At 43.5% G+C, this 64,311-nt stretch overlaps 8 protein-coding genes across 9 annotated transcripts in view; 6 read left to right on the top strand and 2 right to left on the bottom strand.

Annotated features, from left to right (window-relative positions):
• The window catches only part of LOC311350300 (IQ motif and ankyrin repeat domain-containing protein 1-like), a 6,603-nt gene extending 5,450 nt beyond the window's left edge, over window positions 1-1,153 (top strand). The window contains 2 exon segments of the mRNA XM_084470297.1: window positions 306-434; window positions 735-1,153. Of these exon segments, the coding sequence (XP_084326423.1) occupies window positions 306-434; window positions 735-891 (286 nt within the window). The 3' untranslated portion in view covers window positions 892-1,153.
• Window positions 1,154-3,574: 2,421 nt separating this feature from the next.
• adam8a (ADAM metallopeptidase domain 8a) lies at window positions 3,575-13,407 on the top strand. Its single transcript, XM_084471034.1, has 25 exons — window positions 3,575-3,656; window positions 4,052-4,155; window positions 4,283-4,356; window positions 4,465-4,543; window positions 5,188-5,264; window positions 5,825-6,044; window positions 6,412-6,489; window positions 6,576-6,644; window positions 7,590-7,759; window positions 7,843-7,924; window positions 8,081-8,223; window positions 8,530-8,707; window positions 8,920-9,009; window positions 9,145-9,340; window positions 9,474-9,516; window positions 9,623-9,803; window positions 9,939-10,028; window positions 10,124-10,208; window positions 10,667-10,781; window positions 10,918-11,098; window positions 11,459-11,506; window positions 11,590-11,637; window positions 11,789-11,839; window positions 11,942-12,016; window positions 12,525-13,407. The coding sequence occupies exons 1-25, from the start codon at window positions 3,611-3,613 to the stop codon at window positions 12,567-12,569; spliced, it is 2,568 nt and encodes an 855-aa protein (XP_084327160.1). The 5' UTR covers window positions 3,575-3,610; the 3' UTR covers window positions 12,570-13,407.
• Window positions 13,408-13,614: 207 nt separating this feature from the next.
• spef1 (sperm flagellar 1) lies at window positions 13,615-18,480 on the top strand (the record flags this gene model as incomplete). Its single annotated transcript, XM_084470742.1, has 7 exons — window positions 13,615-13,723; window positions 13,883-13,994; window positions 14,926-15,073; window positions 15,239-15,284; window positions 16,444-16,531; window positions 16,619-16,724; window positions 18,361-18,480. 7 exons carry the CDS (start codon window positions 13,615-13,617, stop codon window positions 18,478-18,480), a joined length of 729 nt encoding a protein of 242 aa, XP_084326868.1.
• A 1,910-nt stretch (window positions 18,481-20,390) lies between these two features.
• erlin1 (ER lipid raft associated 1) lies at window positions 20,391-26,822 on the bottom strand. The gene is made up of 12 exons (XM_084470082.1): window positions 26,747-26,822; window positions 25,893-26,021; window positions 25,446-25,527; window positions 25,293-25,339; window positions 25,139-25,200; window positions 24,494-24,619; window positions 24,304-24,377; window positions 24,079-24,137; window positions 23,891-23,982; window positions 23,632-23,721; window positions 22,985-23,064; window positions 20,391-22,775 (listed from the first exon to the last, which is right to left on the bottom strand). The coding sequence occupies exons 2-12, from the start codon at window positions 26,003-26,005 to the stop codon at window positions 22,608-22,610; spliced, it is 993 nt and encodes a 330-aa protein (XP_084326208.1). The 5' UTR covers window positions 26,006-26,021; window positions 26,747-26,822; the 3' UTR covers window positions 20,391-22,607.
• A 266-nt stretch (window positions 26,823-27,088) lies between these two features.
• LOC311350420 (inhibitor of nuclear factor kappa-B kinase subunit alpha-like) lies at window positions 27,089-34,654 on the bottom strand. Its single transcript, XM_084470436.1, has 22 exons — window positions 34,541-34,654; window positions 34,074-34,199; window positions 33,687-33,781; window positions 33,447-33,564; window positions 33,263-33,332; window positions 32,995-33,083; window positions 32,818-32,907; window positions 32,308-32,432; window positions 32,119-32,226; window positions 31,873-32,008; window positions 31,360-31,560; window positions 30,637-30,739; window positions 30,420-30,543; window positions 29,763-29,914; window positions 29,468-29,529; window positions 29,236-29,345; window positions 29,101-29,150; window positions 28,833-28,941; window positions 28,191-28,338; window positions 27,883-27,932; window positions 27,660-27,759; window positions 27,089-27,458 (listed from the first exon to the last, which is right to left on the bottom strand). The coding sequence occupies exons 2-22, from the start codon at window positions 34,176-34,178 to the stop codon at window positions 27,399-27,401; spliced, it is 2,205 nt and encodes a 734-aa protein (XP_084326562.1). The 5' UTR covers window positions 34,179-34,199; window positions 34,541-34,654; the 3' UTR covers window positions 27,089-27,398.
• A 4,053-nt stretch (window positions 34,655-38,707) lies between these two features.
• On the top strand, window positions 38,708-43,446 carry LOC311350385 (urokinase-type plasminogen activator-like). Of its 2 annotated transcripts, none has more exons than XM_084470396.1 (11): window positions 38,708-38,846; window positions 39,576-39,675; window positions 39,785-39,836; window positions 39,950-40,097; window positions 40,209-40,306; window positions 40,576-40,620; window positions 40,854-41,034; window positions 41,809-41,957; window positions 42,242-42,382; window positions 42,612-42,760; window positions 42,970-43,446. In XM_084470396.1, exons 2-11 carry the CDS (start codon window positions 39,619-39,621, stop codon window positions 43,162-43,164), a joined length of 1,215 nt encoding a protein of 404 aa, XP_084326522.1. In that variant the 5' UTR covers window positions 38,708-38,846; window positions 39,576-39,618; the 3' UTR covers window positions 43,165-43,446. The 2 variants fall into 2 exon arrangements, with proteins under 2 accessions (XP_084326522.1, XP_084326521.1); XM_084470395.1 differs by having other exon boundaries at window positions 39,541-39,675.
• Window positions 43,447-48,394: 4,948 nt separating this feature from the next.
• LOC311350139 (urokinase-type plasminogen activator-like) lies at window positions 48,395-51,697 on the top strand (the record flags this gene model as incomplete). The annotated part of the gene is made up of 7 exons (XM_084470160.1): window positions 48,395-48,537; window positions 48,649-48,746; window positions 49,294-49,483; window positions 50,155-50,303; window positions 50,696-50,836; window positions 51,068-51,216; window positions 51,482-51,697. 7 exons carry the CDS (start codon window positions 48,395-48,397, stop codon window positions 51,674-51,676), a joined length of 1,065 nt encoding a protein of 354 aa, XP_084326286.1. The 3' UTR covers window positions 51,677-51,697.
• A 3,521-nt stretch (window positions 51,698-55,218) lies between these two features.
• The window catches only part of LOC311350753 (vinculin-like), a 30,172-nt gene continuing 21,079 nt past the window's right edge, over window positions 55,219-64,311 (top strand). Inside the window, exons 1-3 of the mRNA XM_084470821.1 lie at window positions 55,219-55,573; window positions 61,828-61,898; window positions 63,995-64,145. Of these exons, the coding sequence (XP_084326947.1) occupies window positions 55,403-55,573; window positions 61,828-61,898; window positions 63,995-64,145 (393 nt within the window). The 5' untranslated portion in view covers window positions 55,219-55,402. The remainder of the gene's footprint in view (window positions 55,574-61,827; window positions 61,899-63,994; window positions 64,146-64,311) is intronic.

The following is a 64,311-nucleotide window of genomic DNA, read 5'->3' as shown; positions in this document are numbered from 1 at the left end:
TCCTGTAGGTTTTCTCATATAATATGCTTGGTCAACACACAAAAAGGCAGCGTTTACTCTTTTGTGCTCTTTTGTGTCTTTTGTTTGGGGAATTGTGTGTGCGTTCTGATGGGAGAAAAACACCCAGTGGTTTGGCATTGTTGCGTCTATGAGTAAAGTTATATGGGTTTTTTCTATATAAAAGTCACTGTTTCTGACTGGGGCTGGCAACCCCTGCATCCAACCATAAGAGTACGCCTATGATTTCAGCCCTGAGGCTAAGGTTGGGAAACCATGCACTGACTGGAGTGAGCGTTGTTTCACAGATTTGGTAAGCCCCTGGTCATTGATATGAAGGAGGTGGAGTTGTTTGACGTGGTGCTGAGTCAGCTAGACCAGGTCATGCCAGGACTCGGCAAAGAATTGTTTAGTAAGGAACTTCTCTGGAAGGAAAGGTATGTGGCAACCACGGTTGGAAACGTACAGGTCATTCATTCAGTGTGTGTGTGTGTGTGTGTGTGTGTGTGTGTGTGTGTGTGTGTGTGTGTGTGTGTGTGTGTGTGTGTGTGTGTGTGTGTGTGTGTGTGTGTGTGTGTGTGTGTGTGTTTAATTTGTGTGCTGAAAATCTTATCTTGCAATGGCCAATGCCCAATGACAAATCTTAATCAAACATCATAAAATAATAATCATAAGGCATAATAATTGATGTTATGATAATAGATGTTAGTGCTGTTGTGGTCTTGCTTTCGTTACAGGTATTTACGTTTAGTCCGCTCCTCTGACGGCCCAGGTTATGCCAGAACTGAATTCCGGTTGGACCGCATTGAAAACTTCGCCCTGATAATTGTTACTAAACAGCGCCACCCACAGGAACATTTACTAAAAGCATTCCACCCCATTGAGGTCAGCTAATAACCTTTGTGTAGTAATACACAATAACAGTTTCCGAGATATATAGAAACCAGTTTTCTGTTGCAACAGTTATTTGATTTAATGCTAACGTTTATAGCAACACCACCAACTTTTTTTTTCTCAATAAATCAAATGTGTCACAACACTGTGGAATGCATGATTCAGTGGCCGACCCTTTGCACTGGTTAACCATTAACATTTTTTCTTTCATTGTTTGCAATTATATGAGTTGTTTTCCTCAACTGTGTCTAGTTGTACCTATTCAATTGTAATTGTAATTTTATTTTTATATCCCTTAATCACAGTTACAGTCTCAAGGGACTTAACAGGCAACATATGAATGACACCCCCCTAGCCCTAGCCCTACTTCTAAGCAAACATTTAAAATAATTTAATAAATAACAATTTATATAAATAGTGTCTATTATAGTGATGAGCAGCTGGCTGGTTACTACTGATAGAGCAAGTAAAGAACAGTATATGTTGTACAATTAAGTATTAATAATACAATTTACTAAATGAATACATTATATTAAGCGTATAATAATAATAATAATAATATCAAGTTGGCCTTAGAAATGTGTGTTTTTTTTGTGTGTGTGATTTATCATATATATTCAATATGATAATTCACTGTATGAAATAGAATGACCTATTTATTACCAAGTAGTATGCCCACCACTAGGCCAAATGGTGTTTGGCAGAAGACGGAGCAAGACTGGACTACCTCATGTGTTTTTTGAAACTACCGGTACGCTTCCTCTAAATCATCAGCATCGCACGTTATGAAAGAACAACCGATTCTCCTGCAGACACTCTATGAAGGTATGTTATGAAGAACATGTACGAATAGCCAAATGTGCCAGCCACCTGCTTTCCATTTCCCATTCACAACACAATCCCATTATACATGACGAAACAAAACAAAATACACATCCCTATATTCAACAGCAAACCAAACACAGAGACTTGTATCACCATGCATTTGATGTCATTTTAAGATTTTATTACTTTATCCCCGCTACTATAATTGCATCTCTACTTATATTAAATTATATTGAAATGATTGCGGTAGTAAAGTGCCAATGATTGGGCCAATAATGGGCCTAATGAGTACATGCATTCATAGTGTTATGACAAGCATCAAGACTTGTTTAATGTTAATGAGCATAGCCAGTTCTGGTGAGACACTATTAGTCATGCACCCAAGCTGACACTGCCACACCATCAGGTCCACCTTCCATCTCACACGCCTTGGATGCTGTGCTTCATCAGCTGCTTCCAAGAGCTGAGCTTCATGGACCCCAGGTTCTGCCAATGTCTGAATGTCAAGCTTTGTCCTGCGGCAGGGAGTAGAACCATAGGACTCCACACTCAAGTGTATCGCTATTTCATGAACTGCATGGTTAAACCTCTGACGGGGATACTGTACAGACTGTACTGATGTTCAAGTCCAACGTGTTTGTTTCCAAAATAATGTCTTCACCTTCGGTTCATCTTAATTCATGCAAATTGTGCTAAAATAATTACTATTTTGGGCAGGAAATATAAAGGTATAAAGGCAATCATTTTGAATATCTGAGACTAAATAAAAGCAATCCTTGTGGAAGAGCTAGTGAGAGTTTGCAGGCACCTAAGGCCTTAAAGGCTTTTGGCGGGAACCTGCACCTCGATGTTTTCATCAATGGACTGTTGTTCCTTCAGAGAGCTAGGGCAGACCGTCCAGTCCTTCTTGCACTCAAGACGGTTTCTTCAACCAGGATCATGCAAAACATGTGCAAGTGAACCAACTGTTCTGATCTGTACCAATAATATTGATGTAGTGAAGTAGGGCAGAAATTAATAATAATACTAATATAATACTAACAAATAAAAACGTAACATTGAGTAAATCATACTCAATGTTGAGTATGATCCCTGTTTTAAATTCCATTAAACTTAGTTGGGTTACTTACTTAGGTGGTTAAGCGGCTATTAGCTGGCATCAGCTTATACCATTCACACACACACACACACACACACACACACACACACACACACACACACACACACACACACACACACACACACACTTATCAAATGTTGAAACATTCCAACATTGATTGTATCTTCATGTTATGAGTAGTAGGCCTACCTCTCTATTTGCATGCGTTAACCTTGAGAACACAACTTCGACTACATTGGTAAAACTTGAACTCTAAATCTCGTAGTCCTCTAGCGACCTGAGACTGCCACCTACTGTCATGCCTATGTAATAGCCTATCTACCACACATATCCCAGTATCACGCTAGTGCTTTCCCCAAAGTGCATTCTTACAGCATTATCACAAAATGCTGCTTTAACTTAATCAATGCATTATATAGATTGATTAATGATATAATGATTTATAATATTAATCCTGATGCTATCTGTCTATCAAACTCCATCTGGAAAAATCGGCGTCACTGTCACCTCGAGTGGCTTTGCCTTGGACAGTTCCCGTTATAAAATATATTATGTTGGTAAATTTGTTGATTTACATTCTAAATCACGAGACAGCAGTAAAAAGAAAAAAAGCGACCAGCAGAAATTCTTTAATCCGGATATTGTGAGTAAGGGAGAAGAAAAGAGGCGTGTGCAGAAGGCCGGGTTATTTCCCTCCCCAAGATTCAATTGAAGCATTCAGCCAAAGTTTCTGAACGGGTCAAGATCTACAGTTTGGACTACTGGGAATACAACATGCAATACTTGGATTACTTAATATGTCTATGCATCTTATTTGGGGGTAAGTTTGTCGTTATTGCAATTAGTTAATTCTGACTTATTTATGACTTAGTTATAACTTAGTTATGTGATCTTTATTGGCCACTCAAGTGGAAATTCATCTTTGGCTTCACATAAATACACACTTATAAACTTAAAGAATCTCCCAGACATACATACACCCAAAAAGCTCATATTTCATGGACGACACATAAGATAAACATAATACATGAGTAAGTGGACCTGAAATAATAAACGGGATGAAAGAACATTAAAGTTAAATATAAGTCGTAAAGACAGCAGCAGTCACTAAAATCTTTTTTTTTTTTCGGATGACAGAGGATGGAAAAATATTATGTGTCTTTCTTTTTCTTTCTAATTCCTTCTTTCTCTTATTTAATGCATGTTTTTCTATAGGGACATGTGTGGACAGCCTGAAGAAACTACCTCATGTGATCAAATATGAAACAATTACACCTCAAAAACTATATCAACTATCTCAAACAAGTACAGAACAACAGGTATGCCTGCATACACTCCCTCACATTTATTCAAAGTTTTCTAATCTTTAATTTACTTTAAATATTTGTCTGTATTCCAATATTTTCCATTATGCCCCCCTTGTTTCTTTGTATGTCATGTTTGCAGAAAAACCCTCCAATAGTCACATTCTCACTGGCCATAGATGGGCTGAACAGGACTCTCCACTTGGAAAGAAACATGTAGGTTACATGACATGAGAAATAGTCATCAAACTGGCCTTAATTTGTTTTAAAAGCTCCCATCCCATAGCGATTATATGTAATCGTCCACATTTGTTTCCATTGTAGACATCTTATTGGGGGAAATTTCTCTGTCGTGCATTATTCTGACCAAGGTACTGAAGAAACAACCAAACCAGATTATAAGGTAATAATGTCTAAATCTATCGATCTTTACATCTTATTATAATTGCTGTTTGTACAGTGTATCATCAGGCTTTTATTTACCCATAGTGTTTGTGACTGTTTAAAGCAGACACCATGGCATCTGCCTTATTAATAAATAGGCAGAAAAGTATCTACACTGATTAATAAAATATGATCAAGATAAAACCACATAACAAATGTTAGATGTGTAACCATGCTTTGGGTGTGTGGGGCAGGATATCCTGGAGGTGTAACTTTTAACCTTTCATAAAGTTTTGTTAGAATACACCCATCAGGTCTTCCTGTACACCTATTTAGGCTCTTAAATTATAGTTATATAATTATAAAGTTATATTGCACTAATGTGTAATACGTTTAAAGTTATTTAATTGTGCTGTTCTATCCAACGGCAGTCTCTGTGAGTAGCATCAATATAGGTTTGTCAACCGCACAAGGCTGTACGTTATGATGACACATTACAACAGCACCTAAATGACTCTTGGTTGTTCCCCATGCTAAGGCAGGCCAATCCATACGCAGACTTTAGTAGCAAAACTTGTAATACTATTAATTTAAATTCTACACAATTGATTGAAGGATATATATTTGGCATTGTCTCAGTGTCTCTTATTGACCCTACCCCAGGATCACTGCTACTACCATGGGCACATTGTGGAGGTGGAGGACTCCTCTGCCAGTATTGAACTCTGCTCAGGAATAAAGTGAGTTAAGCGTTCCCGAAGTGTCTTATGTTCAGGGGAAATCCACTTTTGAGCAGAATCCCTGGTTTACTGTATGAAGGAAGAGCACAGAAAACCTCTGATTAGGACCATTAGGTCTGTGTTTGACCATCCCTGAAGATCTGTAACCCAATCACATGCTCATGTTACCAAGGCAATGGCACTGAGACCAGGCACATATGGCTTATGACAAGGACTACTGTAATAAACCAAAAAACTAAAATCCCTCCCCATTATTGTGAACAGGGTTACAGATAGGATAGAACCATAAGGAAAAAGAAGATACTTTCATTTTTCATCAAATTGAATGAGAACTGTATGTACTTTTTACGATTTAGCAATTCAGACGAAACTTAGTGAATACCGATAAGGTCATTAAGGGGCCGGTGGGAATAAGGAATCAAGCTAAAGGAAACCTACAGCTTGGTAGTAGACGTTGGAGATCGAACCCAGTTCCTTTCGCCTGGGAGACCTTACACCCCACCCACCCACTAAACGGACATCTCTGTCTGACCTCCAGTGTTCTCTCTCTGCTGCCACAGGGGGTATGTGCGCATCGAGGACCAGTCGTACCTCATTGAACCCCTCGCAGAGGAAGGTTTGACAGACCAGCAGGAAGGCACCGAAGAAGTGGTGGGGCTTCACGCCGTTTACAACTCCAGACACCTGAGATGGAAGAGAAGCTCCTGCGCCCATGACAACGAGGAAATCGTCTTTGACCATGGGTCCCTCCCCTCTGGACTGTTTCATCTCAGTAAACCGGTAAATTTAAAATGGTGGCCAATCGAAACATAGGTTTATGCCAAGACTCAATGAAGACAGATATTGAGATGTATTGCAGGTTTTATTGTTTCAGTGTGCTTGTTTAAAGATGATGGAACTATCTTTCCTTTTCAGCTGTATTGCAATATTTATCACACTCTTACTCAACACTTACTCAACACTTGTTGCGTAATATTGTTATTTCAAAAGGCTTTTTTCTGGGCAGCTTTTGTTTGGGCTACTGCAGTTCCTAACCCTCCATTTCATATTGTATTATAACCACTGGCATATTATAATAAATTAAATACAGATCATGAAAACTAAACATAAACAACCATACATGTGCAACTTTCATTTTATTATTTAGAAAAGCTCTCAGCAGATGAAGTTCCAGATCAGCAAAACAAGAACAGTGGAGATGGTTCTAGTGGTGGACAATGCAGAGGTAGTGGTCGCTTTTCCTAACAACTATTACTGCAATTACAACTGGTTACCCTCAATATTCATTCACATTTTGCTTTGTATTTCTAGTACAAGAAGTACGGCAGCAGGAAATCTGTGGCAGCAAGGATGCTGGCAGTGGTGAACCACGTGGACAAGGTACCAGCTGGGGGAGAGCAGGGCAGTCAGGCCCAGACTGTATAAGGGGCTTTTGTTGTTAAGTAAGGGATCATGTATAGAACGCCGGTCATTATCGGGAAAATAAGTCCCGACAGGGTGAACCGGACATCGACGAGAAGCGGAGGTGTCTTGCTTCACCCTGAAGGGGCTTATTTTCGATAATGACCGGCGACGTTCTATACATTATCCCGCTTATTATACAGCTACTTGCCAAAACGAAAAAAATAACTTCACACAGTGTGTCTTTTTACAATTCATTTGTTAACAGCATTCATAGTGTTGATCAGCAGAGAAATAGTCTGCCAAAGACATTGAAGTAAGCGACGCAACCGAGTACGCTGGGGTTGATAAGTTACCGGACTACTTGCGGAGTGATACGAAAGACAGCAAAAAATCCACTTTCCTTGACAGCGGTCAAGGAAAGTGTTATATATGCTTAGCAACAGTCATTTTTGAAAAATAATTCACCACCGGAAGTCGGGAAGGCCCATGCAAGTGAACGGAGCATTCCACAGCATTGAGAAGAGCTGTGTAATAACAGTTATTAATCCACAGCGTCTGACAGTAAATTCAGAAACAGGGTTAGGCATATGGATAGACTTGAACTACGAGCAAACCAAAGAAAAGTGGTGAAAAATGTTTAAGGGAAGCTGAATGAGAATCGTTGCTATTTATGAGATTCTTTTATCAGAAGCAGCTAACAGTGGATTCAGATACTTGTCATTCAGGAGTTTTGGGCATCTTTCTCAAGGATTCCTCTCTGTAGACTGCAGCACTCTGGAAATTAAACCCAGTCCCTTTTGGCCAGGAAGTCAAACATCCCATGTCATCCTACCCAGTGCCCCATGCTTATGATCCAAACTCCTTAACGTGGACAGAAGATTCTTCAGTGCTCGCTCTGAAATGTACTTCTATGGTCTGCAGATGTATCGTAGCCTGGGTATCCGCGTGATGCTTGTGGGTCTGGAGATCTGGACCTACACAGACCAGATAGAGGTCAACCCCGATCCCAACATCACACTGATACTCTTCAGGAACTGGCGCCAGCAGAAGCTGTTGCCCAAGACCAAGCATGATAATGCACAGTTCATCACGTAAGACATATTCATCTGTGAATGTGACATAGATATGATTCATCTGTACATTTTGAAACATGTCCCCTCTCTGATTGGTCCAGGAATGTGGATTTCATCGGCAATACCGTAGGCCTGGCGTACACTGGTGAAATATGTACCGGGAACTCTGTGGCAATCAACGAGGTAGAGAACCGTCGTTTCAACACATAGAAGCAGAAAGTAGAGCCAGGCCACATCATCTAACGTTCCCAACTGAAGGGAAATATATAAAGGACTCATCCGAGGGTCAGACTAAAAGGAACGTGCTGAACCCTTTGTTTGGTTGGCTTTCTGTTCCAGGATCATAATGATAACGCCATCGGGGTGGCGACCACCCTGGCCCACGAGATGGGTCACAACCTGGGCTTGTCTCATGATATTCCAGGCTGCGTCTGCCGGTCCTCCCAGCCCAAGAGCGGCTGCATCATGGCCTCGTCACACGGGTAGGGAGATCACCTGCCTTCTCAAAGCACTCAGCACCACACCGAGACGCCACAAGTTACTCCATCCTCAGTTGCTTCTCCAGTTAGTCACGGTGGCAATAACACAAGACAATTTACAGTTATAACAGACTATAGTTTGTCATCTAGAGTACTAGATACATGGTATTTAATACCATGTTTTTTTTTTAAATAACTTGTATGCATGTTTCTATCACCCTCAAAAGCAAAATAAGGCAGATTTATACAGACAACACTGTATGTGTTAGTTAGTGTGTGAGTCGGGTCTATGGTCTCTTCTTCCTGCAGGTCAATCTACCCAGAGGTGTTTAGCGAATGCAGCATGGACCAGCTAGCCCAGTTCTTGGAGCAAAAGGACCCTGCTTGTATACTGGATACACCCTCTACTGACCGCATCTTTGGAGGCCCCGTGTGTGGAAATGCCTTTGTGGAGCCTGGAGAAGAATGTGATTGTGGCACTGTGACGGTACGTCCATGGGGTGCATACTACTACTTAGTAATTTACGACATATTCCTCCCAAAACACCCTAGCCAGTGCACTACCCTTCTTGTCACAGATACAACCACACAAACACACACACACACACACACACACACACACACACACACACACACACAGGATTCTCCATCTCTCCAATTCACTTATTTTTAGTCTCTCTCTGGAAATCTGTCTTTCAGGAATGTAAGAATCCATGCTGCAATGCCACCACATGCAAACTCAACGCAGGGTCCAAATGTGCGGAGGGAGAGTGCTGCAGTAATTGCCAGGTAATGAACATGCATGCTTGTGCACACACACACACACACACACACACACACACACACACACACACACACATCATGGTTCCCTTCCCAAAGCCGGGTCCCATAACGTTGTTCTCTTTCCCCTCTGGCTCACTGCAGCTGAAGCAGACAGGCACCAGGTGTAGAGGGCAGGCCACAGAGTGTGACATGGCAGAACACTGCACTGGCTTCTCAGCCTCCTGCCCCAAGGATGCCTACACCCAAAACGGCCGGCCCTGTAACCGGGGGAGTGGCTACTGCCTCAACGGACAGTGTCCCTCTCGGGAGCAACACTGCAAGAGACTTTGGGGCCCAGGTAGGATTTAGGACTGATTAGAGGTCTTTACTTAACATCAATTTGTTTGGTACATTACACGGTTGACCGATTGCACATGACTTGGATGCCTGCGATCACAGCACTTATCATTATTATTTACTTATTATTGTAGATGCTCGGGAAGCATCGACGACTTGCTACAGGGTTGCTCGGAAGTATGTACTAATTTCCAAAGAATTCAGATGCACATCACTAGCACTCAATAGGCAATATTAGTGGTACGCTATATGGGGAGATAAAACTGTGGATTTCTGCTTGCAGGGATCCAATGTGTGGGACGCTGATGTGCTCAGGGGGCTGGAAATTCCCCCTCACTTCCTCAAGAACCTCTTACCCTCTGCCCAATGGGGAGCAGTGTTACGAGGCGTCCATAGATCCTAAGGACAGCTTCCCAGCCGATTTCGTTAAGATTCCTACTGGGACCAAATGTGGAAGCAACATGGTATGCAGCACAATGCTCTTCCAGTACGCCCATTCAGAGAACAACACTGAATCCTATTGTATTACAAAACCAAGTAGGACCAACAGGGTTGTGTGTGTCAAGTGTGTGTAACCAGGTCTCGCGTCTGTATCTCAGGTCTGCTACAAACAGAGTTGTCAAAACAAGAAGGACATAGAGAGTGTTTACGGATCGGAGGACTGCTCGGATAAGTGCAACAACCGCGGGGTACGGCAAACGTCTCACTCCGTGTTAATGGTATTCATCTCACTGTAGCACTGTTCCAGATAGTAGGAGTGACCGACGTGTGAACTCTTACACAGGTGTGCAACCACGAGAGGGAGTGCCACTGTGAACCCGGTTGGGCCGCGCCCTACTGTGATGTGAAGCTCACAGAAGGGTCTACAGGTACCGCATCTACTAACTGCTATGTCCTAACTGTGCCGTACTCATCTCTGCTTTAACGAGCACAGACATTAATGAGCAGATAGGAGTTAGGCATCTTGCTCGTGGATGCCTAAAGTTAGACTTTGAACCGTGAACCAAAATATATATAACCGTATAAATATGCTATACCGAACCACTCTTTACTCTTTGGTACCTTTCTCTACTGAAGACATTATGCATATAAGTAATGTACTGTAACAAATTACAAGACTGGACAGTATGCTTTGTTTTGTTTGTGTCTTGTTTATGACCTCAGGGAAATGTTTGTGGTTGCCTGTTTTTTGTCTGCACATACCGACTATCAATAGCTGCATAGTTCTGTGTGTGTCACACGCTGCTTTGTATCTTGAGATATGTATTTAACGATTTCCATTGCTCACTGCACGCTTTAAAACCCTTTTGTGTGTGTGTTCATGCAGGGATGAAACCTCCTGTTGCTCTTGCTTTGTCATTGGCAACAGTGCTGGTTCTTCTGTTCGTTGGGATCTTCGGAGGTTTGCTGTGGCGCAAGAAGAGGAATGGCTCCAAAAAGAGGTGCTCAAATGTCCCCTTGCTACGCTCTGTTCCAATGCTGTCTTCTTTTCCAACATTTACAAATGCAACAGATTATACACTAACTTGCAAGTGTAACCCATCTCTGATAATGGCGTATGTGTGTGTTTCCACGCAGACCTCGCCACACCTCTACTGGAGAGGTCAACCCAGTGTTTCAGTCAGGACAGGGCAGCCCTCGTCCCAGGCCCCTGTTGATCGGCCAGCCCAAGTTTGTGACGTCTACGGCTTCTCAAGTCTGCCAACCGGCGACTCGGCCTCCCAGCGGAAAAATATTACCCAGTAGACAGGCCCCAGAGGTGAGAACCACTACCAGTTTGTTTGCACGATCAGGTTAGAAAAAGGTGATCTAGTGATTAGAAAGACGATCCTTCAAGAGAGTCTCAGTGTCCCTGAGCAGGCAGTAGAAGCTTCAAGGCAATGAACTACAGTCCACTAACAGTAGTGCTACAGTGTGAGGCCCTGTGAGTAATTCCTCTGGATTCTGAGCAAGCAGAATCAATCAAATGAATCATCTTGCCGTTACATTTTAAATCAATGACACCTCTTCTAGTAAAAATGGTTTCCCATTGTCTTTAGAACAGTTCAGTTAGAAATTGCAAACGTGGTATTAGATAAAGAGGACAATTACAATTGACATCAACTCTGTCTCTACCCAGCCACCCAAGAAGGTGGCCTTTGTGCCTCAACAGCCTGGGATCCAACAGGTAACCTGCTGCCACACACTCTGTCTTCATGTGTTCTGGTTTCTGTTTGTTGAAGCTGACTGACAGTTCTTCCTTTCATTTAGATGGTAAAGCTTTCAACAAGGGTCCCAAGCCAGGATATTGATTTAAAGGTGAAAATAAAATGTGAAAATATCAATGGCAAATGTTCTGCTTTTTGTATTTATTTGTTTGTTGATGATTTACTAATTTCAATACATTTTATCTTTCTAAATGTGTTGATTCAATAATGTATTAATGAATATTAATTCACATTGTCCATAGAACAAGCCGCCCCCACCAGCCAGACCTCTACCACCACTTCAAAGCAAAACAGTACGGTTATCACACACATTGACAAAGACACACATACACACACACACACATGCACACAATCACAATATTGTATATTAAGTGTTAATCTCTCTACCTTTGAAGGTCGCAAAACCAAAGCCCCCAGTACCTCCCACCAAGCCCTCGGGTTCACCGTCTCCATGGACACAAAATCAACTGGTATGTATTGAAAGTGGATTATTTTCAATGGTTCCTTGGTAAATCTGAATTGAAAACGCAAGATCTGCATAATTTAAGAACCCTCAACAATAAAGAAATTCCTTGTGTGAGTTAGTCAGCAAGTAGCTCTGGTTACAAATACAATTAAAATGGTGTGTGTGTGTGTGTGTGTGTGTGTGTGTGTGTGTGTGTGTGTGTGTGTGTACGTGCGTGCGTGCATGTGTGTGTGTGTGTGTGTGTGTGTGTGTGTGTGTGTGTGTGTGTGTCTGTCCGTGTGTGTTTGTGTGTTTGATTTGTGTGTGCATTTGTTATCTATCTGTGTGTGTGTGTGTGTGTGTGTGTGTCTCTGTGTGTGCATGCATGTGTGTGTGCGTGTGCGTGTGCGTGTGTGTGTGTGTGTGCACGTGTGTGTGTGTGTGTGTGTGTGTGTGTGTGTGCATGTGTGCGTGTGCGTGTGTGTGTGCGTGTGTGCGTGTGTGTGTGTGTGTGTATATCTTCTTCTTGACAGCCTGCCGCCAGAGCTGCTCTGAAGCCCCCTACCCAGCTGAGATGATTGTCAGAGTGGTTGCATTCCTCCATCATGAGGAGTCCTGTCTCAGTGCTTTTTACGTTTGACTCATCCAGCACCATGGGTCTTGCTCACTCCTTCTCTGGTTCACATTGGACCCGGTTTATGGGAACCGCTCAGCGGGAACGATCTTAACCTCGGTTCATTGTGGCGATGGTGATTTTCAAATTCCTAAGGTGTTTGTGTGTGTTTTCTTTCAAAGGCGATGTTCAGAAGGAATACAGAATCTTTAATGTGATTTCCGGTCAAACCGGACATGAGGATGGGGGTGGAATGAGATTTAATCACTCAGAGGTGGATTGGTTAATTCTAAATAGGTCAAGGAACAATTGTGTTATGATTGGTTGACTCAGAACATTTCAAACCGTAAAAACTGGATCATGCTAAATAGATGATTAGGGGTAAACAGCAAAGTAAACATTTATTTAAGGTTATTTCTAAGGCTGTCAATCATTTATCTGTCTTGCTTCCTCTATGACTGCATTGAGTGTACTTGGGATTTATGTAACGTCATGTTTAACAGAATCTTTTTTTGAACAGTCTTTTTTCTATTAATGTTTTTTCTATTTCACCCTTTTTGGTGATTTTTGATTAAAGAGATACATTTTTTTAAGTTGACAATGCCATGCACTATAACCAGATGGTTTTGCTGGAAGTTATTTTGATGAAATTTGGTAGATTTTGTTTTACTTTTTATATGACATGGATGCAATACGTTTCCAACATTACGATGAAAAGGTATGGTTATGCTTTAAAGCCTGTTATGATATGTATGTATTATTTATGTTTAAAATGCAACTATATCTGGTTGATTGGGAAAGGGAATAAAATTGAAAAATGTGAATTTTAAACTCGTTTGGACTTCATTATCTAACTCGATTATGGTCACTGAATCATTTCCTGTGTCTTTTCGTGGTGCCTCGGTTGCGTAGCAACGGATATCAACAGACTAGTGGAGTGGATAGCAGCGGGCTAACTTGCGCACATATAGTCGAAGCATCTGAAACGCACCCAATGTCGTGATTTCGTTATGGATCACGAGTTAAGTGAAGAGCAATTGCAAGATTTGTACGCATGGATAGACAAAATACCCCTGTCAAGACCAAAAAAGCACATTACACGTGACTTCAGCGATGGAGGTAGCCTTTGACTTTACTCTAAATGAGGGGGAGTGGGGACGATGCAGCTGCTGCCCCTACAATAAAATGACTGTTAACTAAAATACTGTAGTTTGGGAGCATTTTGGAGACTTTGGACCACTTCACTAAAGTCGTTTTTCTTCACTGAACACTCTTTAGTGATGGCTGCCGAGGTTGTAAAGCATTTCTTCCCGAAGATGGTTGAGCTGCACAACTACAGCCCTGCAAACTCCAACCAGCAGAAGATGAGTAACTGGAGCATTCTTAACAGGCATGGGATGGGTGACATGAGGCGCATGAGTTTTGTCTTACTGGTTCTTTCTGGGGCTGGTGAACATAGCCATAGCTTTTGGAGTATAGGCCTCAGGGGAGACTTCAATTATAATTGAGGTCATAAACTGTGGCCTCAGAGGCGGCCGAAAGATGTTTTGTTGTTTAGGTGATCTATCATATCTCCATCCATAAGCCATGATCTGTGTATGCATCCATCCCACAAAAATAAATAAAATCAATTATTAGAAAAAATAATTATAAATTGTATTATTATTATTATTATGCATTATTTCTTTAAAAAACACAAGGACCGAAATAAACAATAAAGTGCTGGCAGGCAGGAGGAATCAAAGACAGACAGAGACAGAGCAGATGGGCTTAACACTGAGTAGGCCAATGGGTTTTGGTGAGATATTTAAAAGCAGTGTCCAAAATAGTATCACATCAACTTAAAGTTAGCATTGCAGTACAGCCTGAAAAACTCCCTAAGAAACGTTGAATGGAGCCAAGTAGAAATGTCATCAGCAACACTGGAAGAATTGGATTGTACTTTCTGCATCTTGCCATTGTAAGTGATGGTGTCAAAGGTCCTCACAGTTTTATGTGAGAACCCATTTATTACACTCCCTCTTGTTCTCTCCCTTGTCACGGCCCACAGCCAACCTGAGATTTATAGTGAGTCTGTGTTGTGTACTTTTGTTCTGGTCAAACCAGAACCCTCCTTTATGGTTCTGAGTCGGGGGAACTGAATGCAACATTCCCAATTCAGTTCCCACACCTAGCCAGTGTTTAGAACCAAGATGGCCACTAGGTGAATAAGGCCCAACACCACAAGTAGTATCCCATTCTGAGCCATGTATTTCCCATTCCAAACAAACAAAAAACAACTCTGAACAACCTACATTCTCCCTCTCCTTCTGTGTGTCTAGGAAGGTGTTTTCCAAGCTCGACTTTGACGTCAGCGAGGAGAGGATCAAGAAGATAGCGCTAAGGACTGCAGGAGTGATAGAGCCACTTCTGTTCTCCCTCAGAGAGAAGATGGACCTCAAACTGGAGCAAATCACGGAAAACACCTTGGTGTGTGTGTGTGTGTGTGTGTGTGTGTGTGTGTGTGTGTGTGTGTGTGTGTGTGTGTGTGTGTGTGTGTGTGTGTGTGTGTGTGTGTGTGTGTGTGTGCGGGCGTGTTGGTGTGTGTGGGAGGTGCGCCACATATGATAATCAAGCCTTTCATCTGATTCTCAGGAACCGGAGTACTACAACATCAAGAACCAAGGGACACTTCCAGCAGGTAGCATGTTTTCCTTTAATATTTAACCAATTCAAGTCTGCAGTCTGCATGGATCATACTGACCTACCATATATCCACCACTGTTTGTTCACACGTCTGTGACCCTTGTCCATTCAGTTGGTGAAGTAACAGTGTGTTGTGGAATCGCTGTGTTCTGCAGTGGTGGAACAGTAGGGTGGAACTCTCCTGTAATCAAGCCAGTGTGGGAAATGTATAATATAACGGCCACTGTAAGGAAAACCTTATGACCCTCAGATATCAAAGTATTTTTTGCAGCCTTTAACAACAACATGGTGGATGGTTTACTGCTTATCAGCCTGACCTGAAGTTATCAGTTAAACAGGCAGTTCCAGGGATGACACTGGCCACACACACATGGCTGGCATGCATATACGCCCACACACACACACACACACACACACACACACACACACATACACACACACACAGACACACACACACACACACACACACACACACACACACACACACACACACACACACACACACACGCACACACACACACAGAAGCAATGCACACCCTCACACAGACACAAACATAGAAGCATTCCACACACAAACACACACACACAAGCTAACACAGGAAGGGGAGCCAGTCTCCCTTATGTTTCCCCACACCTCATCTGTCCACCAGGGCCCTCCTCTCACGTTGACCTCGGGGTGGCTCCTCACCCCTCCCTGCCCTCACCTCCAGCCCACACCAACCCCTGTCCACTCCCTTCCGTAGCAGCGATGACTCGCTCTTTCTCAGACACAAAGCCCTGGTCCTCTTCTTGCGGCTCCCCCATCACCAGCACCCCCGACCAGACCAGACACATCAAGGCCCTCTGTCGCTCCTTCCCCTCCTGGTCCTGCTCTGTTCTTCCTCTGCCCTCCCCTAATCATGACTGGATGCGTCGGCTCTTACTCATCCCCCTTCACCCCCCGTGACCTGGCCTGGTTGTTTGGTTTGGTGGTTTTTCTATAGTACATGTCAAAGGAGAGTGCTCCTCTGGTACCCCCAGAGCGGGGAGCGGTGGGTGGCCCAGCCGTCCTGGTGTGCTCAGATTGGTCATGTTCCAACTGTTGCGAGACGGGCCGGTTTCCCGGATTCAGTAACAGGGTCTTCTTCTGATTCTTTGTCTCCTGTGCTCGTCAGAAACACATGTGCTTGAGGCCCTCATTCAGGCTCAGATGAAAGCCGTGGACGGCAGGAAAAGAAACCAAATGTTTCCAGTGAATGGCAGGTATTTACTCAACAGAATCCCAGCACGTCAAAAGAGAACCACTAGCCTCGCTAACGTCAATCATTGTGGCTTTTTGTTGCTCGACAGTAAACCACCGGCCCTGGAGCACGACGTCACAGAGATGGACCCTGCGCTCCGTCTAATGCTACAAGAGAAGGAGAGGGCTGTGATGACGCTGCAGGAGACTGTGGAGGTATACTCACAGGCATTGCACACACACACACACACACACAGACATACACACACACACACACACACACACACACACACACACACATAAGCTAGATTCCCTCATCAGCTGCGGATGTAATATTCAAAGACATACAAGCTCTACTCATCCACTGGTTCAATCCAAGGATGTAAACTCTCTCCCCTTCTTTGTGTTCTGTACACAAATCGTGGTCTGAGAAAGTTTAAGACTAGACACATTTTAAAGTTTGGAGATGACTCGCTCAGAGTTGGCCTGCAGAAGGGGGAGAACCAAGTTCATGGGCCGGCCAATAGTGGCTTTGTGTCATGGTGTAACAAGTCTTTTCTTGAGCTGAATGTGTCAAATACCAAGGAAATTATTTTAGGTTCCGCTTTCAGGTTAAGTGCTGAGGCAATTTCCAAGCAAGTACATCAATGTCTGTATCTCTAAAGAAAAGATAATTGTTTTAATGTCTGCACAAAAAAAAGATGACTGTTCTAGAGAATTTAATCATCTTGTCGGACAGAATCTGACCAATAGGAATGGCTTGGTTGGCGTGTGAGGGGCCAACAAAGGTTTTTGGGTGAACCAAGCACTGCTCTTTGACCTTTTGTGATCGGCAGGCCGTAATGATGGCCCATGCCATGCTGGAGTGTACTGACCACCCCTGCACAGAAAGTTTGAGCGTCTACCTGAAGATATAGGGTTCCAACTGTATCTTCTATCTTCAAGTAGATGATCTAGTGTTTGAACTCTAAGGACTAAAAAAATGCATAGAACTCTTTTGTTTGCACTGCATTTGAAGACTGATATGCATTCATGATGGATTGAATGTGTTTGTAATACCTGTAATACCCTACAACCAAATCTCCTGTGGTGGGATAATAGCGTTTTACCTGACCTGACCTGACGAGCACACGCACACTAGAACAGCGTACAGCCTATACTAAAAATATACTACTGCTGACGTTGGAATCTGCAAATAGACTTGGTTCTAATTTTATGGTTAGTCTGTGCCTTGTGATATTTCGACTGTTAAAAGGGACAAAATGTTTGGGTTTGTGTGTGTGTGTCATCTGCTGCGTTTGCAACGGTCAAGGAGTGAGACGTGGTGAAACTGATTGATGTACAAAAAGATTCTGCAATGCAAGTTGCACTCAGCTGTGAGATCATATCATTTCATCAAGTTGCTCAGCCTTCCTGTAAACTAAATATATGTCCCTTGTAGTGTGTGTGTGTGTGTGCGCAATGCGGATGTGCAACTTGTTTCATGAGCTGTGGTCTATGACTCATTGAGTGTTGAGCGGACGTGACTCTTGCCTCCTCAGAGGATGAGACGTCCATGTGTGGAAACCAGGGGGAAGCTTCAGCTGTAGATGTCAGCAGCGCTATTAGAGCACCTCACAAAATGCTGAGACTATTCCTATTTCCCTTTTTGTCTTTTTGTGTGGTGTGCCTGTATGTTTGTTTGTGAGTGTGTTTACCTGTGTGTCTGCCTACCTGCCTGTGTGTGTGTGTGTCTGTCTGTCTGTCTTTGTGCCTATGAATGTGTGTCTTTACCTGTGTGTGCCTCTGTGTGTCCCCCTGTGTGTGTGTGTGTGTGTGTGTGTGTGTGTGTGTGTGCGTGTGTGTGTGCTAGATCCTGCAGATGAAGGTGAACAGGTTGGAGCACCTGGTCCACCTGAAGGACATGCGCATCGAGGATCTGACCCGGCATCTGGACACGTACAAGGCCCAGGCCAAACACAGCAGACCCTGAGAAACCACAGCCTGACGTGTGCCAAAGGAAAGGGCCTACCTATAGCATGGCTATTATGGCTTAGAGAAGTCGATCTACATAAATGTATAAAACAAAACACGTGTGACTCCTGCATGGCGATCGGTACATATGTTATCTTAAAGAAGAGTTATAAAGGATTATGCTGCATCATTGTCGTACTTCCTAACTGAAGCAGGCCTACGTGTTGTTATGAGTGGCTGTATTTGACGTTCAGCTACTTACGCAGCTAAAATTAGTACAGTTTTCAACACGTTGGTGAATAACAAGTTAAGCTAAAAAACGTAAAAGAAAGAGTAAAACACAACCTTTTCATGATATACCTAATTTTGTGATTTATTTAAATTAAACAGGTGTAAAAGTGAAAAAGAAACAAAGAGGTAGCCGGTACCAGACTGAAACTTATTTGCGTTCTTAAACCTGAATGTAATACTGTGCATTTACTATATTCTTAGCATAGGCATACCAGTGTAGGGTACTGTCAATTCATTTTGTAATAAGTGGCTTTTTAAGAATTGAGAAATGCTTTGAGCATTGAGAAAATGTTAAATTAATAAATGTGTTACCATACTTGGACCTGAAATGTCAGATTCCCTGATATGATGTCTGCGGACATAATGCGGCAGATGTCGGTTATGTGGAATTGTACAAAAAGGAACTGTTACACAAAGAGCAACTTTCGACCACCATTTTTTAAATCTTCTTTTATCCTAACCTCTTTAAACGTTATACGTAAATTGATTTGACACTGTATCAATTATCAAAAGGAAAAAGTATTAGTTGCTTGTAATACATGGGTGGACTGAACAAACTAATATTTACAAAGAGTGAATGTCGAGAGAATGGTGACGAGATGAGAGGCAGCCATGTCCAGGTCAGACAAGCACGCTAACCCCTTTTGGCAGTTGAGAGGGCAGGTTCAAGGCCTGAGTAATGGTCGATGGGAGGACGCCTGTATGTATGATTTACAAGGTCACATAAAAACAAAAAGTGTCAACTTGCTCAAACAGCAATCAGCACACACGCACACACAGATTGACTGCTTCCTTCCTTTGTGAACAGCTGACTGGCCAAGTGAGAGGATATTGGGCCGAGGAGTCTGTCTCCTGGAGAATCAGTACACACACCAAAAATACACAAACAGAGCTGTGTCTGCAGGGTTGAGATTCCAGCTATTTGGGTCAGCATAACAAACAAGAGGCTGTGTGAAAGCTTGAGTGTATATGCATTGTATTTGTACTGAATCATTGCCATGAATTCAGATCCATCTAGCGCCATATATCTCATAAAAGGCTAAAGCATGAACATGGTAGCCCAAGACAGACAAGACAGGGACATATATATATATACTTGTTCCATACATTTGGCAAACATTGCATATAACAATCCAGACTAACAGGGAATAAATGTATTATTTAGAATTAGTTTAACAATGGCTCAGCAGTAAGCTGAAGCCAAATAGAACAGTGACAGGATCAGCCACTAGATATGTATGCAGATGTTTGTTTAGTCTCTTTTTCTGGCCTGATCGAACAGTCATAAAATAGTTAGCCCAATCGGAAAATAGTGGTCTGTCAATACCCACCCCCCCCCCCCCCCCCCCCCCAAAAAAAAATCCACATCCTTGTTTTAAAATTGGGCAAATTGGGAACATTATAGTGGTTATTTGAATATATATATTTTTAAAATTGGGCAAATTGGGAACATTATAGTGGTTATTTTAATATAGCCAACTGGTTGGTCAAGCTTTGGGTTACTACACGCGTATTATTGGTTAAGTAGTTTTCTAGACCCAACGTCGAAAAAATGGAGAGTCCCAGAAGTGTAAGCGCGCCCCCTTCTGGCAGCTATAGGTATGGTTAGTGTTCAGAAGCAAAAACTCCCGTGTCAAAAGTGGTATCAAAATAGGTTTTATTTTACATTTGACAACATTGTCCAACTGCATGAAAACATTTTGCATATAAACCTTTAAAAACAAGGAGACAATGTTTCCATTTAGCAAATTGTACAAAAGAATCATTCACAAAAAAAGTATTAAGTAAATCATGAACTCATTTGCATCGTAATATTAACCAAATCACCAAAGCACAAGGACAGTCTTAATGACAAATGTCAACAAATCCCTAAATCTTTCACACACAAACACACTAGTCTGTTATTTTTTTTCTTGTTAATTTTATTGTATGGCAATGTCTCCAATGTTTAGGCTCGTCAGCAGTCTTACTAGGCTACCATTTGAGTCAATAGTTTGTTTGTTTGTGCAAACCAAACGACTCCATGTGAAGTGGTTCCCCATTATTGTTGCTCTCTCCAGGTTGACTGGATATGTTAAGGCTTGAAATCTAAATGTTTTGAGGCCATTTATGTCCAACATGAAAGGCAAAGCGCTGCACATTTTGAAGAATAATGTAAATCACCTATATTCAAAATTGCTAAACGTTTTGCCACTAGTATTAATATCCTACTTATGACAAGTACGCCGCATTTCGAACATCTTGCAAAAATCAAACTGCAAGCTTTGGGATAATTAGAAGCCTTGTAAAGTAAATTGCAGTGGAAACCCTGACTGCTGCTATGAAAATCATGGATTCCAAAAAACGTTGTTTTTTTCAAAATGTAACAATTATCTCATCAGGCGTATTAATCCCCATAAGAAAGAGACATTCTTGTTCTAGGAAGACAGTTCCATAGCTTTACAGCCTATGTAGGGGCATTCCAGGTCATAAATGGACGCAAACGTTTAATTCTGCCAGTTTCCTGAGATAAATAAGCACATTTTTTCAAGCTATAAATATTTAAGCACTAATGACAATATTATCAAGTAAGGACTGCAATAGGAGTCTATGCAAATCAACTGGGAGTTTTCCGACAATAAAAAGGGCCCTAATAACCAACTGACTGGTAATAAAAATGGCATTTTAAATACCAGGGTCAGGAATTTATTCTGAAGCAGCCCTGGATTCTTCCTTCTTGATTGATTGATTTCACAGTTTAGTGCAGTGTTTAAGACTCAGTTTGAAGGACACTCTTTTAAATCAATAACACTGAACATGACCAGTCTAACGCAGAAAAATCAATCATCAGCAACACAGGCTTAAACTACAGCCTACGTTTTCATTCAACAGCGCTTGCTGGCAGCCCTTTTATATTTAAACAGAATACGTGTCGATTGTGTTGTTCATGCAGGTTCTGACGTCAATTGATTCAGATCATTATTTCACTGTGACCACAGGACATGGGGTAAAGGGCCAAAGGTTCATGTCTGATTTGGTTTTGGATTAATTTCAGAGAATGGAAAGGACCAACTCTTGCATAAGCAAAAAAAGAATACAACTGATATGCACGCATGCACAACAGTTTTGCATATCACAGGAAACCCTTACCACATAAGGCCTAGGCCTGTTGGATATAAATCTCACCGATCCGAAAACCAAGTCAAACCATTGCATCACTTACATCTGCATTCGAAAATATACAAATGTCAACCAATACACAAACGTGCCATCAAGCCTTTGCACTCAGAGCAAAAGCAAAATTAAGTATTACGGTTCCTTCTCTTGTTGAAAAAAGCCAACTAGTAAATCAATGAGGGGATGAGGGGATAGAGAATGAATGACGCAGCCACCTCATAACAGTCATACACCACATTGCTCATTAGAATTAGTGTTACCACATTAAGTCCAGTTACGGCCACATAACCATAGACAAATAACCCTCTCCCCAATTTTTCTCTCTTAACAAAATGAATGCTGTTCCAACGTAGAAAAAGAAAAAGTCTGCCATTAACACAAGCATAGCGAAGCAGGAAGTGCTTGTTAGTAGAAGTCCATTTCAGTAAATTCATGCCTCTGAGGACCAACTGCTCCCTCTCCCTGGTACACTCTGAACATGGCATCCATCATCCCACCAAAACCATACGCTAAACATTTTTCCAAAGGGAATGCAGGAATTAACCAAAGGAAATCATATTTGTCTTTCCACTTTCACCCCTCCTCTTTCTCAGCCATTTTGATACCAATAGAGTGTTCTCATTCGTCCCAATAGCTGCAAAAGCCTTCCCCTCACAGATGAGGCCACATCCGCAAGTTCTGTGGGACGGCACAGAGTGATCACTGACCCCGAGAGTCAGAGTCCGTGTCGGTCGGGGGCGGGGAGGAGGGCCCCAGCTTGGATCCCTCCACAAACATGTTGGGGATGTCCTGGCCAAAGTAGATCTTACTGTTGGTCGCTATGGACTGATACTTCATCAGCTCAATGTACTCGGGAGTCAGCTTCAACTGTGGGGGAGAGGGGGGGGAGAGAGACACATAGAGACACAGAAAAAGAGAGAAAGAGAGACATAGACAGAGAGAGAGCAATAGATAGAATGAAGTACAGTACAGAGAGAGGGGGGGGGGGGAAGGAGAGGGATGTTAGCAAGAGATAGATTATAAACACTGTTGAAAGGCTGCTTATGCGTGGTATTCAAGTTGACGCCATAGTTTACCGTGTTGGCTTCGGCGAACTTGGCGGCAGTGTAGTATTCTGCATCAGCCCTGGCCTTCCCCCTGGCCAGGAAGGCAGCGTCTGGAACAAAAGAGCAGTGTTGAGAGACGCCGCACATGACAACCCAGAGCCACCAGAAAGACCCCCCCGAGGTACGTGGTCCCGTACTCCTCACATAGGCAGAGGACAGTCTGGTGGTGAGGGCAGCGGTTCCCACTGGTTTGGTCAGCACACCAGCCCGCCATCCCCCTCTTTGTGAAGAGAGTAGATGCTGCCCACCCCTACACACATCCATTCCCACAGTGGTTGGTAAAAGTTATGTATCCAGTGTTCTTCCCAGGATGTTTACACGGTGGCACAGGCACTTCCACCTACTCGATTTCTTTATTAAGTAGTCGTGTAAAAAGCAGGATAATGTAGCGAATTATCTGGGAAACTCTGGGTAAGGGTGTGTGACTCCCAGCAAGGTACTGAGTTGCATCCACAAAGTCTGCAGCCTAACCACTAAACATCCTTGAGCGTGAGGCCCATCCTCTACCTGATCATTAATGACCTGTATCGGAGTTCACTCCAAGTGGATTTGGATCAAATTGTCTGCTAGACGACTGAATCGTAAATAGTTAAATCCGAGGGCCGGTTGGTCGTTACCCTCGATCTGAGAGATCCTCTTCTCGGTTTCCTTCTCCATCACCTTCTGTTGGAAATGGATCTCTGCGACCTGGGCCTGCTTCTGAGCCTCTGTGGGGACAGTCACAGAAACAGAGAAGGTTCATACAGGGTGATTTGTAGCACTAGAGACGGCGGTAGAGGGGCACATTAACACAAGAACGGCCGTTCAGACAACGTTGCTCAGGGCAAAGTATATACGTCAGGTGGAAATGTACTGCAGTACAAATGTTGTAGCTACCAATGATGGCTTTCTTCCTCTCCGTCTCTGCCTCCTTCTCCACCACCTTCTGAGTCTGAGCCGTTATAAGCAGGCGGGTCTTCTCTGCCTCCCTGTGGACAAGAGTCACAGAGTCTAAGCTTCAGCTTCTATCTGCTTCGACACAAGCTGGGCGCACTAAGGACATACGAGAAAGCGGACCCACTTACATGAGTTCAAAGTTTCTCCTGATTGACTCTGGGATCTTTGGTTTGGTAACTCGAACCGCCTAATGGTTAGAGAACGGGGGTGGTGGGATGAGAATCAGTGGTTAGAGAGTTTAAAGATTGAATTTACCCTAGTTACAGTTTGTTGGTATGGTTTACATATAAGTTATGGTCTATTTATTTTATTTTTTAAATAAGTCACTTAAATGTCATTTTATCCCCAGTTACCTGAATTGTGAGTCCAGGCGCCATGGCATTAAGATCCTTCTGCAAGGCAATCTTCATATTTTCATCAATGATATCTGTAAGCATAAAAACAAAGACACACAGGTAAACCCATTATAGAGTGAAAGTACCAAATAGAGCAGTATGCTTTATTTGGGCATGCATATGTTTTGTTGTGCCAATGTCCACTCACCAAACAACTCAATGTAAACCTCCTGTAGAGTGTGTACACTGCAAAACTGGTTGAGTTCATGGTGGATTTTGTTAAAGATGAGGGTTTTGTCATAATCAGCAGTGTAGTTCTTCACTACATCCACCACTACAGAAAGGGGAGGAAGAGTACACACACACGTATATATTCAGCTTTTGCTGAAACATGGGTTGTTTGTCTGAAGTATACAAGAGCACATACAAGATGGCAAGTCAGCCAATCACAAAGAGTGATTACACTTACTTATGTGTTAGATCAAAAATAGTTTAGTATTTGGTTGCTTTTCAATAGCAAAACCAGAATATAATATGGTCTCAAAGGACCATTTGGAATGTGCATGGAATTCTACATGATTTGAAAGGACCCCCATGTTCCCCCTAGGTGAGATGTTGATCAGCCATTACAAGCCATTTCACAATCTAGCCTCAAAAGACATCACACGTTACCACCTAGATCTAAGACAAATAGATCAATCTACTTGTTGTTTCAGTCCACAAATATCTGGGAGGACACTGCAACATGAGATCATGGTTAATCCACATCACACCTGGTGGTAAAATAGGGGACCTTTAAGAGTAAAGGTTCAGAAGTAATTAAAGTTGCTATTTGTATAAACATGCTCTATACCTGCCGAGGGGACCAGCATGTTGACTACCTCTATCCTGTCAAAGTAGATCATCACACCACCACTGTGGAAAATGGAAGACACCAAAAACATTATAGACTCTACTCCAAGTTTGATTTTCATTAAAAATACGACACAGACTGCTCCAAACCTTACCTAGTTCCACATGGCACATTCTTGATTTCATCAGTTTGAAGCGTAGTCTGAAACCAAAGGATGCAACAATGTCATCTTGTTGCAGAACACAAACTGCCAAGCTTGGTGGCTCAAGCCAAGTGTATGTTTTGCAGAGTGAGAATGTGAGGGTACCTGCACAGATCTGAAGGTGGTGATGAAGGGTAGCATGATGTGATACCCAGGGCCATTGGGTGCAGTCAGCAATGCTCCTCCCCTTTCACGAACACAGACAGACACACACTTAGTTGATAGTACTCACAATAAAAGGAAATATGATATCTTGAGCATTGTTTGATTGTACACCTGTCTGCATGCAATTTAGGTTGGGTTGAAGTCAACTACTTTCACCTGTCATGTGTCAACAGTGGAATCTGAGACTGGAAATGTATGTTTGTTTACGTGCCACTAAAGTGAGCTATCCTGTTTTTAACCAAATTGTAGTCTTTATCTTACAAAGTAAAAAAAATACATGAGAATTACACAAGTATATTAATGGATCTAGACCCTGAACAAGAACAGTTAAATATAAACAAAAAACAAAAACTGCTGAGATCAAACACATATCTCACACTTTAATACCTGTAATAAACCGCAAGATGTCCTTCTTCAATCTTATGAATGGATGAGTGTAGCAGGATGGCCATGAGTCCTGCTACTGTAGCAACTACTGCCCCTACGTGTGCCATAGTCATCCTCTGCTGCACTTACCTGCATAGACCAACATTACAAGTTCAAATATAATGCTATAAACAAGCATGAAAAGAGAGAAGTGTCAAGTTTACTTTAGTGTGGCTAGTCATATGGGACTAGCCTCATATGTTACACACAAAAAATGGGTAGAGTGTATAGTGATAGGTTTAGGTGCAGCATTGTTATCAACTGGTTAGGGTTACTACTATGACATACATCAGTACTCAAACCTGTGACGGACTAAACGTGCAGCGATATACCGTCAAGGCCATCTTTAAAGTATGCTACAGTCGTACAAAGAGAATGTGATCACTCAATACTTTCAAGAGAGCCCTGCAAGACACAACCTGCTAGCGTTTACTCAGTAGGTTAGCCTGTAACGTTAGCTCGATGGGTGCTACCCAGTGGTCATTCACTGCAGCTAGCATAGCGGAACAGTTACACACTACCCTATTTACTTGAAATACGCATTTAATGGACCACCAAAACACGAAACGCCACCACAAAACTATCAACTCACTGACAGTGGCGTTCAAGCCCCATGCTGCTATTATTAGAAATCCAAAAGTAATGTTACGATAGCATTGCGAGCTAGCTCCAAGGAGCAGGCTCGGAAGTGAACGGTTCTTATGGATTTCTGTCCTCTTATTGGTCGATGACACTAAACCCGATGTTAAATAAGCGTTGTGCAAACGTTTCTCTATTTATGAAAAGGTTGCAAAATGTAAAAAAGCGTTAATTACCACTCCACTGGACAGTCACCTCTTCTCTCTGTATCATTCAGTTCACGACAGCCCGAACCCATCTCTCTACTGCCGCCTACTGGCTACTGCTTCTCCCTTCTCAGTTCCAACGTGGTCCCTCGCTGCTAATTTGGGTAGTCATTTGAAAGGGAAAATAGTCATTTAAATTCTGAAAGTAAAATATCTGAAAGGTCCTATATGCTGCCGACTATTTACTATAATTTTGATTGAGCCTATATGGCTGTAATCAAGGTTCCCTTCAAATCAGTTTCATTGTAAATAAAAAAGGTCACTCACCTAGAACAATCCTCAATATACAAACTGACGGACAATTACAAACCAACAAGCATTCTTTATTAATGTAACATTTTGACAAACAAATTGGTATCTAAAGATAGATTTGGCACATACATGTCATACAAGTTTTGTCAAAGTCAAATTCTTGTTCTTCACTCCAACAAATAAATAGAGCAGACTGGCATTACATTCACACATAGCTTTTAAAATATGTTTAAACAGTAGTGTCCTAGCTTATGCTGCTAAATAAATGCATGATATTTTGAGTGTGCATCGGAAAGGATTGAGCCAGTGTATGGTTCTTCATATATTAAGATGATCACCATCAGGCAGACTTCATTCATTATATACAACTTTATGAGATCAGAGATTGAGCTTTTCCTGAATCATGCTGTATCCAACTCCAGTCCTCATCCTAGAAAATAAAAGGGGAGAAGGGGCTTTTAGGGTTCATATTAATCAACTGAAGAGTGCTCTTGCCCATATTAAGTAACGTTTCAAAATAAAACCCACAGAGGTATGACACTTTTCTTTACATGAGTACTGTAAATGGCACATTAAATAGATAGTGTATATGTTTCATTACATTCAGTACTGATTACATTTAGTACTGTACCATGACACTGTTCCCCGTCTCTTGAGTCGTGTCCTGAAGCAGAGAAGTCAGTTGACTGAGGTAATGCTGATTCTCTTCCAATAATTGATGAACCGTCGCACTGAAATACCAGCAGCCATAAGATAAACACAGCGCCAGGCTCCGAGTCCTCTCACAAAACATTCTAGATAGATATTTCGAGACACCAAGAGAAAGGTTTTTCCAGTAATGTTGGTGGGCTTACCTTGCAGTTGTCTTGTGAACAGTTGGTAGTGACTGAGGTTCTGTCTGGGCCTAAGAACATTATAAAATAGTTAGTATCTAGTCATATAGCAGAACGTTTTTGCTAAAGTCAAGTATATGTTCGATATTAGAGCAACGGAAATGGCGCTTCACAAGCAAAAATCTCAACACATATGGAGCAGTAATACTATTTATAAGAAACCACATTATGGTTTTACAGCTTCAATAGCAATGTCCTTTGGACTTCATATATGCTGGAGTGAGGGAGTTTTATGTGAAGTGAATTTTATTGTGGGTCAGTATACTCACTCTGGCAATCTTCAACAGATACCAGAACTCTTTCTGTCGCTTCATTTGCATCTGCATCACTGTCGTCTCCGCTGCCTTGATGCCCTCTACCGCCCCCTCCAGCTTAGGGAACAGATCGACGATGCGTTGTTTACACACCAGTATGGTGCTGTTGAAGACAAGAGAGCCAAAAACAAAATCATACATTTTTTCTGGAAATTGTGTAAAGGGACATTGTATATGTTTTCTGTTGTTGAGCCTTCATGCTAACAAGGAGACTTCACAATGGTTAGATATCACTACATTCCTCAATTAGGATGCCTTGCAAGCTTAGTAGTACTAGTTTCCTTCAAGTCAATTCACAGCCCATTTACAGTTTGCTGAAGTTACTACTCCGATAACAACAAACAGAAAACTTACATACCAGATATACACTTACATGATCATTACATTGATCTATTTCATGACTTAAAATAAATGGTTTAGGTTACAATACTTCAACAAACATGTATTGTGTATATTGTATTAGATATAAATATATATATATATATATTTTTTTTTTTTTATAGTATATATACATGTAACTTTTGTATTAGAATTTTAACATACAACATATGATTAAAATGTTGCTGTCCTGCACTGTTGCTGTCCTGCAAGAAATACCTCAGGTGAGTGTATAAGTCCTTCAACACCCTGTCCTGGTTCTGTACTGTCTGAAGAATAGCTTTTACCATCTCGGAGCTATCGCTGTAGCCGTGTGGGGGGTCAGGACCTGCACAGAATATATATGACTCATAGTTAATTAAATCCACCTGAGCCATGTTGAGACAATCAGTTACTTACACACACAGGTACACAAATGCACACACACGGTCCACAGATGTGCACAACACACAATTAAAACGTTATACCGTACATATTTCACACTAACTTTTGCATTTGGCTTTTAGTTGCTTGTAGAGTTCAATAGCTTTCTCCTCCCTGAAAGAGGAAACAAACAGTGATACATAAACGCACATAATTACCCATATATATTACAGCTTCTACAGAATACTGAAATACTGACAGCTGTCCCATAACGTCTCCTTGGCTGCGAGCGAATGGACTTCTCCTCAACTCCACAATCTCACAGTGCAGAGAGACAATCGCTTCATCCAGATAACCGACCTCAGCCACCTACAGAGAGAAAAAGTTGAGATACAGACCCACGTTAACACTGACCACTCTCTGTTTTTGAGTTAGGGTAGGAACATAATATATCACAAATAATATATTGTGATTGAAGGAGAACATCCCACCTGTGCAAACGCAGCAGCCTTCTCTTCGTTTTCATTCCAGGTCTTCAGCATCTTCTCTGAAGCTGGAGAAACAGTTCCCCCAGAAAGAGATAGATACAGGAAAGGTCACATGGTTATACTTCCAGCTGAAAGGTTCTGGGTTCAGATCTCAATGTCCACAGCCTACCTGTAGGCATCCTTGAGATCTAAGATGCATAATCTTTAACGGTGGCTTTGGATAAAAGTATCTGCTTTGTGACAAAATAGTTAAATAGTAGAGCCCCATTACTGGGGCAACAGCCTAAGATCTACTCACAGATGCCCGTGTGTCTTTGCTCAGAGTAGAGCTCCAGGTCGTTCTGGATGCTGATCTTGAAGAAGGCCAGTTTAGCTCTGAGCTGCTGGGACTGTGAGAACAGCATGTTCTTGTAGCGCGTTAGGTTTGTGTTGTAATGTAGCAGACTCCGCCTACACACGCACAGGAATGTAGATAGATTGGTTTGGATTTCTAATCAACATCCATGTGTGGATTTTCCAATCCAGATTTTTCCAATCTAGATGTTTTTTTGTGTGCCACAATATAATAAACTACCCTATACAAGAAAGCATTGATTCTGGTCAAAAATTATTACGCTACATGGGTTCATTGCTTGTCTAATGAACCCTGGATTGAGTTGAGCTCAAACAGCATGCATCCGATTACATCAAAGATTGATTGAATCCGGTCTGCGACATCGCTCGAGCCCGCTCGACCCCGCGCGTCCGAGCGGGTTCACCTACATCCCGACCGGTCCATCCACGGATGAGGTGCCCTTGAGCAAGGCACCTGAAACCCCCACCTGCTCCCCGGGCGCTGCACTGCGGCTGCCCACTGCTCCGGGTGTGCTCACCGGCTCCCGGATGGGTCAAAAGCAGAGAAAGAATTTCCCCCAAAAAGGGACAATAAAGGGTAACTTAACTTAACTTAACTTACATGGCGGCCTCCCGACCCTCATACAGCCGGACGTAGTCCTGCTTCAGCCCGCAGATGTAGCTGACCGCCTCTCCCCACACCTTCCTCAGCGCGGCGAGCGGCAGCTGAGTCTTCGTCTCTCTCACTGTAACGGACCACATGGCGTCATGCTGACGGCCGCGACGACGACAGCACTAGACACACGAGGAAAGCATTAGCGCTCTGGTGGACCGCTCACCTATGAAGTTGACGCTGTCCGGCAGAGGTCTGGCAGTCAGCGGGCCAGAGTACTTGGTGAGGCTCTTGTCGAAGAGGTACACTATGGACCGGTCCCAGCCGGACTGTGGAGCAGAGCACCCATTAATGAGCCAGCGAAAGTGAGGTGGTCTGTGTATAGAGCTGACGTGGGCTCCACAACACATGACGGTAGGAAGATGTTCTGATAAGAAGAAACGCCACTTGGCTGAATATGTGGCGCAAACACCAGGGTGTAGAGTGACATGATTCTGCCAGGATAGTTGCCAACTTCCAGCTCCGGTCACATGTTAAGCCCTGCTGTCAAATTCATCGGATCGTTTGGGCGATGAATATATTATCGTAGATGCAAAACTTTTATTCAAACAGCCAGCTGTGAAGCACTACTGCTGCCAGCTGCTCTTCATGTTGTGTGGCCTCAGCATTAGCGCAACTGCTCTAAAAAGTAGGTCATGTCACAACCATCAATTGTGTATCGCCAAATAATGGTGTATTCAAAATAACCCGTAGATTGTGTTATTTGCACAGTAGAAAAGAATAGCTCATGCAGACCTGAAATTGATGTGGATTCTCATAATATAGCAACTAGCTATGTCCCCCCCTCCTGAATTCTACATTGGCACTTGGCACAGTGCCCTTGGCACTCCAGCATGGTAAAGCAGTCATTATCTCACTATGATATCAATAATCTTAGGTCTAAACGTACCAGCCCCCCTGGGAGACCGTGGGCGGGAGGCCAGCGAGGGTCAAGGGAGATGCCCGTCTCCAGGAGCAGCTCCTGGCTGCGGGGGAGGATGTGTGAGTGGGTGTGGGTCTCCAGCCGCTGCTGCAGGGCGTGCAGGCTCTCCTCGGGGCCCAGCACTATGGAGTGCAGCTGGGCCGACGTCATGTCCAGCACGTGGATCACCTTGGTGGGGTTGGGGAGACAAAGTGTTGAACATTGGTGTCCACTCAAAGTAGAGAATCTCACATCCACACATGCATAGACGCATTCACACGCCAGCTGTGGTGTCAAACGTGCAAGGAAACAACCGGCACGGTGGAAAAAGAGAGGGATAAGTATCTAAGAATCTCATTGAAGGTTGCAGGAACCGAGGATTGAACCAGTGACCCTTCAGTTGCTAGGACTTTCTTCATAATGAATTACATTGATCGTGATGAATGAGTCATACATACATAATGTATGCATGAGTCTCTTGAGAAGTGCCAGAGTGTTTACCTTCATGTTGAGAATATTGTGTAATGTAGTGTAAAAGCAGGGCTGGTTGCTGTCGGGGTCTGAGCCCCCCCCACGGGTAGCAGGGTCCCACAGGAGCAGCATCTGCAGAAGAGACTCAACCGGTTCCAGTAAGGGTCTACACACACACTCACACACAAACAGACACACACATAATCATGAGTGAGGTGTTTTGGAAACAATTGTACCAAATGTTACAAGAAAACTAGGACGGATTTTCAAGGGCACCTGCTGAGATTGTTCGGATAGGGAAGGTGTGTCGAGAATCTGACTTCTCCATTCATGTCCTCGACAGCCATGATATCTTTAGGACCCTTATTCTTCACTTTACTTGTCCTAAAAGACACTCAAAGTTAATAAACTGCCACCGTAACCGAAGAAAGGAAGTAATAGTGTGTGGCTGTGTAGCGTCCTCACCACTGAACAGGTTGCATGTGGTGTAGAAAGGGCCGAAAGCCACACACGCACTCAAATATCATTGTCCCAAAACTCCAGTAATCCACAGTCACAGTGTAGGGCTTATTCTCAAAAAGCTCTGGAGCCTGAAAAACATAAATAATAATATTATGGGCTGTGTTGCTTAGGCCAGTGTTTTAAAACATGTGGCATACACTGCAGGTTGATGGTTGAAGGTTGAAATGTACAATAGAAAAAACAATATAGATAATTGTTCTGTAAGGAGGAGACAAAAGAGAGAGAGAGAGAGAGAGAGAGAGAGAGAGAGAGAGAGAGAGAGAGAGAGAGAGAGTGCACTGGAGTAGTACTGGAGTAGTTTGCTAAACACTTGGAGCATTAGCAGCATTGCTAACTTTTCTTTCCACCATTTCCCACTGGCCATGGCCAGTGGGAAATGCTGGTAACCAATGCTGGTAACCAATGGCTTAGAACCTTTGGCATTGAACTTGCCATATTTGCCATGATGCTTACCAGATACTGCAGAGTACCAACAAACGACGTGCAGAGGCTGCCCTGGTCCAGGTCCTTTGCATAGCCCAGATCAATGATTTTGTGGACGAGCTGTGGTCAAAATCATCAAGCACACATGACAACACTCACAGAACAGGAACATGGCCCATGCATGTATGTAGGATAAGCAGAGCGCACCTTTCCCCCGACATCCTGAAGGACAATGTTCTCTGGCTTGAGGTCTCGGTGGATGATCTTGTTGGCGTGGAGGTACTGGATACCAGAACCTAAGCAATAGGCAACCTCATTGCCATTGGTGCATATGCCATATGTAGATGTGTTTCACGCGCAACTGGCAGCTATACACTGTAACCAGCCTTATTATTTCAGTGATTTATGTGTGTCAACATGGCAAAACAACAACAAACAAAGAGTATTAAATCTATAAAAAATGAATGAGACACACCTATGTCACTGAGAAGTGAGAGAACCTCACTTTCCTTAAGCCCACAACAGTTTTCTGGCTTGTTGAGCATCTAGAAGAAGAAATGATTTTTAGTCAATCTGTGAAACCTTAAAAGTATGAGACATAATATAACAAATGACAAAAACCCCATCCCTACAATTCTAATTGTGTAAATGTAGCCTACCTTGCGTAGATCTCCTTTGGAGCAGTACTCCATGGCCAGTAGAGGCAGATCATTAAGTCCAATAGAACTCAGTTCTACTGGAACTTCTCTCGCTTCCACTACATTCACATGACTCAGCCTGCGGTTGGAGGTTTGTTGACACAAAGGAAACAGCTTAGTTTGTTCAGTAGTCCACTGTTTGTATATATATTGTCTGCATGCTGGCCTATCAAAAATGGGTGTTACGCAAGCCATAATTACTTTTTCATTATTTGTATCTCTCTGCTCCAGCGATCTTTGTTCTTTTGGTTCAATTCTAGACGACAAAGTTTCAAGGCAATCTTGTCTCCCGTCTCCTGTTCCAAGAAACACATACATTGTTTTTTTTTTTTTACAAATAAGGAATAGATAAACAATAAATAAAGGATGCACAACATTAACATTACGTAATTCAGCTGAAGCTTTTATCCACATCCACTTAAAAGTGAGGCAATCAAAGCATACAACCAAAAGTGTAACTACAACAATTCATAAACGTGCTGCATAACAAGGTAAAAAAAAAAAAGTGATGGTCAAGTTCGTTAGAGCCATAGAACATCTCAACAAAGCGCCTCCTAAATTCAAAAGGTTGAATGTAGGCCTACTAACCAGATGTTGGTATAGGTTCACATGGCCGAATCCTCCTGTCCCTAGCCTCTCCTTCATCTCCCAGGGCCCGCACTGCTGGGTCTGCCTGAGGGCAGCTCTCTCCATGGTGTTCTCGACCTGGAAGTCCTGGAAACGGATGACAACCCTTCTGTGAGGAGTGAGGACACCTTTTGGATGATAGCAATCAACAACAATCCGTGCATGGGGCAGGTACACACAAATCAGTCTAACAGTCTAATAAAGACGCAAATAAAGTTTTTAAAAGGAGCTATACACGTTATTGGAACCTTTATATGCATGCTATTATGTAGTTGCTAGTTCGCCTATTTGAATCCATGTGTGAAATAAGATATCCATGGGTGTTGTTCATTGGGCTCTTCGCCTGGTTTTCTTTTCCCTTTGTTTTTCGATACTTTAAATGGTAAGCAGGGACACAAACTGTGTAGGCTTCAGCCTTTTAAACTTACCAATCAGTCAAACTAGTCCCAATCAGCTTTCATCACTGTTAGTATACATGGAAATCCCCATTGAAGTTGCATAAACATCGTCCACAAAGTGAAAGTACTTTTTACTTACGAACAGACACACTCTACGCATGCGTGAATGCGTAGTAGATGCACATGTAACCGGGATAAGCAGCATGCTTGCAGTCTTGGCTGCGTTATTGTTTGGCGATCAGCGGTCACATGACTACGACATGCGGGCAGTACGAGATTGGGCGTTTCTCTTAAATCTCTGCCGATCACGCCCTTACACATAAATTACTACTTTGTTATTAGCTTATTAAAATGATTCTGATGTCTGCAATAAAAAAGCGCAGTTTAATACTTGTCCAGCAATGAGGCGCAATTTTTTTCACTAGATGGCGCACTGCGTGCAGTTTTTAATTTCACGCATGAGTAAATCACGTTATGATAGGCTACTAATCCACGCTTTTGTAGTCTACTCTAGACTATATTCATGTAAAGCACAGCTCTCTGGTTTACCGAGCTCCACTACGAAAAGCCTTAAACGTATGCAGAACGCTGCTTCTAGACTCCTAACCGTATGAATATGAGCATTGAGCAATATTAGCATGTTTTTATTAATGTGCTGCTTTTATTTTCACCATTACCTTAGTCAGCATGAAATACGAACACAATGAGTAGGCCTAAATTATAATGAGATACTGAGTTAACTGTAAACAGTGAACTAACTGTTCATGCTTATTACTGATGAAATATTATTAATCAATGGTAAATGAAATTGACCCTTATTGAAAAGTGTTTTTGCCAATAAGTAATACTACAATAGACCTAGTAGGCCTATATATAAATGGCAGTGATAAGGATCAGGATCGTTAATTTGCGTGCAATTATGCGTTTCTCGCGATGCCTATATTGTGGATCGGGTCACGATGGTTTGTCATTTTCAGACGGTGTGACCCCAGAAATAAGTTGGCAAAACACTGCCATAGCAAATGCCCAAAAACCAAATGACTGATGCCTAACAACTGAGCAAACAGTGCAGAGCTAACAACTCAAACATAACAGAACGTTTAATAAATACCGCTGAGGATATTAACCACAGGTTAACAACTCATCATCGCTTGACCATGAGCCTCTTCGACCAACGCAAAAATGACTCACCTCACTTCGTATCGATGTGTGTAACGATGTTGTCTCTATGTTTAGGGTACTTCTGGCCCAGATGGCAACGGTTTAAAGATACCTGTTCATTTTCACATTTGTGACAGTAACTTCTGATCAAGGCGTTCCTGGGCCCTAGATCCTGCCTATATCCCTCAGCCCTCAACCAACCATAATGCTGTCTCTGTATTAGTGTGTTGCTGAGATTGTGACTGTACGCCTGACCACCCAACCTGACGGCTTTAAGCTTGCTCACTGGCCAGCACCTCATAACCATGGCCAATACTTAATTTATATTTCTAAAAATTTAATTCTACTTAAAATTGTTACGTTAATTATGGCACCAAATGCACTCCTAACCAATAGTTGAAGATGGGATCCCCATTTTGCGTTCCTTCCTTCTCTACGTTTCTTCATCCCATTGCTAGTGCTAGGGAATGTCAAACATATATGGCCTGTTGAGCCCTTTGAGACTGTAACTGTCTGCACAAATAAAATTTGACTTTACTTGATAATAATTAGGTAATAACTATACCACTAATATGGACCAGTACACTTTCTTTAAAAAAAAATGTCATTAGTCTTGAGCAAATCCTAGACCTATTGAGGCCTGTAGCACTGGCCTTAAGCTGTAGCTATACATGAGTCAAGAACGCAGGCTTAACTCATGCATCTTGTAACTGAGGAGGTCGTGTCTATCATTGAGTGAGGGGCCAGGCTATGGTTGCTGGGGACTGGGTAACCACTCACAGCCAAAGGGTGCTGGGTTCAATCCCCAATGTTCAGCCCCATACATGTTACCTTGAATAACATGTCTTGTGGCATAAATATGACTAATTTCTCTATATTTACTCTTTTTGCTCTTCCTTCCTCATTTCCCATAGATGTCAGCATTTTCTAAAGCCAATGTATTTTGAAACTAAAAGAAAACAATTGACTAAAGCTCAGTTGCGTCTGAAATAATGTATATTTAGTTACTAAATTAATGTAAATGATAACCTCAAAATATATAAAAAGGGAATGTAAAGTGCCACGAGAAGTTACAATTCACTACGTTGTTATAAAGGTAGGCGTATAGATAAACACTGATATAAAACGTGTGTTTGGTTCAGAAACGTTGAGATTCAAAGTATCCGTGGTTTGCAGAAACGTAGTCCTACAAATAGCTACCTTTTTCCCCGGGTGACTGGGTTGCCATATAACCATAACCATAACCGGATTGATTGGCCAGAGTGAAACCAATCAGCTGGACTTGCCACCCCTGCAGGTTTTGCAACACATTTATTGCAAAAAGTGTTCATCACATTTCTATGCGAAGGAGGACGTTTGCGAGGTTGCAGTAACCGACTAGAGAGATTGTCATCACCATGGTGAGTCGGAGGCCTCCTGGAAAATGGTTCAAGTAGAAACAAGTCATAGGAGTGAATGATGGGTCACAAGTTTGCAGCTGTCATTGAATTTATATGAATCTATACATTTGTGAATACTTTTCTGTGTACATCTAGGACACGAGTGTGTTAATATTTTCTATCACTGTCAACATACAAGTTAGAATCTACAGGCTTTGATGTGTAAATTCAAATTCAGCTCTCGTGTTTGGGAATATTTGATACAAGGGAAAATGTAAACATTCAAGTTCAGATTTATGTCCAACATGTTGTCAAGTTGTATCCTAAAAGTTCTCACATCAAATCAAAAAGCTCTTTCATTTTGCAACATCTTCACCTTCATGTTTGTCTCCCTCTATTTTTGTTTGCCTGCTTGAATTGAGCGTTCAAGAAGTTATATCTCTCGTGTGTGTTTGGACTCATTACTCATTTAATCTTCCTGTGCCACAGGGTCATGCTTACCTATCTGACTGAGGTCCTGTAATAGCATGAACCCAATTATCGTCTAACTCTCTAGGTGATCTCGGGATACACCACTCACACATGCACTCACATAAAGACACACCTGAGGGCACACAAACACATACACACAAACACACTCATACACGCTCATTCCAAGCATTACTTAGTCATAGTCCTGTGCGTGTTCATGCACCGGGAGAATATGTTTGCTAATTAAATGATTGTGACATGCAAGCCGTCCCCACACAACATATGTCAGCCTACGTTTTAGCAGCCCGAGGCCAGGTAGTGACAGCCTCTCTGGACATCCCCTGTCCAGCGGAGAGGAAGTATTACAACCTCCTGTATGGGGCAAAACAGCAACTGATGACTTCAATAGAGTTCCCCTTCCTGTGATTGGGTATTCGTGGTTTCAGTTTTCATCATTTGTGGAGATTTTTAAATAAACAGTCTGGCCCAGTGTCTGAATTATAATTAATTCAATACTGCTTTGCCAATTCATGAATGACCACCATTTTATTGGTTGTTAGATGATAGTCAAGGGTTGTGTAAGAAGATGAAAATTCTATCACTCTAGGGCAGTGGTTTTTAAACTGAAACTTTAAGGAAAGAAACCCTGACGAACTTGGCAGGAACTTTTGTATGTGTTTCTTCAGCCGCATATATTATGCAGTTAAAAAACTGCAATGTTAATTGAACTATACCTTATTGCACGACTTTGTTACTAGATACAGTAAAAACAGGTAAACAATCATTGTGTTGATGCAGTTTAATGGCTATTGTGGAATCATATTTTGAAAAAGAGAAAAAGAAAAAGAGGCTAAAGGTCTCAATGGGACTCACCTGGATAAATAAAGGTTAAATAAAATAAAATAAATAAAATATTTTGCCATACATATGTTGTCACCAAATCCAGTGGCCATATATGGTGATTTCGAAATTCATGATTCAATAGACAGACCACAGCGGAACTGCTCTGTATGAATCACATGACATGACGTCTTCCTCTGGCAAAGTTGTGTTGAGGCCTTATTTGATGTGGCTGTTACCAATCACTCAAACATAAGCAGTTATCCTAAGCCCCTCCCACTCACAGCCGTTTTATAAGTTGAAATCCCAGCAGATAAGACATTCAGACAAAGAGTTTCATCTAAATAGGTGGGAACGGGACGGAAGGAACTAGAATATTTCCACAGATTATGCAGAGAGCGCACTAGGAGCAAATTCCAGAAGACAGCAAAACCAAATAGCAGCCAAGTTTACAGAACAAGAGATACACCAGAAGTACAGTACAGGTATATTATCATTTTTTATACTTTGTGATTCAATAGAATATTTTTTAATGTATGTATTATTTGTTTATCTGAACATGCTCTGAAGACTGTATGTATAGAATGCATAACCCACCCTCATATATGTATGTATATACATGGACATCTATATTGACACACACACACATATATATATATATATATATATTTCATTTACACAAAAAAACTATGTATTTATTATTTATTTATTATTTATATTTATTTTACCAAACATGTACTATATTTTACTGTGGGTTGAGAACATACAGAAATACAGCACATACAGCAGATAGTTTCATGATAGACGGGAGATAATCTGGCATGTTCATTCATCAAGCACATGTCCACATCCAACTCTATAGATTGCACACACACACACACACACACACACACACACACACACACACACACACACACACACACACACACACACGCAGGCACAGGAAGATCCTCCTATAACAGTATCTCCTTTATCTTACATGCAACTGTGTGAGTGTGTATATGTGTGTGTGTGTGTGTGTGTGGTGTGTGGTGTGTGGTGGTGTGGGTGTGGGTGTGGGTGTGTGTGTGTGTGTGTGTGTGTGTGTGTGTGTGTGAATGCAGCTCTTTCAACTGAAATTGAAAACACAAAATCCCAGCAAAGAGGATGTTTCTAATTGTTTTTGCATGTCTTCTGCAGACTTCTTGGCTCTAACCCTTACTGTCAATTTGCAGTCAGGGAACAGAAATTCCCCTCGCAAACAAAGAGGAAGCTACAATGAGGAATATGAAGTTGTTAGTCATCTTGGTGTTCATCGTGGTCAGCATTGATGAGGTAAGCAACGCAAAGAGGAAACGTGGTGGCCAGGCTCAATTTAGCTTGTTTAACAATAAACAAGCTAAAATGTTAGTAAGTAACCAAAAATGTCTGTGGTCTTTTTTAGGTGTATTCACGTCGATGGTCCAAGCGACAATCTTCAAAAGCAAAACAAGCAGGTAAAAGAAAAACCCCAAACAAATCTCTTCTATAAATACACTAGTCTATCTGTCTGGTTGAGATGCACGTCCGACCTGGCCACTGTGTAACCTATTGCATCATGTCTTTGCAGAGAACATGTGTGTTTCCGGAGATGGGAGCAACTACAGAGGCACTGTTTCCACCTCAGCCTTTGGCCATCGATGCCTTTACTGGGACTCCTTCTCTTCCTGGAAGCATTATCACCCCTCCAAGGGCCTGGGGCCACACAACCACTGCAGGTACGTGGGTGTAGCTAACCACACCACCGCAGCATCTACTGTCTTACAATGGTGTACATTGGTTGATTGGTTGAGTTTTGTGGAATAATTTCATTGGTTTCTGTTTCGTAGGAATCCCAACAAAAGCCTGATGCCATGGTGTCTAGTGCAAAGAGGAAATAGATTAGTCAAAGAGTTCTGTGACATTCGCAAATGCATGCCCAAAACAGGTAAGCCAATGGAAACACCCCGATACACACTCACCCCTCTGTATAAATAATGTATCAAACTATTGTCCTGCTCCAGTAAGACATGTTGCCCAGCGCCTCTATGTCGCAATAGTGATTGATGATGATAGAACGCCCGGGAACAATTCTGACAACCTTATGTAGTGCGCTTCATCTCCTTTAAATTAAATGGAAACTCATAAATATTTTGCCATTCTGCATTTGATGTGACTCTATCTCTCGATCCATTCCCTGTCCCTTTTTACTTCAAGCTGCTCCTGTTACAACCATACAACCCAAGGCTTCTGCGGACACAGGTATGGGGACTCCTTACCTCCCTCATGTTGAATTGATCATTATCAATTATCCGATTATTTTGTATCATTCAATGATCTTTGATTATATCAATTAATAGTATGATAATCGATAACAATATGTCAACGAATAAACCTTATTGACATTAAAATATTCTATTCATACTACTACATCGTTCAAGCATTCTTGGAGAGAATTCTCACCTCCTTTGTGGTTTGGGTTTCCTCCACTTCAGAGCTGACCTGTGGCGAGAGGACTGAGCACCGGAGCAACAGGATCGTGGGTGGGGTCGTGGCACCCATCCAGGCCCACCCGTGGGTGTCAGCCATCTACCGGCAGCGTGTCGGCTTCCTGTGTGGAGGCACCCTCATCGCACCCTGCTGGGTCCTCACTGCCGCTCACTGCTTTCCTGATGGGTGAGCATGGCCTCAAACACACACACACACACACACACACACACACACAAGGGATTGCACACGCATGCAAACACACATGCATGCACACACACAAACACACAGACAAGCCCACACAGATAGACACAGATATACGTGTGTGCAAACACACACTCACCAACATGCACACACACACACACACACACACACACACACACACACACACACAGACAGACACATGAGAGCCGAGGCGGGCCCTGCTGCTGGGGGCCTACGTGGGGGTCCCAGGAGTGAAACCTTTATATCAGTGCGTTATTGATTTGTGTATCATTGGTGCTGAAGAGCTGACAGGTCCTTCATAATGCACATGTCCCTGCTGCCCCTCCCTCTCTGCATCCCTGGACAAACACAAACACAAGCGCATCTACACACATGCACACAAACACACACACACACACACACACACACACACACACACACACACACACACACACACACACATACAAAGACACACACTGTATAACATGCGTGATGATGTAGTGGCCATAGTGTTAAGGTGACGGCACAAAGCAAAGGAAGATACTGGATACCCTAACCCTAACCCTAACCCTATCCCCTCATGTCCACACCATAACCCCAATACCTACTCCTTAAAGTGGTGCTTCTGAAGTCACTGTAAGTCACTTAAAACCTAGTGTACACAAAGCTCAACAACTACATTTGTAAAGTAGTGAGTGTATGAGTGGTTTAATGGGGCGTGTGTTAACACTTGTTGGCCATCGGTCTCTGTCTCCATAGCGACAACACTCCGCTACGACGACTGTCTGTGCACCTGGGGAAGAGCGCCATCAACGAGACGGACGCGGAGAAGGAGCAGAAGTTCACCGTGGAACAGCTGGTCATACACTCTGGGTTCAACGACAGAGTGGAATATGAGAACGACATAGGTATGGCTGTGTGTTTGTGTGTGTGTGTGGTGTGCACGTGTGTGTGTGTGTGTGTGTGTGTGTGTGTGTGGGCAGAGAGACAAAGAGAGAGAGAGAACGAGAGAGAGAGAGACAGAGAGAGAGAGACAGAGAGAGAGAGAGAGAGAGAGAGAGAGAGAAGGAGAGCGAGACAGAGCGAGAGAGCTATGATTGTAATTTTCCAATCGTTTGAATGGTGAAGAGGGAAACATGTGTCGGACAGAACGTGTGACCGTGTGTTGGTGGTTGTGTGTGTTTTGCTTCAGCGCTGTTGAGGATAAAAGGCATTGATGGTGCCTGCGCTGCTCGGACCACCTGGACCCGCACGGTGTGTCTGCCACCCCCTCTCACCACGCTGCCTACTGGGATGCAGTGCACCGTCGCAGGCTATGGCAATGAGAGAGAACGTAAGTGTCCACTGAAAACTGTAGAGAAAAAACAATTGATTTGATTCACACGCGTTATGTTCTTGTTGATTTTTATTATAGTTGTATGCATGCTTGCTACTTCCCACCTCATCTAACCTAATCGACCTGGTCATCGGTCAACCAGTCAACCAACCCACAACAACAACATGACTGTTGCAGACTGCTGTGATCCTGACTGTGTGTGTGTGTGTGTGTGTGTGTGTCATAGGTGCGTGGCACTATTCCCAGTACCTGCGGGAGGCGAAGGTACAGCTCCTCTCACAGAGCCTCTGTAAGAAGAGGTCCTACTACGCTGATAAAGTCACAGACAACATGTTCTGCGCCGCCAGTCCAGACTGGAACACCGACGCCTGCCAAGTGAGTGTGTGTGTGTGTGTGTGTGTGTGTGTGTGTGTGTGCGTGCGTCTGTGTGTGTCTGCGTGAGTTTTAATGTGTTTGCGTATGTCTGTTTAAGTGTCTTTGTGGCTGTCTCTCTTAAGGTTTGTATTAATGATTGTGATTAATTATCAAGTACTCTGAATCAGACTACTCCTACAACCCGCTCACCACCGCTCTCCTTCCCCCAGGGAGACTCCGGGGGCCCCCTGGTGTGCATGGCGGAGGGCCGGGCCTTCCTCTACGGGGTGGTCAGCTGGGGCGACGGCTGTGGCCGGAAGAACAAGCCGGGTGTGTACACGCGACTGACCAACTACAACAGCTGGATCGCCCAGAAAACAGGCCTGCCGTCCTACACCACCGGAGCCATGTACCCCAAGAAGTAACCATGGTGACCAGCAGATAGAAGGACGACGGGATTATTCCAGTAAATGAAGTCAGAAAAATGACTCAATTTTGTCACTTTGGCACAGAGTAGCAGCCCCATGGAAAACAATGTGATGTATATTATGTGGTGTTGTTGTGTACTTATACGGTGCCATTTATGGCATCATGCAGGACTGTTTATATGCCAGTGTGTGAAATGATATTTCATTTGCATTTGAAATGTAAGGATATAATTGCTTTATTATTGTCATTGAACAAATATTTCTGATAGAGGCTGGCCCTCTGCTACTTATTATATATTTTTAATACTTTTTACTTACTTATTCTTTTGTGTTTTTGATTTATTATTATTATTATTATTATTTTTTTTTTAATTATTATTTTTATTATTATACATTAAATGTATTTATTTAAAATCACTGTGTCCTTTATTCACTCAAGAACACACATTCTAACAAATTATAACAAACAACAAATGACAGCGTTAAGGGAACATCTGTGGGTTGTTCTGGGAGGAAAACAGACGGCTCCTTCAGTTCTTGTATGGATTAAGATTTCCGTCCAGACGTCATAACTGATTATGTTGACGTTCTTAGGTCCACTGACAGTTACAAGCAATGGCTTCCACTTAACGCCTGAGGGCGCTGTTTACAGTCGTTGTGTGTCATCTAGAAATCCCAGGTATTGAAGAATGAATAGAAAACACTTACAATAAACAATAGCATGACGTATTTTTTTTAATCTCAGGGCTCTTTGTCTTGGATGATTTTATTTTCTACAATCAGTACCACACAAAGCTATCATTGAAAAAAGTCTCAATAAGCCTACACTGTACTAACGCTTATACAATGTATTATGAAAATAAACCTAAACCAGACCTGTGTACAGGTATATTTTGGGAAAATAATATATAAAGTGAAATGAACAAAATAAGGTCAGACTTAAAAAAGAGAATAAAAAGGTGAACATGAGAGCTAAGGGGAGGTTTGTATAGGGGTCAGGTGCAGGGGTGGCAGGCAGGGGGTGGGTGAGGGGGTAAGGTGGTGGGATAAAGGGATTTCAAGCCCTGATCCATGCACTGTGTAGTAGCACTGGAGCTGTTTATGCTCCTTGTGGTCCAGATGATGGTTCTTTGTCTAATACCACACACGTCTCTCACACCAGGCCCGGTCCATCAGCACTAAAGACACTAACACAAACAACACACACACACACACACACACACACACACACACACACACACACACACACACACACACACACACACACACACACACACACACACACACACACACACACACACACACACACACACACACACACACACAATTCACTACGTTGATATAAAGGTAGGCGTATAGATAAACATTGATATATGTTTGGTTCAGAAACGTTGAGATTCAAAGTATCTGTGGTTTGCAGAAATGTAGTCCTACAAATAGCTACCTTTTTCCCCGGGTGACTGGGTTGCCATATAACCATAACCATAACCGGGTTTATGCCGGTTATATCACATTTCTATGCGAAGGAGGACGTTTGCGAGGTTGCAGTAACCGACTAGAGAGATTGTCATCACCATGGTGAGTCGGAGGCCTCCTGGAAAATGGTTCAAGTAGAAACAAGTCATAGGAGTGAATGATGTCACAAGTTTGCAGCTGTCATTGAATTTATATGAATCTATACATTTGTGAATACTTTTCTGTGTACATCTAGGACACAAGTGTGTTAATATTTTCTATCACTGTCAACATACAAGTTAGAATCTACAGGCTTTGATGTGTATTTTTTTTTTTTCTGTGACTTCAAATTCAGCTCTCGTGTTTGGGAATATTTGATACAAGGGAAAATGTAAACAAGTTCAGATTTATGTCCAACATGTTGTCAAGTTGTATCCTAAAAGTTCTCAAAATCAGTTATCAAATCAAAAAGCTCTTTCATTTTGCAACATCTTCACCTTCATGTTTGTCTCCCTCTATTTTTGTTTGCCTGCTTGAATTGTGCATTCAAGTTATATCTCTTGTGTGTGTTTTTGGACTCATCACTCATTTAATCTTCCTGTGCCACAGGGTCATGCTTACCTATCTGACTGAGGTCCTGTAATAGCATGAACCCAATTATCGTCTAACTCTCTAGGTGATCTCGGGATACACCACTCACACATGCACTCACATAAAGGCGCGCGCGCGCACACACACACACACACACACACACACACACACACACACACACACACACACACACACACACACACACACACACACACACACACACACACACACACACACACACACACACACACACACACACACACACACAAATGCCGCTTTTCCACCGCCAGTACCAACTCGACTCGACTCGCCTCGACTCAACTCGGTTTGGTTGCGTTTCCATCTAAAAAAGTACCTCTTCAATGTGGGCGGGTCGTAGAAAAGAACCTCTCCACCATGGGCGGGTCGTCATTAGGTTTTAATCACGGGAGACGCGATTCCCGGGAAATCTGAATCTGATCAAGACTATTTCCTGATTCCCGGGAAAGGTTATGATGGGAAATAAAATAAAATAAAAAGCGCAATGACTGCGCGTCTATTGTTGTCATACGGTAACGTTGATAGAGGCGAAACTCGAGCCCTAGGAAAGGAACGACACTGAAACGAAACAGCGAAACGCCGGTCCGTGGACTCCAGCCACGCCGGACACACACAACCACGCCCGACACACATAACGACGCGCAGCCTAACTCTAGCCCCGGGAAAGGAGCGACACACACGGCGAAACGCTGATCAGTGTCCCCCTCGGGAGCGGGTTCGTGGACTCCAACCACGCCGGACACAACTTAACTTGAGTGAATATTCCCATTTACAGCCGCTGGCCAATCAGTTACCAGCAGCCTGTTTACGTCACACAAAAGTACCTACTCCGCTGGCATGGAACCTCGACGGAGGTAGTACTAAAAAAAAGTACCCGGTACTAGGTACCAGGTACTTTTTTTGCCAATGGAAACGCAAATAAGGCGTGGCGAGTCGAGTCGAGTCGAGTAGGTACTGGCGGTGGAAAAGCGGCATTAGTCATAGACCACCTGTGCATGTTCATGCACCGTCAGAATATGTTTGCTAATTAAATGATTGTGACATGCAAGCCATTCCCACACAACATATGTCAGCCTACGTTTTAGCAGCCCGAGGCCAGGTAGTGACAGCCTCTCTGGACATCCCCTGTCCAGCGGAGAGGAAGTAATACAACCTCCTGTATGGGGCAAAACAGCAACTGATGACTTCAATAGAGTTCCCCTTCCTGTGATTGGGTATTCGTGGTTTCAGTTTTCATCATTTGTGGAGATTTTTAAATGAACAGTCTGGCCCAGTGTCTGAATTATAATTAATTCAATACTGCTTTGCCAATTCATGAATGACCACCATTTTATTGGGTGTTAGATGATAGTCAAGGGTTGTGTAAGAAGATGAAAATTCTATCACTCTAGGGCAGTGGTTTTTAAACTGAAACTTTAATGAAAGAAACCCTGACGAACTTGGCAGGAACTTTTGTATGTTTCTTCAGCCGCATATATTATGCAGTTAAAAAACTGCAATGTTAATTGAACAATTCCTTATTGCACGACTTTGTTACTAGATACAGTAAAAACAGTTAAACAATCATTGTGTTGATGCAGTTTAATGGCTATTGCAGAATCATACATATGTTGTCACCAAATCCAGTGGCCATATATGGTGGCTTCTTTAGAAATTCATGATTCAACAGACAGACCACAGCGGAACTGCTCTGTGTGAATCACATAACATGACGTCTTCCTCTGGTAAAGTTGTGTTGAGGCCTTAATTGATGTGGCTGTTCCCAATCACTCAAACATAAGCAGTTGTCCTAAGCCCCTCCCATTCACAGCCATTTTATAAGTTGAAATCCCAACAGACAAGACATTCAGACAAAGAGTTTCATCTAAATAGGTGGGAACGGGACAGAAGGAACTAGAATATTTCCACAGATTATGCAGAGAGTGCACTAGGAACAAATTCCAGAAGACAGCAAAACCAAATAGCAGCCAAGTTTACAGAACAAGAGATACAGCAGAAGTACAGTACAGGTATATTGTCATTTTTTATACTTTGTGATTCAATTAAATGTTTATTAATGTATGTATGAGGGGTCATTTGTTTATCTGAACATGCTCTGAAGACTGTATTTATAGAATGCATAACCCACCCTCATATATGTATGTATATACATGGACATCTATATTGACATATACATATATATATTTCGTTTACACAAAAAAATGATGTATTTATTATTTATTTATTATTTATATTTATTTTACCAAACATGTACTATATTTTACTGTGGGTTGAGAACATACAGAAATACAGCACATACAGCAGATAGTTTCATGATAGACGGGAGATAATCTGGCATGTTCATTCATCAAGCACATGTCCACATCCAACTCTATAGATTGCACGCACGCACACACACACACACACACACACACACACACACACACACACACACACACACACACACACACACACACACACACACACACACACACACACACAGGCACAGGAAGATCCTCCTATAACAGTATCTCCTTTATCTTGCATGCAACTGTGTGTGTGTGTGTGTGTGTGTGTGTGTGTGTGTGTGTGTGTGTGTGTGTGTGTGTGTGTGTGTGTGTGTGTGTGTGTGTGTGTGTGTGTGTGTGTGTGTTTGTGTGTGTGTGAATGCAGCCCTTTCAACTGAAATTGAAAACATAAAATCCCAGCAAAGAGGATGTTTCTAATTGTTTTTGCAGGTCTTCTGCAGACTTCTTGGCTCTAACCCTTACTGTCCATTTACAGTCAGTGAACAGAAATTACCTTCACAAACAAAGAGGAAGCTCCAATGAGGAATATGAAGTTGTTAGTCATCTTGGTGTTCATCGTGGTCAGCATTGATGAGGTAAGCAACGCAAAGAGGAAACGTGGTGGCCAGGCTCAATTTAGCTTGTTTAATAATAAACAAGCTAAAATGTTAGTAAGTAACCAAAAATGTCTGTGGTCTTTTTTAGGTGTATTCACGTCGATGGCCCAAGAGACAATCTTCAAAAGCAAAACAAGCAGGTAAAAGAAAAACCCCAAACAAATCTCTTCTATAAATACACTAGTCTATCTGTCTGGTTGAGATGCACGTCCGACCTGGCCACTGTGTAACCTATTGCATCATGTCTTTGCAGACAACATGTGTGTTTCCGGAGATGGGAGCAACTACAGAGGCACTGTTTCCACCTCAGCCTTTGGCCATCGATGCCTTTACTGGGACTCCTTCTCTTCCTGGAAGCATTATCACCCCTCCAAGGGCCTGGGGCCACACAACCACTGCAGGTACGTGGGTGTAGCTAACCACACCACCGCAGCATCTACTGTCTTACAATGGTGTACATTGGTTGATTGGTTGAGTTTTGTGGAATAATTTCATTGGTTTCTGTTTCGTAGGAATCCCAACAAAAGCCTGATGCCATGGTGTCGTGTGCAAAGAGGAAATAGATTAGTCAAAGAGTTCTGTGACATTCGCAAATGCATGCCCAAAACAGGTAAGCCAATGGAAACACCCCGATACACACTCACCCCTCTGTATAAATAATGTATCAAACTATTGTCCTGCTCCAGTAAAACATGTTGCCCAGCGCCTCTATGTCGCAATAGTGATTGATGATGATAGAACGCCCGGGAACAATTCTGACGACCTTATGTAGTGTGTTTCATCTCCTTTAAATTAAATGGAAACTCATATATATTTTGCCATTCTGCATTTGATGTGACTCTATCTCTCGATCCATTCCCTGTCCCTTTTTACTTCAAGCTGCTCCTGTTACAACCATACAACCCAAGGCTTCTGCGGACACAGGTATGGGGACTCCTTACCTCCCTCATGTTGAATTGATCATTATCAATTATCCGATTATTTTGTATCATTCAATGATCTTTGATTATATCAATTAATAGTATGATAATCGATAACAATATGTCAACGAATAAACCTTATTGACATTAAAATATTCTATTCATACTACTACATCGTTCAAACATTCTTGGAGAGAATTCTCACCTCCTTTGTGGTTTGGGTTTCCTCCACTTCAGAGCTGACCTGTGGCGAGAGGACTAAGCACCGGAGCAAGAGGGTCGTGGGTGGGGTTGTGGCACCCATCCAGGCCCACCCGTGGGTGTCAGCCATCTACCGGCAGTCATCTACCGGTGTCGGCTTCCTGTGTGGAGGCACCCTCATCGCACCCTGCTGGGTCCTTACCGCCGCTCACTGCTTTCCTGATGGGTGAGCATGGCCTCAAACACACACACACACACACACACACACACACACACACACACACACACACACACACACACACACACACACACACACACACACACACACACACACACACACACAGAGAAACAGACAGACACATGAGAGCTGAGGCGGGCCCTGCTGCTGGGGGCCTACGTGGGGGTCCCAGGAGTGAAACCTTTATATCAGTGCGTTATTGATTTGTGTATCATTGGTGCTGAAGAGCTGACATGTCCCTGCTGCCCCTCCCTCCCTGCATCCCTGGACAAACACAAACACAAGCGCATCTACACAAACACACACACACACACAACACACACACACACACACACACACACATACACACACACACACACACATACAAAGACACACACTGTATAACATGCGTGATGATGTAGTGGCCATAGTGTTAAGGTGACGGCACAAAGCAAAGGAAGATACTGGATACCCTAACCCTAACCCTAACCCTATCCCCTCATGTCCACACCATAACCCCAATACCTACTCCTTAAAGTGGTGCTTCTGAAGTCACTGTAAGTCACTTAAAACCTAGTGTACACAAAGCTCAACAACTACATTTGTAAAGTAGTGAGTGTATGAGTGGTTTAATGGGGCGTGTGTTAACACTTGTTGGCCATCGGTCTCTGTCTCCATAGCGACAACACTCCGCTACGACGACTGTCTGTGCACCTGGGGAAGAGCGCCATCAACGAGACGGACGCGGAGAAGGAGCAGAAGTTCACCGTGGAACAGCTGGTCATACACTCCGGGTTCAACGACAGAGTGGAATATGAGAACGACATAGGTATGCCTGTGTGTTTGTGTGTGTGTGTGGTGTGCACGTGTGTGTGTGTGTGTGTGTGTGTGTGTGTGTGTGTGTGTGTGTGTGTGTGTGTGTGTATGTATGAGTGTGTGCAGGAGGCAGAGAGACAAAGAGAGAGAGAGAGAGAGAGAGAGAGAGAGAGAGAGAGAGAGAGGAGAGAGAGAGAGAGAGAGAGAGAGAGAGAGAGAGAGAGAGAGAGAGAGAGAGAGAGAGAGAGACAGAGAGACAGAGAGACAGACAGAGAGAGAGACAGAGAGAGAAGGAGCGAGAGAGCTATGATTGTAATTTTCCAATCGTTTGAATGGTGAAGAGGGAAACATGTGTCGGACAGAACGTGTGACCGTGTGTTGGTGGTTGTGTGTGTTTTGCTTCAGCGCTGTTGAGAATAAAAGGCATTGATGGTGCCTGCGCTGCTCGGACCACCTGGACCCGCACGGTGTGTCTGCCACCCCCTCTCACCACGCTGCCTACTGGGATGCAGTGCACCGTCGCAGGCTATGGCAATGAGAGAGAACGTAAGTGTCCACTGAAAACTTTAGATAAAAAACAATTGATTGGATTCACACGCGTTATGTTCTTGTTGATTTTTATTATAGTTGTATGCATGCTTGCTACTTCCCACCTCATCTAACCTAATTGACCTGGTCATCGGTCAACCAGTCAACCAACCCACAACAACAACATGACTGTTGCAGACTGCTGTGATCCTGACTGTGTGTGTGTGTGTGTGTGTGTGTGTGTCATAGGTGCGTTGCACTATTCCCAGTACCTGCGGGAGGCGAAGGTACAGCTCCTCTCACAGAGCCTCTGTAAGAAGAGGTCCTACTACGCTGATAAAGTCACAGACAACATGTTCTGCGCCGCCAGTCCAGACTGGAACACCGACGCCTGCCAAGTGAGTGTGTGTGTGTGTGTGTGTGTGTGTGTGTGTGTGTGTGTGTGTGTGTGTGTGTGTGTGTGTGTGTGTGTGTGTGTGTGTGTGTGTGTGTGTGTGTGTGTGTGTGTGTGTCTGCGTGAGTTTTAATGTGTTTGCGTATGTCTGTTTAAGTGTCTTTGTGGCTGTCTCTCTTAAGGTTTGTATTAATGATTGTGATTAATTATCAAGTACTTTGAATCGGACTACTCCTACAACCCGCTCACCACCACTCTCCTTCCCCCAGGGAGACTCCGGGGGCCCCCTGGTGTGCATGGCGGAGGGCCGGGCCTTCCTCTACGGGGTGGTCAGCTGGGGCGCCGGCTGTGGCCGGAAGAACAAGCCGGGTGTGTACACGCGACTGACCAACTACAACAGCTGGATCGCCCAGAAAACAGGCCTGCCGTCCTACACCACCGGAGCCATGTACCCCAAGAAGTAACCATGGTGACCAGCAGATAGAAGGACGACGGGATTATTCCAGTAAATGAAGTCAGAAAAATGACTAAATTTTGTCACTTTGGCACAGAGTAGCAGCCCCATGGAAAACAATGTGATGTATATTATGTGGTGTTGTTGTGTACTTATACGGTGCCATTTATGGCATCATGCAGGACTGTTTATATGCCAGTGTGTGAAATGATATTTCATTTGCATTTGATTTTTTATTTATTTATTTATTTATTATTATTATTATTATTATTATTATTATTATTATTATTATTATCATTATTATTATTATTATTATTATTGTTGTTGTTCTAATTATTATTTGTATTATTATACATTAAATGTATTTATTTAAAATCACTGTGTCCTTTATTCACTCAAGAACACACATTCTAACAAGTTATAACAAACAACAAATGACAGCGTTAAGGGAACATCAGTGGGTTGTTCTGGGAGGAAAACAGACGGCTCCTTCAGTTCTTGTATGGATTAAGATTTCCGTCCAGACGTCATAACTGATTATGTTGACGTTCTTAGGTCCACTGACAGTTACAAGCAATGGCTTCCACTTAACTCCAGAGGGCGCTGTTTACAGTCGTTGTGTGTCATCTAGAAGTCCCAGGTAGCGAAGAATGAATAGAAAACACTTACAATAAACAATAGCATGACGTATTTTTTTTTTATCTCAGGGCTCTTTGTCTTGGATGTTTTTATTTTCTACAATTAGTACCACACAAAGCTATCACTGAAAAAAGTCTCAATAAGCCTACACTGTACTAACGCTTATACAATGTATTATGAAAATAAACCTAAACCAGACCTGTGTACAGGTATATTTTGGGAAAATAATGTATAAAGTGAAATGAACAAAATAAGGTCAGACTTGAAAAAGAGAATAAAAAGGTGAACATGAGAGCTAAGGGGAGGTTTGTATAGGGGTCAGGTGCAGGGGTGGCAGGCAGGGGGTGAGGGGGTAAGGTGGTGGGATAAAGGGATTTCAAGCCCTGATCCATGCACTCTGTAGTAGCACTGGAGCTGTTTATGCTCCTTGTGGTCCAGATGATGGTTCTTTGTCTAATACCACACATGTCTCTCACACCAGGCCCGGTCCATCAGCACTAAAGACACTAACACAAACAACACACACACACACACACACACACACACACACACACACACATAGACACACACACACACACACACACACACACACACACACACACACACACACACACACACACACATAGACACACACACACACACACACACACACACACACACACACACACACATACACACACAATCCCACACACATACCCACACACATGCACACACACATGCACACACACACACACACACACACACACACACACACACACACACACACACACACACACACACACACACACACACATGTAGCAACGCAAGAGTTGCAGGTATGGTATAGCAGCTTTCTGGAGTTGATCTTCAGACAAAAGGTTGCGGGTTAGATTCCCCAATGTCTGTCTACGTCTTCCCATAGGCCTCCTTGAGCGAGACACCTATCATCTCTTTAATCACATGGATCGGACTTTAGATTAAAAAAACAGTCTGCTTAAAAACACGACGCTTATAAATGCGACCCTCCAGTGTGCAGCCCAGGCCGGCGTCATGGCTGACTCATAATTGACTTTAGGCTTCACATCTGCTCTAAACACACCGCGGCAATGGGCTCCGTCAGTGGCGGTGTTTAGACAGCTCCAACATATACAGACGTAGTTCACCGCGGTGCTACTGGCTGCCCGGGGACGAAGCAGGCTCCTTAAGCAGAGCAGCAGAGATGCTGCTCTGCTTAAGGAGCCTGCTTCACAGGATCGTCCCCAGCCGAGCGCTGGGTTTCTGGGCCTTATAAGGGGATGGAGACCTTCTCTGAGCTCCGGTCCTGATACACCTCTTTATGGACAACCGCTGCAGAACACATTTTACATTTTCACCCCGGCGATGTTGATGATGTTTGTGTGTGTGCGTGTGTGTGTGCGTGTGCTTGTGTGTGTGTGTGTGTGTGTGTGTGTGTGTGTGTGTGTGTGTGTGTGTGTGTGTGTGTGTGTGTGTGTGTGTGTAAATGTGATCTTTGTATCCATGTGGTATGTGTGTTTGGGAGAAAGAGAGAGAATGAGAGAGAGCGGGAGAGAGAGAAGGAGTGAGAGAGCAATATTGTTATTTATTTATAATTTATTTGTGCTTGTTTGTTTTAACTTATATTTGCCGATCATGAATCATATAATCACACACACACACACACACACACACACACACACACACACACACACACACACACACACACACACACACACCGCACAAAACTGTCCGAATCATATTAAACGCTCCTGTGCTGAACTTTCCCTCCTGGCTCCTTGTGCGTGTAGCCCTGAGCCATCGGGACGGAGGTGAAAGTAGCGGGGCGTGCAGACAAACAGAGACACCGGCAGAGACACCGCGCGGACAGAGACCCCGGCGAGAAGCCAGGGCCTCCAGGAGCTCCCCGAGAAACCCCGCGTCTCTCAGCAGCGAGCCGTGTTACGGGTCTTTATTTAGACTCCCGCGTTGAGGCCTGGAGACATGAACCCCTGACCCACCGGTTAATGAACGTGGATCGTGTGACAGCGGCAGGTTGGGGGGTGGGGGGGGGGGGGGGGGGGGGGGGCTTGATCAGGCGTAAAAAACCCGATTATCTCCTGCAATTTGCGTTCTCCGGTCTCTTGTTGCGTTATCGCTGTGACCTTGTTCACTGTGTCACACACACACACACACACACACACACACACACACACACACACACACACACACACACACACACACACACACACACGCACGCACCAAGCGTGTCCCTGTGACTGTCGAGCAGTGGTGTGAGAAGATCTGTAGGACATATCTCTCTCTCGCCGTTTACTATTTTTAATACCTTTAAATTTCAATCGCTTCTATTTACAGGCTTTCTTTCTCAGTCTGCATTTCAAGTTACGTTTTTCTTGCTATTACTAGCCTACTTTCACAAGCTAACATCAATATAGGAATGTATGGATATAGGCAGTAGGTATGTGTGTATGTGTGTTCATGTGCGTGCATGCGTATATGTGTGCGTGGTGTGCGTGTGTGTGTGTGAGAGAGAGCGAGTGTGTGTGTGTGTGTGTGTGTGTGTGTGTGTGTGTGTGTGTGTGTGTGTGTGTACACGCGCGTGCGTGTACGTATATATATATATATGTGTGTGTGTGTGTGTGTGTGTGTGTGTGTGTGTGTGTGTGTGTGTGTGTATGTATATGTGTGTATGTATGTGTGAACGTCTGTACGTTCCTCTGTTTGTAATCCAAGCGTCTGTGTAGTCTGAGAGGGTGAGCGCGTGCTAGTGCGCGTGATCGGGACGAGCGGCGAAAGGGAAAGCGTCAGCGCGCTCCGAGCCGCTTGGCAGCTGTGGTTCTCCGCTCTGATTGGACGGGAGGCGGCGATTCCTTCTGTCACGATTTCTGTCGCTCCCACCGGGGCGCACTCACCGCCCGAGCGCAGTCTTGCCACCACAGCAGTTCCGTCCGCACGGGGTGACGCATGAAGCGGCCGTCCGCCCGGTAACTTGGGACCTGTCTTTTGTTTCTCCGGAGGGGCAGGTGGGGGTGGCTGCGGGTACGAGTGCTGGACCGACCGGCCCGTGTTTCATCCATAGGTGGCTGCGGTAGACAAGTCGTTCATGATGCCGGTGTTCCACACCAAAACCATCGAGAGTATCCTCGAGCCGGTGGCACAGCAGATCTCCCACCTGGTCATCATGCACGAGGAGGGGGAGGTCGACGGCAAAGCCATCCCGGATCTAACGGTTCCGGTGGCGGCCGTGCAGGCTGCCGTGAGCAACCTCGTGCGGGTGAGTCCCGTGTCTCTCATCTTCAGAGAGCGTCCCTGTAGTTCGCGGGGTTCGCCCTGGCTGTGTGTGTGTGTGTGTGTGTGTGTGTGTGTGTGTGTGTGTGTGTGTGTGTGTGTGTGTGTGTGTGTGTGTGTGTGTGTGTGTGTGTGTGTGTGTGTGTGTGTGTGTGTGTGTGTGTGTGTGTGTGTGTGTGTGTGTGCGTGCGTGCGTGTGTATGCACACTCCTTTGAACAATGACAGCGATGCGATGGGTCAACATGTTGGTGTGCAGACGGGCGCTGAACCGAATGAAGTTGATGGGGCGTAATAAGTGTTTTTGATGGGATAGAAGCGATGCATGTCCATCACACACCACTTCCGTGGCGAAGGAGAACGAGGTGGAGGTTTGGGGTTGTGTTCCTTCCCTGCGTAAATGAACGGACCTGTGAGAGTTGTCACTCTTCTGGAGTCTAGTTAGGCTACTGGTAAAAACTAACTGGATTGAGGCTTTCTAGTTTTTAACATCGTGAGCACTTTCTATCTGGGTAATTCCTGCTGTGTATCTGTTGGAAAAAGTCTAGACGAACTAACCATACAGGGAATAGCACATAAGCCTACGCCTTGACCTCTCACTGCAGAAATCAATACAGACCACTTCGTTATTAACGCTGATCAGAGCTCATTGTTGTTGATGTAGGCCAGTATGACTGAGTCCCAGATGTACAGTAGGAGACATCAAAAGAAGGAATCGAATGGGATGACCCTTGTTTCTTTCTGCCTGAGTTGAACCTTGCCTTCCCCATCATGGCTGAAGCAAGCATTGTAAAAACGAGATAATGGTTATTCTTCATTGTAAGAACAACAGTGTAACCATGAACCATTGAACAAGATGTAGTTATTTACAGTAGTTATATCAGCATAGACATTGGATGTATTTGACTGACATGATATAAACATTATACAGTAGGCCTATATCTACGTACATATATATCATGTGCTTTTTGATGTAATGAAAGGCTTATGGATAATGGTAAACAACACAAGTTTGAAGCTACAAGGACAGGATGTTGACAACAAGACTAAATAAGGCTCCGCCAAGTGCCCTTTTATTTTTTCAATAGCGTTGCCCCAATAATTGGCCCTTTGTTAATAATTCAAGAGACATTTATCGTTGTGTGGAAAACACTAAAATATTCCAACCACATTTCCTCTCCAACCCATCAGCCCTCACCCATGAATATCCATAAACCCTCTTTAGATGGCAGTGATTACACCAAGGTTAAGCGGTGGAGAGACATAGGGACTGCTTTTAAAGAGATCGCTGATACTGTGTGGGCCGGAGCATGGCCCAGAGAAGGTGTTTTATAGCCATGGTCTCTGGGGGTCTTAGGGTAGTTAAAGTGTTCAACCCACCCCTACATGGAAGATAGTAAATCTGTTTAAAGGCCTGTAGCTTGCTTTTCTGCCACCTTATATGTGTCTTAGATATTATCTGATATCCTTCCCTGATTCAAATGTATTTCCGTTGGCCGTGTTTGATCATTTTCATAAATAAACATTTTATCGACCTGAGACTGAAAAGCAAAATCCAGCAAACTATTGAAATGTATATATGTGTACATTAAAGTTAGGGTCAAACAATATGTACAGCCTTGCTAATAAAATGCTATTGGTCAACTGTTTATTAAAACGACTTCGCTGAAATAATGGGATGACTCAGATCCACATGGATGCTCTGCCATCTACCATACATGGACACATCCTTTAATCAAGGCCAAGGCCACATTTCTGGTCATTCTTTCTTCCCCCCCCCCCCCCCCCCGTGGAGCAGTAGAGGGCCAATGGTTAGCCCCAAGCCTGGGAAGCCAGGCTGCAGCGTGAGATAAGGGGGCTGGGGATGTGTCCGGGGGGATACCCTGATGGGAGGTATGGAGGGTGAGACAGTGGACAGCAGGTGAAGGTGAGGGCAGAACAGGAGAAGAAAAATCTGAACATGGTGGAGGGAAAAGGGAAAGGGAGGGAGGGGGGGGTGTATATTGAGGTGTAAGCGGAGAGTAGAGGACTGAGATGTCACTTGGGAAGGGGAGGAAGGCTGAAAATAAGGTGTGAAACCACTGCGGAATAGGTGCTGGGTGGGGAGTGCAGGAGCTGTGTGTGAAGGATAAGGTGTTGAGAGACACTTAAAAAGGTGACAAAAAAAAGACAAGGAAAATTTTTATTATTGCCGCATTCACAGCTGAGCCACTGAATCCAACGCTTCAACACAGCTTTCAGGGATAAAGTTTTCATTGTCGGATTGTTGTTGTTCATTTCCGCAAACTTTCCGACGTCTTTCGGTTGTATTTTTCAGTGTCAAAGGCGAGTTGGGTCACACAGCATCATGACCGCTGGGCTCTCAATGCACAAAGATACTATTACAGCCAACGCCCCCTCAGTGCATGGGTGGGCTGGGCAGTGCGGGGGTCTACGTTTCAAAGTGAGCTCCCTGAAACCAACCAATGCTAAATGGTTGGAGAAGTAACGACGGATGAAGCGCTGTGGGTAAATTTAAACGTTATGGTAACGTTAGTGGTAATGCGCCGCATTACACAGACTGTATTTTCGTCTGACGACCAGCAGAGTAGTATATATGTAAGTAATCTAAGATCCTGAGGTGGTTAAGACAGAGATCCTCAATGTATCTGGGGGGAAGGGGGAAAGGAAGGAATAAATAGATTTACTGTTGGGTGAAGTAACTGCACACTCACATAATCAAGCAGCAGGGAGCGAGAGAGCAAGATGAAAAGAGAGAGAGGGCGGAGAGATACCGAGAGAGAGGGTCTAGCTAGACAGGGAGAGAGAGAGAGAGAGAGAGAGAGAGAGAGAGAGAGAGAGAGAGAGAGAAAATCTAGCTAGACATGGAGAGAGAGGAGAGAAAATTAGCTAGACACAGTGAGAGCGAGAGAGAGAGAGAGAGAGAGGAAAGAAAATTTGCTAGACATGGAGAGAGCGACAGAGAGAGAGAGAGAGAGAGAAAGATCCGGCTAGACAGGGATAGAGAAAGGTAGATAGAGAGTAAGATATATATAGAGATGTTCTAACTAGACAGGGGAGAGAGAGAGAGAGAGAGAGAGAGAGAGAGAGAGAGAGAGAGAGAGCGAGAGAGAGAGAGAGAGAGAGAGAGAGAAAAAAGAAAAAGGGAGCGATTGGAGAAGGAGCTGCAATCAATTCAGCTTCATCCTTAAAGTGTTCCATTGGTGTGGTAAGTGGTCGGGGATCGCAACACTTGCGATCCCCGACCACACAAAACCACGCAGAGGAACACCAGATACACCTAGCATCTGGTATTTGTATTCAAAGCCACCAAAATACCCTAAACACGGCACAGACGCGAGACTCCTATCCGCACTGTCTTTGCTGTCTTACGGACTGCTGCCCACCTGTTAATGTGTTTCCCGTATCTCTAAGGCATCCCCAGCCTCGGCTATTAGGTACTGAAGTAGGCCTGCTTTTACGAGGCACCTGTCTCTGGCTTTACTCTCCCCGTGTGTGAGAAGCGAGATACATGGGAGGGAGGAGCCATGAATGTTATCATTTTAATTAAAAGTTTCACTTCCAATAGTTCCCTCGTCTAATTTTGTGCTTTAGTGCCTCTGTGTGGATCAATTAGGGTTAACTATAGTAGGAGGGCGAGAGAGAGAGAGAGCGCTGTTTGTAAATATAGAGGTGATTATTACTGTGCAGTGTGGCAAGTATTTCTGTGTTTACGTTGATAGACAATTGCCTGGGTCCACCACACAGATGGTCCCATACTTGCACACACACACACACACACACACACACACACACACACACACACACATACACACACACACACACACACGCACACACACACACACACACAAACCAACACAGATACAGACATATTCGTTCACACATCTAGACACAAACACTGGGTCTATGCACATGTACACACAGACATGTATGGCACACACCCAACACACACACACACACACACACACATACTACATACTTGGTGCTTGTATGCTTATCTTAGACCCTTTAGCTCTATCTATCTGTCTGTCTATATATCTATGTGTCTTTCGGCCTATCTTTCTGTCTATATGTCCATCCGCCTGTATGTCTGTAGAGACCGTTTACTGTGCATTCATCATTGACTAAGTCAATGCCGAGGTCTGTGCTTACGAAAAGAATAAAGAAACTAAAAGAAACGAAAGAATTGTCCTGAGAGCGCTCCTTTCATCAGTCACCTGACCAGGAGAACGGGTCCGGAGGGGTTCTTCCAGCATGCGCTTCTGGTTGCGCTTCATTCCTTTCCTTTTCTGGTGAAGTCACAAGTCATCATGACACTGTTTAGCATTTTACATGTCTTTATCGCAAATACATCAGCCATTATTCATGACTGGCAAGTTTTCCTTACGATTTAAGTACACTGTGTATATTTTAAGGTATAATACTAATAATAGTAATGATACATTTATTTTGTATAGTGCTTTTCAAAATACTCTTAATAGCAAGAATACAGTCACCTAATAGAAACCTTCTAAAAGAACACAATAACACAAATAACACAACAAATAACATATCATTTACCACAAAAGAGTTTACATTAGTACATTAGTACAACATTAGTACATTAAGACCAGACAACATGAACACCTCTTCACTCCTCCAGGCAGGAGTCACGGCTGGCCCGTGTGTTCCTGTTCTGTGTGTCCTGGAGTTCTCCGGCGTGGCTCTGTCCCGCCGCAAGGGTTAAGCATGCTGTAACGTGGGCGGCTGTGGAAGCGGAGGATGATGGCGGCGGAGGGTGCTCCGGAGTGACACTGATTGTTGAATGATCAACATGAGGGAGGCTTCCCGGGTCAGCCGAGCCAGGAAGCCTATTAGCTGTTCTCCACAGAGCCAGCCGGAAGACTGATGCCATCGGCTTTCTGTAATTGCATCTTGTGTGATTGTGTGTGATTGTGTGTGTGTGTGTGTGTGTGTGCGTGTGGTGTGTGTATAGGCGTGTGTGTGTCTGTTGGTGTAGATGTGCGTAGTGATGTGTTTTTGTCTTTGTGGTGTCTGTTGTGTATATTCATGGGGGTATATTGTGTGTGTTTGTTTGTGGGTTTCTGTGTGTCTGTGGGGGGTGGGGGGGGGGGGGTGTTGCTATGTGTGTGATGTAGTTATGCATTTGGGATCAGTGTGTGTTTGTTTGAATATGTGTGTGGATAAGTGCAGCTAAACAGCTGTATTGCTTTGGTGATATGAAAACTGGCCCAAGAGGACACAAGAGGACACAAGAGGAATTGACCAATCGTGTCACCCTGCTGTGCATCTCTACGTGTGTATTTGTGTGTGTGTGTGTGTGTGTGTGTGTATGTGTGTGTGTGTGTGTGTGTGTGTGTGTGTGTGTGTGTGTGTGTGTGAAGCAGCAGAGATGGAATGAAGCTGAGCCTCTTCCCACATTGAACACAGATCATGGTGAATGTTTGACAGGTGGCTGGTTCTACGACCTATGGTATCCCTACTACATGACTAGTCAAAAGAGCTTTGTCATTGGACCCAGGCTATGCGCGTCTGCGTATGTGAAATACCAACAGAGGCTCTGAAACAATACAAGAACAACAAATAAACACACTACATTATTAAATAACAACATTGTACATTATAGAATGTACAATATTCAAGTCATAGCCAAAGCCCTTATCATCGCCAACATTCAATAAATTGAGCTGGTCATATATATATATATATATATATATATATATATATATATATATATTCATCCTAAGTTCTCCTTACAGGGTATGTTCACTAAACATCCTCACTCATAGCTGCCGCTGCCATTCTATAAATCAGTTATTCAAACTCAGCGTTTGGTTGAAGCAAGATTAAATCAAATATAAACTTGGAGCCAGAGTTGCATTTTCTATGCATGACTGGACCATGGCGTTGGTTCCTCTGGAAGAGATGAATGGCTGTGTAAGAGGAAACAGACGGACACATCCTGGGAGAGAGAGAGAGGGGGGGGCACCAATAGAGACCCCCTTCAGACAGAGTGGTCCTCTCTTCCTCAAACCCTGGCTCTGAGACAGACACGCGGCCCGGAGCTAAGCCCACCTCCAGCTGTTTATTGTCTCATGGCTGAAGACACCATGCTGCGTTTTAAAGGCTGCCAAGGGCTTTGGAAATGTGTCCAAATACAGATGGATCCCACTTTAAATCCCCCCCCCCCCGTTTAGCCTATTAAAGGCTGTTACAGGTGTGTTTCTCTGTGTGGGTTACAGGTGGGGAAGGAGACCGTCCAGACCACAGAGGACCAGCTCATGAAGAGAGACATGCCCCCTGCATTCATTAAGTAAGTCTCTCTGTCTCTCTGTGTCTCTGTGTCTCTGTCTCTCTGTCTCTTTATGTCTCTGTCTCTCTCTCTCTTTAATTCTCTCATTCTTTCTCTCTCTTTGTTGGTTTCTTACCTAATCACATACACACTGTCTTTCTCTCTCTCTCCCTTCAGAGAAAGAGAGACAGTGTGTATGTGTATGTGATGTATTTGACACCAGATTTCTCTGTTAGTGGGCTGATCCTGCATCGCCAGGCAAGCAATGGACTCTAAGAACACAATGTATTCTTTATTAAGCTACCATAGTGAACTTATTTAGTCACTATAGTGAACACATTTAGCCACCAAAGTGAACTCAGTTAGGCACGATAGTGAACTTATTTAGCCACTATAGTGAACTCAGTTAGGCACGATAGTGAACTTATTTAGCCACTATAGTGAACTCAGTTAGGCACGATAGTGAACTTATTTAGCCACTATAGTGAACTCAGTTAGGCACTATAGTGAACTCATTGAGCCACCATAGTGAACTTATTAAGCCACTATAATTAACTCATTGACCCACTATAGTTAACTCAGTGAAGAACTCAATTATATTACATTTAATATGAAGGTCTGAGTGAATGTGTTCACTACTAGTAGTGTCTGTGTAAGCTCAGGTTTATTGTTTTTCTCCACACACTTTATTTTCAGTTATCACAAATAGTCTCTGAGGGCTCCACAGGGCTAGAGTCAGTTGAAGTATACGACAGACCGTTACCCAGGGCTTATTACGTGGGGAAAAATAAGTAATCCTGACAATCCTGTTTCAGTAAGAAACAAGGCCTGTTTGCTTTGTCTTTCCTTTATTTCAATTACTGAGCTGAATTCTAGTGCTGACTGGCTGTAACTCAGCAATCCTGGGGAACAACACATCTCACTGTGCGTGCGTGTGTGTGTTTCTGCGCGCGGCCGTGTGTGTGTGTGTGGGTACATATGTTTGTTTGTGTGTACTGTCTCTGCGTGTGTGTGTGTGTGTGTGTGTGTGGTGATTTTGTGTACAAACTCATATAACTATATCTAACTGGCCGCCCTTCATAATAATGAGGAGGTCATACCAGGTCAAGCATTAGGCAGACATTAGCAGGATACCTCTTATAATTTGTGGATTTATTGCAGGCTCAACTTCAATCTCAAACAGATACACACGTTGCTTTTCTGCATCTGATCCACGACCTTATCCCACCCCCTTCAGCCCTCTTCTCTCTCTCACGCACACACACACACACACACACACACACACACAGTCACACACACACACACACACACACACACACACACACACACACACACACACACACACACACACACACCGCACACACACCGCACACACACACACGCACACGCTTCCATGCACAGGGCACCTCCACATCATAAATCTCACTGAGAGCTTAGGAGGGGGCATTTGGAAATGTGAACCTTGCTAAATATAGATCTCCCAGCAGCCATCGATACTCTGGCCAATGGGGGTTAGGGAAGGGGCGGGGCTTCCCTTCATCCCAGCCCTCTTTAAATGCATCACCTTCCTCCGGCCACTAATGTCATTACTGATGTGGGAGCGATAACAACGTGCTCCCCTCTGAAAAACTGATCCTGAACCGAAGACACACACCTGAGCGCGGTGGAATGCACTGAGATCGTGCAGGACGTCGTGGAGACGTCCTGCACTGAGATCAGAAGTGGCTGCACACACGTTATAGTAGTGGCGGTAGAAGTGGGATTGTGATTATAAAGATATATGTGATGTTGTTTTTATTCTCTTGGATGTGCTGGAGTGCCATTGTACCAGCAACGATGAACTGTATAACGTCTCTCATCAGTTTGTCCTTGTCACTATAAGATTTTGGCGAGTTGCCTCACTACACTACGCATTCAACGGCATACAATATGTGAATGCCGTTCACCTATTCCACAGGCTGGGATTGAAAGCAACATTTCATTCAAACACAGAGCATAAACACTATTGTACAGAGGAACAGGCTGTGCTGGTCTTCGGTTTTACATGTGAAAGTCGTTCAAGTGCTCAGTAGGCCGGTTACCTGGTGTTTTAGTAAGTGAGCTGTGTGTGTCTACAGGGTGGAGAACTCCTGCTCTAAGCTGGTGAAGGCCGCTCAGATGCTGAAGGCCGACCCGTACTCGGTGCAGGCCAGAGATTACCTCATCGACGGGTCCAGAGGCATCCTCTCCGGCACATCCGACCTCCTGCTCTCCTTCGACGAGGCCGAGGTAGCTGTGTGTGTGTGTGTGTGTGTGTGTGTGTGTGTGTGTGTTTTTGTGTGTCTGTGTGTGTATGTCTGTGTGTCTGTTTATGTCTGCGTGAGTTTGTGCATGCGCGTCAGTTTGTGTGTGTGTTTATTTTGTGTTATTATCACAGATCGAAATCTAAATGATA

Source organism: Micromesistius poutassou (assembly GCF_964030765.1).
Source record: "Micromesistius poutassou genome assembly, chromosome: 7".
Lineage (NCBI taxonomy): Eukaryota > Metazoa > Chordata > Actinopteri > Gadiformes > Gadidae > Micromesistius > Micromesistius poutassou.
This window is presented reverse-complemented; position numbering and strand designations above follow the sequence as displayed.

Bases quoted from the DNA above. Each gene is read 5' to 3' on its own strand.
- adam8a (XM_084471034.1), top strand. From the start codon at position 3,611: ATGCAATACTTGGATTACTTAATATGTCTATGCATCTTATTTGGGG. The intron at 9,010-9,144 runs GTAATGAACATG...GGCTCACTGCAG, and splicing joins AGTGCTGCAGTAATTGCCAG to CTGAAGCAGACAGGCACCAG. The intron at 11,638-11,788 runs GTGAAAATAAAA...CATTGTCCATAG, and splicing joins GCCAGGATATTGATTTAAAG to AACAAGCCGCCCCCACCAGC.
- erlin1 (XM_084470082.1), bottom strand. From the start codon at position 26,005: ATGACTATGGCACACGTAGGGGCAGTAGTTGCTACAGTAGCAGGACTC. The intron at 25,340-25,445 runs GTACCCTCACAT...CTTTGGTTTCAG, and splicing joins CCACCTTCAGATCTGTGCAG to ACTACGCTTCAAACTGATGA. The intron at 24,620-25,138 runs GTATAGAGCATG...CCCTTTCTGTAG, and splicing joins CATGCTGGTCCCCTCGGCAG to TGGTGGATGTAGTGAAGAAC.
- LOC311350420 (XM_084470436.1), bottom strand. From the start codon at position 34,178: ATGGAGAGAGCTGCCCTCAGGCAGACCCAGCAGTGCGGGCCCTGGGAG. The intron at 29,530-29,762 runs GTGAGTAGATCT...CTGTTTCTCCAG, and splicing joins GCAAAGACACACGGGCATCT to CTTCAGAGAAGATGCTGAAG. The intron at 27,760-27,882 runs GTAAGCCCACCA...CTGGTATTTCAG, and splicing joins GTTCACAAGACAACTGCAAG to TGCGACGGTTCATCAATTAT.
- LOC311350385 (XM_084470396.1), top strand. From the start codon at position 39,619: ATGAGGAATATGAAGTTGTTAGTCATCTTGGTGTTCATCGTGGTCAGC. The intron at 39,837-39,949 runs GTAAAAGAAAAA...ATGTCTTTGCAG, and splicing joins TTCAAAAGCAAAACAAGCAG to AGAACATGTGTGTTTCCGGA. The intron at 42,383-42,611 runs GTAAGTGTCCAC...TGTGTGTCATAG, and splicing joins CTATGGCAATGAGAGAGAAC to GTGCGTGGCACTATTCCCAG.